Here is a 70,998-nt window from a genome sequence, read left to right as displayed (position 1 = left end):
GAGCCTCTGCGTGCAGGAAGAAGTGGCTTCACGTTCGGACAACGCCGTCCTGCCAGCGGGAAAGCGGGACGCGGTTCCCTCGCATAAACAAAACCGAACTACGCGGCACTCCTCCGAGGAGCAGCACGTACGCTCGGCTACCGCAACGACGCTCTCGGGAGCTGGAAAACCCCTCCGCTCTCTTTCCCTCTGAAACTGCAAAGGGCTGGTTTGTCTCTAGAGAAGGAAAAGGCGGAGGAGAGGAAAGCTTTGGGCACCCGGCAGCTCGGGAAGACGTTGGCCCAGGCCTACCGGGAGAGGGCAGAGGTTTGCTATTCAAACGAGCCGCGGCCTAGAGAGCACCAGGGCATTGAGGAAGTGGAAAGGAAGCTTTGGCTGCCAGCATTCTTGCGTTCTTCTTCCCCCCTCTGGCTCTGACCTTTGAGAGAGCCGATCGGACCCCACACAGACACAGTCCTGGCTCGGCCTCGGTGAGGGAAAGTGGATCTTTTGGCTGGAAATGACCACCCCGCTTCCCCGAGTTCGGCCACCCGGCTGAGTGGCTATGGGCACCCTGACGACAGCCGGTCATTCCCCCCCCCCCATTACTCTCTTCCCTCCCCTTCCTTGGCAATGCCCACTTCCTCCTCCAGCAGCCCCGAGTGAGTGCGGAGCCCAGAAGGAGGCTCCGGCCTCGGGAGACCACGGAATTTAGGAATGTGGAACCTGGAATCGTGGTCAAAGCCCACTTCCCCTTGGGAGGAGGTGGTAGGCGGGGAGGGAGGAGGTGGTAGGTTGGGAGGAAGGGGCTTAATATTCATGAGATTTGGGACATATAAAATAATAATAATGGTATTTGTTAAGCTCTTACTATGTGTCAAGCACCGGGGTAGATACAAGCTGATCAAGTCGGACACCGTCCCTGTCCCACACGGAGCTCACAGTCTTAATCCCCATTTTACGGATGAGGTAACTGAGGCACTGAGAAGTGAAGTGACTTTCCCAAGGTCACCTAGCAGATAAGCGACGGCGCCAGAATTAGACCCCAGGTCCTCTGGTCTCGCAGGCCCGGGCTCCGTCGACTAGGCCTTGCTGCTTCCCTTGGAGCGAAAGAGCCAGGGCCAGGGTATCAGGAAACGTGGATTCTAATCCCGGCTCCATCACTTGTCCTATGCGACTTTGGGCGAATCACTGAACTTCTCGGTGCCTCGGTTTCATTATCGGTAACGTGGGGATAAGATATCTACTCTCACTCCCCTTTAGACTTAGCCCTGTGCTAAATGGGCAAGTCATTTCAATTCTCTGTGCCTCAGTTTCGTCATCTGTAAAAATAGGAAGAAAACACCTATTCTCCCTCCCCTTTAGCTCGAGGCCCGTGTGAGGCACAGATCTGCTTATATTGTATCTACTACAGTGCTTACAACCTAGTAAGTGCTTAGTAAGGGCCTATTGCATGTAGCGCGGATGTAATGAGCCAAACGGTTCCAAGGTGCTTTGGTGTGAAGACGACCTAATGAATTTAAGATGTTAGGATCATCTGCCTTTTCACCGAGATTTCCTTGAACACGATCAGAAGCTTCCCGGGAACATTGCTGAGTAGTGGATGGAATTCCAACCTCCCCACCTTTCCGAACTCCAAAAGCCGCAATCCTGCCTCCACTGTCTTGTTTTCCCACAATCCAATCCAGCTGGAAATTTCTTCATAAGCCTAGAATATGATTCCTTGTAGGTTACTTTGGGACTCGCACAAGACTCGTTTCTACTTGCCCATTTTACTTGACACGATGAATGAAAATTTGCCTGTCGATCATAATTACCACCAGCTCCTTCTGTGATGTCCTAGTCTTTTGAACGTAGTCATTTAAATGCTCTATAAACATTCCTTAAATCATACGGCATCAGGCGTGGCGAAGTTCGCCCCATTTTTCAGAGAGGGAAACTGAGGGAGAGGGGATAGGTGGAAAGTGACTCTTCTGAATCTCCCGACTCTTCGGATTTTCCCAAATACTTAGCACAGTGCTCTGCGCACAGAAAGCACTCAGTAAATATCACTGACTGATGGACTGATTCTGAGCTTAGATAGCCGAAGGGAGACGTATGTAGACGTAACCGTCTGTCTTTTTCTCCAGGATGATCAACACTTGAACGAACAATATCTTCTGGCAGATACGTCTTCCTGGGCTTACTTATGGGGAGACTGAGGGCTAGAAAGGTCAGATCACAGAGGGAGTCAATTGGGGGAGCCAGGAATTGAACCCAAACTTTCAAACTCTCTCCACTGATGTTCGATTCTCGGACCTTCCTATGGGGTGAGGGTCCCCTGCTGTATTCTGGTGCAGAAAGATGGGCAAGAGCTGCTGTGTGACCTTGAGCAAGTCACTTTACTTCTCTGTCCCTCAGTCACCTCATCTGGAAAATGGAGATGAAGACTGTGGGTCCTCCTGACTCCCAGAACGGTGCGCTATCCACTAGGCCACCCTGCTTCCGCTGGGGTGAAACTCAAGCAGCGCCTGGAAGCCACTGTGAAACGCGATGCGCACGGAGAAGTTCCGTGGAAAGAATGACATCATGAATGGCTCTTCTCCCTCCTTCCCTTCCCTCCCGCCCCCCACCCGCCGGGAGTGAGAAATAAATAGAATGACACATTTTCCACCCAGAGAGCAATTCTGGAGGGAATGTTTACCTTGGCAGAAGTTGCCCAGGTAGGGCAGGAAGAAACCTTATCTGTGATTGCTGAGTAAACAGTCTGCTTTCATTCTTCCTGGCTTCTCCTTCCCTCCTCCCAGCCCCCCAGGACTGAACAGGTTAACTTGCACTTAGGCTGGGAAGCTTCACAAAAGCTGTCGATGCAGCACCAGTGGCTAATGACGTAGACTCAGTCCGAGCACTTACTATAGGGCTAGACGCGTATAGTCGTTCAATAAAAATGCGGCCTTAATCCCAAAAGGGAATCCAAGTTCTTGGCAATGGGTCCCATTTGGAGAATCCTTCAGTGGACTTTGCAAAGGCTGATTGGACATTTCTCCTAACTGTTAACGAGCCATTCAAGCAACTTAGACCAAAAGCTCCATGGCGGGGTCCAAGCACCGCGTACACTTGTGAATAAAAGCCCTTCGCTTATGCGGACTTTAGAGTCACGCTAATGGCGGTCCTGAAATCGATAATTGGCCTTCTGTCGACCCCGTCTATTTATGAAGCTGCTTATTCAGTGATGGGCCTCAAATGCAGCTTTTTGAATTCTTCCATGCCCCTAGAGATCCTGGCGTATCTGCCCTCTGGTCCTGCAATTTGGTGGGGGCCTCTTGATCTAAGAAAAGATCCCTTCCATGTGTCAGGTTGGAAAGAATGTGTCCAAGATGCCGCCCAGGGCTTCGAGACTCGAAGCAGATGAGCGCTCTAGTTTGTGAGAAGACTGGGGTGGAGTTGATCGAATCCCAAATGGGGACGTTTATATTTCTTGACGAGTTCTTTCGGGTGTCCGCAAAGCGGGGTTCGAACTCCCCTCTTTGTTGGCCGAGGTAGCCCGCAGCGAGACAGTGATCGGCGAGAGGGTCTCACGGAGTGGAGGGCGGTCCATTTGCTTCCCGGAACTGGCTACTTGTTTACCCGGGCTTTCGGTGCAGCCCAAATGAGTTGCCTGCTAGTATTTGTGAGCGCTACCTACCTAACCCCACCAAACCTATTCGCTCTGACTTGTTGAGTTTAGGGACGTGATTCCGTTGACGTCGAACACCGGATTATTTTCCTAGAATTTACCCCGAGAAGGAATTCCTTAACTCTGGACCTCACAGTTATAATAATAGTAATGTAACAATGCTGGTATTTATTAAGCGCTTACTATGTGCAGAGCACCGTTCTAAGTGCTGGGGTATTCATTCATTCATTCATTCAATAGTATCTATTGAGCGCTTACTATGTGCAGAGCACTGTACTAAGCGCTTGGGATGAACAAGTCGGCAACAGATAGAGACAGTCCCTGCCGTTTGACGGGCTTACAGTCTAATCGGGGGAGACGGACAGACGAGAACAATGGCAATAAGCAGAGTCAAGGGGAAGAACATCTCGTAAAAACAATGGCAACTAAATAGAATCAAGGGTAGATACAGGGTAATCAGATGAGCTCACTGAAGCACAGAGAAGTTAAGTGACTTGTCCACAGTCACACAGCTGACGAGTGGAAGAGCGGGGATTTGAACCCATGACCTCTGACTCCCTAGCCCGGGCTCTTTCCACTGAGCCACACTGCTGTGTGTGTTTGTGTGTGTGAGAGAATGAGAGAGAGAGAGAGATGCATCTTGTGGATTGCAGGTCTTTGTGCCTCTTTGACTCCGACCGCTCAGCGAATGATTTTGTAGAGAGAGCTGGTCAAATCCCTGATTTGGGAATTTGGTACAAGAAGACTCTGTGATTAGTATCACAATCCACGTCATCTATCCTAAGCCAGTTACTCGGATCTGAGCACCGGACCTGCTGATTTTAGCCACTTGTCTACACACTAAATAATAAGTGAATTACCTATTAGCAGGGATGAACAGGACCACTGTGGTTAAACCACACTTCTAGACTGTAAGCTCGTCCTCTAGACCGTAAGCTCACTGTGGGCAGGGAATATGTCTGTTTATCGTTATATTCTACTCTCCCAGGTGCTTAATGCAGTGCTCTGCACACAGTAAGTGCTCAGTAAACATAATTGAATGAATGAATGAAGACAACCATTAGAGATTGCTGGAAAAATGAGTAATTTAGATAAACCCAGCTAATACCAATTCTTTTCCTAGCAGAGCCTGCTGCAGCTCTCGGAGATTTTCTCAGGCTTCAAGATAGATCTATTTCCTCTAGTCTACCCTTCAGACCTTCATCCGAATAAATGAAAATAGTCAGGTAACTACGGCTACCCTATTACCCCAAATTCCCATTTTAGACTCTAGAGTCAATCTAGGTCCCCACCAAACTTGTTTTTCAGAGCTCCTCTTAAACCGAGAAAGGACCTGATTTGAATTTCATCTCCTCTTCCTTTTTGTAGCTTCTTCCGGTGCTCATCCTAATGAACGTGAATGAATCAGGTCAGAAAGTCGATAAAAGGATGCTGTGGGCTAAGGAGAAAGAGGCCTACGTAATAATCAGCTGATCAGTGGCACGGATTGAGCGTTTAATGCGTGCAGAGCGTTGTTCTGAGTGCTTGGAAAGGTGTAAAACAATATCGCTTTTAGATGCAATCCCTGCCCACGAGGAGCTTATAAAACGCAAATTGGCTTGTCAGACCTCAGCTCTGCAGGGGTGTGGCACCAATAATAACTGTGGTATCAATGACTGATGAAACTGTGGAAAAAGAGATTGCAATAATAATAACTGTAGTATTCGTTTAATTCTTACTACATGCCAAGCACTATATTAAGGGCCGGGGTAGGTACAAGGTAACTGGATTTGACGCAGTCCCCGTCCCACACTGAGCTCACCATCCTCATTTTACAGATGAGGTAGCTGAGGCCAATGGAAGCGAAGTGACTTCCCCAAGGTCACACAGCAGACAGGTGGTGGAGCTGGGATTAGAACTCAAGTCCTTCTGATTCTCAGGCCCATGCTATATTCATTAGGCCGGTTCCTCCTGGCCATCCAAGTGAGTGAGAGAGGCAGGACTAGAAGATGGTCGTCCACATGCCAGGACCCTTCCCATTGGGCTCGGGGCCTACTTCCTCTTTCCAGGGAAATTAAAATCCGGGTTGGGGCATGGGGAGCTGGGGAGGGGAAAATGGAGGTCGTCTTCACGGTCCTCGGAGCTGCAAGTGGGGAAGCGAGACCCCAGGGTTCCCCTGCCCCATCTTTGCCCAGATATATCAGGACCAAATCACCAGGAAGGAGTAGACACCAAACGCAGAGCTTCCCCACCGCCGTCGGAGTCACTGGGATCTAGAAGCAGGATGGCCCAGTGGATAGAGCAAGGGCCTGGGAGTCAGAAGGACCCGCCTTCCAATCCCGGCTCTGCCACTGGTCTGCTGTATGACTCTGGGCAAGTCACTTCACTTCTCCCTGCCTCAGTCACCTCATCTGTAAAATGGCGATCCAGACCGTGAGCCCCACGTGGGACAAGGATTCTGTCTGACCCCATTTGCTCGTATCCATCCCAGCATTTAGTACAGCGCCTGGTACATAATAAGCGCTGCACGAATACCGCAATTATTATTATTAGAAGGGTCTGACGTCCCAAGCAATCCTTCATAACCAAAGTGGGGGCCTGGGCCGGCGGCGGGGTGGGGAGGGATACGGCCACTTGTCAGCCGTGGGACTGTGGCCGGGTCGCTTAACTTCTCCGTGCCTCGGTCACCTCATCTGTAAAATGGGGATGAAGACCGTGAGCCTCAGGTGGGACGACCTGATTATCCTGTATCTACCGCAGCGCTCAGAACGGTGCTCTGCACATAGTAAACGCTCAACAGATACCAACATCATTATCGTTATTATTGTCTGGGGCAGAATTTCTGGGAGCGACACCAGTTCGGACACTGAGCCGGGACCTCCGAGAGAACTGGGCACTGGGCCCTGAGTAGCTCGGGGATTGGGCCAGCTGGGGCAGAGGGGAGGAAGACAGGGAGGGAGAGGAGGAAGTGGCAGTGGAGGGGCAGGAGTGTGGGCTCTCAAGCAGCCGTTCATGACCGCAGCACCCACGGAGTCGGCCACCTGTGACCTCAGGCGAGGCCATTGATAATAATAATGACGACGACGGGATTTGTTAAGCACTTACTATGTGAAGCACTTACTAGAAATACTGTTCTAAGCACTAGGGCAGATACAAAATAATCAAGTTGGACGGGGTCCCCGTCCCACATGGGGCTCCCAGTCTAAATCCCCAGATTATAGATAAGGTAACTGAGGCGTAGAGAAGTGAAGTGACTTGTCCAAGGTCACAAGTAGCAGACCTGATGTTAGAACCCAGGTCCATGCGACTTCCCAAATGCCCCCAAGCATCTCGCTCACTGCCATCCTTTCTCTTTCTTAACTGACTTGTCCTTATCTGCCCCTCCTTAGAAGGCGCAAACCCACCATTCTGTTCTATTTTGAGCAGGCTGTACTATGTCTAGATAAAATGTTTGGGTCATTGGATATGCCCAGCACATTCCTGGACAGATATTTTTTGCCTCTTGGGTGCAGTCTGAAAGGTGGGAGGTCCGTCTGTCGCCCCTGGGGCCATCAGACGTTTGGTCCCGGGGGCTCACCCGGACCAGCCCCTGAATTTAAGAGGAACCCATGTTAGAAACTGGGCCAGAAAAGCGTGGCTCAGTGGAAAGAGCACGGGCTTCGGAGTCAGCGGTCCTGGGTTCGAATCCCGGCTCGGCCTCTTGTCAGCTGTGTGACTTTGGGCGAGTCACTTCACTTCTCAGTGCCTCAGTCACCTCATCTGTAAAATGGGGATTAAGACCGTGAGCCCCACGTGGGACGACCTGATTCCCCTGTGTCTATCCCGGCGCTTAGAACGGTGCTCGGCACATAGTAAGCGCTTAACAAATACCAACATTATCATCATTATTATTAGGCCCTGAAGCCAAGAAGGACCTGGGTTCTAATCCCAGCTCCGCCACTCATCTGCCATGTGACCTTGGGGAAGTCACTTAAATTCTCTGTGCCTCGGTTACCTCATCTATAAAATGGGGATTAAGACTGTAAACCCCATGCGGGACAGGGTCTGTGTCCAATCTGATCACCTTGTAATTACCCCAGCGTTTAGTAGAGTACTTGGACAGTATTCTTATTATTATTAATACCATTATTCTCATCATCAAAGATGCCTTCTCCACCTTGGGAATTCCTGTCTTCTTTCATCCACCAGGCCCCTGTATTAGACCAGTATAGAAATTCCACCTCTCTTCCATCCCGTACTGGCAACATGGTATAACGGGCAGAGTCCGGGCCTGGAAATCAGAAGGTCCAGGGTTCTAATCCCAGCTCCACCGCTTGTCTGCTGTGTGACCATGGGCAAGTCATTTCACTTCTCTGGGCCTCAGTTACCTCATCCATAAAATGGGGATTGAGACTGTGAGCCCCATATGGGACAGGGACGGTGTTCAACCCGATTTGCTTGTATCCACTGTAGCGCTTAGTACAGTGCCTGGCACATAGAAGGGCTTAACAAATGCTACAATTATTCATTCATTCAATCGTATTTATTGAGCATCTATGGAGTGCAGAGCACTATACTAAGCTCTTGGAAATTATAATTCAGCAATAAAGAGGGACAATTCCTGCCCCCACTGGGCTATAGTCTAGAGGGGAAAGACAGACGCATCAAAATAAGTAAACAGACATCAATATAAATAAATAGAATTATAGGTATATACATATAAATTTAAGCGCTATGGGTCGGGAAGAAGGGGGAAGAACAAAAAGGAATGAGTCGAGGTGGCTCAGAAAGGAGGGGGAGCTGAGGAAAAGGGGGGCTTATTCTGGGACGGACTCTTGGAGGAGGCGAGCATTCCTTCATTCTGACCCCCGGGGCTTGGGAGTCAGAGGTCGTGGGTTCTAATCCTGCCTCCGCCGTCTGTCAGCTGTGCGATTTGGGGCATGTCACTTCACTTCTCTGTGCTTCAGTTACCTCATCTGTAAAACGGGGATGAAGACTGCGAAGCCAGCGTGGGACAACCTGACTACCTGGTATCTAGCCCGGCGCTTAGAACAGCGCTTGGCACATAGTAAGCGCTAAACCAATACCATCATTATAATTTATTCAGTCGTAATTATTGAGCACTTACTATGTGCAGAGCACTGTACTAAGCACTTGGAAGGTACAATACAGCAGTAAAGAGAGACAATCCCTGCCCACAATGGGCTCACAGTCTGGGGGGGGGCCGGGTGGGGGGGGAGGCAGACATCAATGTAAGTAAACAGGTATCAGTATAAATAGAATTATAGATACATTTAGTGCTCCAGGGTGGGGAGGGAGAAGAGCAAAGGGAGCGAGGCGTGGTGATGCGGAAGGGAGGGGGAGCTGAGGAAGAGAAGCAGCATGGCTTCACTTAGCAAATGCCACAATTATTATTATTAAGTCAGGGTGAGTGAAGGGTTACACCTCTCTGGGCCTGGGTGGAGGGGGTGGAGGGAGAGGGAGTCACCCCCAACCGTAGCAGGCTTTGTAGGCCGACCCCTCTCTGTTTTGTTTCAAGTGCGGCTGGTACCGTCATGGTTCATCCATTCACCGCCTAATATCTTCCTTCCGCTGCCGAGAAGCGGTGTGGCCCAGTGGCTAGAGCACGGGCCTGGAAATCAGAAGGACCTGGCTTCTAATCCCGTCTCCGCCACATGAATGCTCCGTGACCTCGGACAATCATTTCGCTTCTCTGGGCCTTGGTTACTTCATCTCTAAAATGGAGATTAAGAGTGTGAGCCCCAGGTGGGACAGGGACCGTGTCCAATCCGATTAACTTGTATCTACCCCGGAGCTCAGAACAGTGCTTGGTACGTAGTAAGCGCTTAATAATAATAATAATGATAAGAATGTTGGTGTTTGTTAAGCGCTTATGTGCCGAGCACTGTTCTAAGCGCTGGGGTAGAGACAGGGTAATCAAGTTGTCCCACGTGAGGCTCACGGTTAATCCCCATTTTCCAGATGAGGTAACTGAGGCACCGAGAAGTGAAGTGACTCGCCCACAGTCACACAGCTGACGAGTGGCAGAGCTGGAATTCGAACTCATGACCTCTGACTCCCAAGCCCGGGCTCTTTCCGCTGAGCCACGCCGCTTCTCTAACAAGTACCAGGATTACTGCTATTATTCGGATCAGCTTTCCGACAGGGACCCGATGCCCGATGCTCTCTGGTTGGCTGCCATCTTCTCTCCAGCCCTCTCTGTTCACCAACATGTGGAACTCAGGTGACTGAAGGCGACTCAGGGGAGTGACCGGACCCTCCTCACCCAACCGTAAAAGTTCGCACTTGATAGGGACCCAATGCCAAGCGTCTTGAAAAGGAAACCGAAAGCACCTTGGCTTCGGAAGAGAGACTACTGTAAGTAACTTTCTATTTTTATAACCGACGGGTGCTGCTGCGTTGCCCTGGTCAGGACACTGGGAGAGGGTCGGGACATGGTGCTAGGGGAAGGTGGTGGCAATTCTTCTCATTCTAATTCTCCCTTTTAATCCGGGAAAGGAACCCAACAATTAACGCCTCCTTTCAGGCCCGCTCTGTTATGTAAAATCTCCGTCAGACCATCGCTTGCGGAGTGTTGGACTCGGGCAGTGATAAAGGAAGAAAAAGATGCCAACTTACGAGGCGGGATGATGGAAACATTCAATCAGAGGAATTTACTGAGCGATTACTTGTGTGCAGAGCACTGTACTAACTGCTTGGAAGAGTACAATACAACAAACTTGGTAGGCACATTCCCAGCCCTCGAGGACCTTACTGTAGAGAGAGAGAGAGAGAGGGAGACAGATGTTCATATAAATAAATTCTCCCATCTGGCTGATAAAGAAATAATAATAATAATAACCATGTTGGTATTTGTTAAGCGCTTACTATGTGCAGAGCACCGTTCTAAGCGCTGGGGTAGATACAGGGTAATCAGGTTGTCCCACGTGAGGCTCACAGTTAATCCCCATTTTACAGATGAGGTAACTGAGGCACAGAGAAGCCAAGTGACTCGCCCACAGTCACACAGCTGACAAGTGGCAGAGCCGGGAGCCGAACCCATGACCTCTGACTCCGAAGCCCAGGCTCTTTCCACTGAGCCATGCTGCTTCCCGTGAAAATTTGCATGTGTGTGTGCGTGACGTGTACGTACGGGCACGCGTGTTCCTGAGGGTGTGTATGGATGTGCATTGGGGCATGGATGTTTGTGTGTATAGGGTAGGGTTGATCGAGACAATGGGAAATGCTGGGAAACGTAGAGGATCTTCCCCTTAAAAGTGCATCCATCTCCTTCCAGCCTCCCTGAAACATTTCTTCTCCTCCCCATTTGAGCCCTTAAACAGCTCTTCTGGCAGATGGGAGTTGGGAGGCGGGGAGAGAAGCAGCACGGCCTAGTGGATAGAGCACGGGCCCAAGAGTCCGAAGGACCCAGGTTCTAATCCCGCCTCTTCCGCTTGTCTGCCGTGTGACCTTGGGCACTTCTTTGGGCCTCAGTTTCCTCATCTGTAAAATGGGGATGAAGACTGCGGCCCCAGGAGAGACATGGACTGTGTCCGACTGACAGTCAGTACAGTGAGCGCTCAACAAATGCTGTATATTAAAAAAAAAAAAGACTGGGGGGAGTCAGAAGGGAGAGGGGTGAAGAACATAGACTTCTGTGACAGATCTACCTCTGGGTGTGTATGTGTCTGTGTGTGTGTGAGAGAGAGAGAGAGAGAAGGGAGAGAATGTGTGCATTTCCTTAATTGGGCATGAGAGCCTTGGAGAATATCCCATTTTAGTGTTTCAGTTTGGGTCCCAGATCTTCCAAAGATCCTGTAGATAGCTACCTCCTGTAAAATCCTGTCGCTCGTGAACACAAGAACAATCCGGACTGAATCCCCTTGATTTTTGGCAAGACCTCATTCCTTCATTCAATCATATTTATTGCACGCTGTGTGCAAAGCACTGCACTAAGCGCTTGGAAAGTACAATTCGGCAACAAATAGAGACAATAATAATAACGTTGGTATTTGTTAAGCGCTTACTAGGTGCCGAGCACCGTTCTAAGCGCTGGGGGAGATGCAGGGGGATCAGGTGGTCCCACGTGGGGCTCACACACTTTTAATCCCCATTTGACAGATGAGGGAACCGAGGCCCAGAGAAGTGAAGTGACTCGCCCACGGTCACACAGCTGACAAGTGGCAGAGCCGGGAGTCGAACTCATGACCTCTGACTCCGAAGCCCGGGCTCTTTCCACTGAGCCACGCTGCTTCTCAATCCCTCCACGACAACCGGCTTACGGTCTAGAAGGGGGCTGGGACCGGAATCCGCAGGATCACGTCAGGCTCAGTTCAGCTTTAGGGGTTGTTTAGAGAGAAGAAGCTGGACAAGGAACTCCTAGCTGGCATCGGAAGGAGGAAGAATCTAGTACCTTTTCTTCTTCTTCTATAAAAGCTGCTTGCACCTAGGTAGAACTGTGGTTTTCTCTGAAGCGCTTCACAAATCTCACTCAGCGTTGCCTCACCCTACCTGGAGGGAAACCAAGACTGCTATTCCCTGTTTCACTGCTCAGAAAACTAAGACACAGAAAGATCACACACCTTGCCTGAGGTCACATGGCAAAGCACCGAGAAAACTAGAGTGAACTTGGCAACTTTCAATTTTTGCTTTTCTTCTGTGCTAGAACACAGAGGAAGTGAACCCTACTTTATTCTCGTTAGTCGTCGGACGCCTCTTAGGCTTCGCAGTGCTCAGTGGCCTGGGGCGCTTATTGTCCGTAACTATGAACAGCTTGGCTTAGTGGAAAGAGCACGGGCTGGGGAGTCAGAGGATGTGGGTTCTAATCCCGGCTCTGCCACTTGTCTGCTGTGTGACCTTGGGCAAGCCACTTAACTTCTCTGTGCCTCAGTTACCTCATCTGTAACAGAGGGATTAAGACTGTGAGCCCCACGTGGGACAACCTGATTACCTCGTTATCTACCTCAGTGCTTGGAACAGTGCTTGGCACATGTAAGCGCTTAACAAATACCACGATTATTATTATTATTACTATTTATTGGGAGCCATCTATGGGTAAAGCACTCTACTAGGTGGTTAGGGAACATAAGGAAGTGTAGGATATGAACCTTGCCCTCCCGTTTCCAGTCCCTACTTTGCTCTGCCGCCCAGATGGTTTTTTTAAAAAACGCTGTTCTATGCGCACCTCCCTAGTCCTCGAAAACCTCCACTGGTTGCTCATTCCTCTCCCACATCTAGCAGAAGCTCCTCAATCAGCTCTCTCTCCTCTATTTATCCTCGCTCCTCTCCCACTACACCTCTGCTTATACTCTTCCCTCCTTTGAAGCCAACTTACTCACTGTGCCTCATTCTTGCCTCTTTGTTTTTTTTCCCACGTATTCGTAAAGTGCTTACTATGTGCCAGGCACTGTACTAACAGCTGGGGTAGATCAAAGATAATCAGAGTGGATATAGTCCTTGTCCCACATGGGGCTCAGAGTATGAATCCCCATTTTACAGATAGAGGTAACTGAGGCAAAGAGAAGTGAAGTGACTTGCCCAAGGTCACACAGCAGACAAGAGGCGGAGCCAGGATTAGGACCCAGGTCCTTCTGACACCCAAGCCCGTGCTCTTTCCAGTAGACCACCCTGTTTCTCAGAGAGAGAGAGAGAGGACTCAAAGGTGACCCTGTGGTTTCGAGCTTGTGGGACAGGGAAGATGGTGGTGGTCGATAGGGATGGGCCGCTTAGAAAGAGGAGAGAAGATGAGGAGCTCAGTTCTAGACGTATTAAATTCAATCTGCCATCGGGCCGTCCAAGTGGACGTGTCTGGAAGGCAGGAGGAAACACGAGATGGTAGATCAGGTGAGAAGACAAGGCTGGAGGTGTACCACCCCACAACCACGGTACTTGACACCAGGCGAGCGGACCAGTGCCAAACGAGAACAGGAGAGGACACGGACCTGAACTCCGAAGGACGCCCACTGTTCCACGGTGACAAACGTAACGGGTGCCAACGAAGAAAACCGAGAAGGAGCGATTGGAGAGATAGATTCAGGAGCAGAGGAATATTGTGTCCGCTCGACTGCGAGCGGAGGCAGTTTCTTGGAGGAGAGGGTGATGAGCCGTGACAAAAGGAGCAGAAATATCAAGGAGGATTAGACTCGATCGGCAAGATCTGGCTAGAAGGAAGTGACCGGAAACTCAGGTGAGTGTAGTCTCGGGAGAGAAGGGGATCGATCAGTCAATCAGTGGTATTTATTGAGTGCTTACCGTGTTCAGAGCACCGTGCTAAGTGCGTGAGAGAGCTGGTGGAAATGTTCCCTGCCCACAGTGAGCTTACAGTCGAGAGGATAGACATTAATATAAATACTTTATACTATATAATTCATAGATAGGCACCTAAGTGCTGTGAGGCCGAGGAAGGGGCAAATAGCAAATACTCGAAAGTCACGGATCCGTAGCCGACTCAGAAGGGAGAGGGAGCTGGGGTAAAGAGGTCTCAACTGGCACCTCTTGGAGGTGATATGACTGCAATAAAGTTTTGAAAGTGGAGAGTGGCGATCTGGAGTGTGCGGAGGGAGAGGTCCAGATCAGAGGGAGGACGTGAGAAGGTGGTCGGGAGTGAGGTAGACAAGATCGGGGCACGGTGAGTAAGCTGGCGCTAGAGAAGCGGAGTGTGTGGACTGGGCTGTAGTAGGAGACCAGTGTGGTAGGAAGGGGCGAGTTGATATCAGTGCTTTAAAGCCAATAGTAAGGAGTTTCTGTTAGATATACAGGAGGATGTTCTTGAAGAGTGGGGATATGGTTGGGGGAGCTAAAGGGGCAGATGTGGAAGTAATAAGCCTGGATAAGAAGCCAAAAAGGTGGGAGATGGGAGGGGGTGTGACAGGGTCAAGGGATGGTTTCTTCAATAAAGAAGAAATCATTTTATATAAATGATTTTGTATTCATGTCATTCTCCCCCTCTAGACTCTACCCAAAGAGCCTGGCACATAGTAAGCGCTTAACAGATACCACAGTTATCATCATTATCGTTATTATTATTAACGGAGAGGAGCAGCGTGACAATGGAAAGGGCACGGGCCTGGGAGTCGGAGGACTGGGTTTCTAATGCTGACTTCTCCATGGGCCTGCTGCTTGGTGAAGTCATCTAACGTCTGTTCCTCAGTTACTTCCTCTGCAGAATGGGGATACAACACCAGTTCTCCTTCCTACTTAGAGTGTGACAGCGTGGGACAGCGACTGCGTCTGACCTGATTATCCAGTGTTTAGAACAGTGCTTGACCCATAGGAGGTGCTTAACAAATACCACGATTATTATTATTATCATTATTACTACTGCTACTACTAATAATAACGATAACAAAGATTTTCAAGCTCCATCCGCTATCTAGACCACAGGGTCTTGCTAGTGCAGAGCAAGAGGCGAGCTAGAGCTGCCAACATAAGCAGCTTTTGTAGCTTTCCTCACATATTCTCTCGCCATGTAGATTTTAGATTTTCCCCAATGAGCCTCACTTGAAAGCGCTTCCAAACCTCCCTCCCACCGCCTTTCGCTTTCCACCCTCCACCCCGTGAAACCATTTTTTTTTTTTTAAATCCCAGGAAATTGAGTCAGATATTTAAAGACACTCACAAATCCGCAGGGCCACAGATTTATTTCTGCTCACCCCTGGCTTCGCTGGAGCTCACAGAGGGAGTTCCAGTCACAATCCTCACTTTTAGGCTTTTATAGCTGGATTGTAAAAGTCTTCCCAACTTAGTCCTTCAACAGCAGGCAGATCGGGCCAATACGATTCGGAGCTGAACGGTAGCTACACACTTCTTTTCTGCAGTTCAGCTTGCATTTCCTCTTTCTTGGAGAGAGAGGGAGGAAGGAGAGAAAGAGACAAGGAGAGAAAGTGGTTTTGGGAGAGGCTCTTTTCGGGATGAATAAATGATGTAAGCTCACGGTGAACAGGGAATGCGGCTACCAACTCTGCTATATTGTACTCTCCCTCCTAAGAGCTTAGTCCAGTGCTCTGCACACATTAAGCGAGCAATAAATAAGATCGATTAATAATAACTGTGGTATTTAAAGTGCTTATTCTGTGTCAAGCACTGTACTTAGCAAGGGGGTGGATAAAGATAATCAGGTTCAACACGAGATTCCATATATGTTCATGGGACTACATCTATGTAGGAGGGAGAACAGATGTCGAGTCCCCATTTTGGGAAAAGGGGGGGTTCACACACAAACCTCTCCCTCAAGTGTTTGTGCAAACGCCCAGCGCAAACAGGCCGTTTTCAATTCGGTGCAAGGAGAGCCGAAGAATTAAAAGTCGTTTTGCCCCTCACTGGTGGCTCGATTAAATATATTACTCATTAGAAAATTTACCGGGAGGGGGGCCGCTTCTTGCGAAGTGCTTTGAAGACTTCAAACGAGGGAAGTTTAAGGAATGCCAAGGGTGGCTTTTGTTATGTAAAATGATGTGACATTCTTCCATCCCGTAAATCTCCCCAGGGCCTTTAGTACGTGCAGTGAGTCTGTCTGTGATTTATCTGTTGGAGAGGGTGAGGGGGAATGGAGGAGGACTTAGGAAAATTCTCACCCCTCTTCGACCTGTCCCGGCATCTGAGCATTTTCTCCCTTCGGGACGGAGAGTGCAGGCTCTCCTCCTCTGCATACTTCTCCGTTTAGATTACAACATCATAAAGAACCCCCAAACTCACAAACAATCCTACTTCGTCCAGCAATTGACCCGACTGATCTCTCGTGCCTCTTCAACAGCGCCCAAGATTTTATGATCCAGAAAGGCCGGAGAGTCCTCGTGGTCGGGGCCTCAGTTGTACGTTTCATTTTGGTTGTTTTGTCTTTTCATATCAGGAGGGGAAGGGCAAGGAGAGGGTCTTCGGGCGAGGGATGGGGTAAATAAATTGTGGTATTTGGTAAGCGCTTACTATGTGCAAAGCACTGGTCTAAGCGCCGGGGGATACAAGATGATCAGGTTGTCCCACGTGGGGCTCCCAGTCTCACTCCCCATTTGACAGACGAGGGAACTGAGGCACAGAGAAGTGAAGTGACTTGCCCAAGGTCACACAGCTGACAAGTGGCAGAGCTGGGATTCGAACCCATGACCTCTGACTCCAAAGCCCATGCTCTCTCCACTGAGCCACGCTGCTTCTCCCTTAGCTCCCAAAGAAACAAGGGGATTCTGAAGTGAGAAAAATCTGCTAGAGAGGGAATATGCTTCTAAAGACAATGAATGCCTTTGCGTGGGTGTATTCTAATAATAATAATAATAATTACGGTCTTTGTTAAATGCTCAGTATGTGCCAAGCACTGTTCTCAGTGTTAGGGTAGATACAGGGTAGTCGGGTTGTCCCACGTGGGGCTCACAGTCCTTAATCCCCATGTTACAGATGAGGTGACTGAGGCCCAGAGAAGTGAAGTGACTTGCCCAAGGTCACACAGCAGACAGGTGGAGGAGATGGGATTAGAAACCATGACCTTCTGACTCCCAAGCCCATGCTCTATCCACTATGCCATGCTCTGTGTGTGTGTGTGTGTGTGTGTGTGTGTGTGAGAATGTGTGTAGATTGTAAATTACCGCTAGACTATAAACTCATCACGGGCGGGGAATGCGTCTGATATATTGTTATATTGTACTCTCCCAAGCGCTTAGTACAGTACTCTGCACATAGTAAACACTCAATAAATACAACTGACTCACTGCTTTTTCAGTGTCTGTGTGTGTGTGTGTCTTGTGCTTATTCAGAGCCTCTCCTTCAAAGACTTCAACGTCTTGCACATACTTCTTCCTCTACCCTAACAGTCCTCTTTAGATAAGGTTGGACATTCCCATCCCCATTTCACAGATGCAACAGTTGAGCCCTTAAGAGAGGGAAAAAAGCTCTCAATAATAACAATAATTGCGGTACTTGTTGAGCAGCTACTATGTGCCAGGCACTGTACTAAGTGCAGGGGTGGATATGAGAAAATCACAATCCCTGTTGCACATGGAACTCACAGTCTCAATCCCCATTTTACAGGTGAGGTAACTGAGTCCCAGAGGCCTAAGGTCACACAGCAGACAATAATAATAATAATAATAATAATTGTATTTGTTAAGTGCTTACTATGTGCCGGGCACTGTACTTATGGTTGGGGCGTATACAAGAAAATCCAGCTGGACACAGTCCCTGTCTCACGTGGAGCTCACAGTCTCAATCCCCATTTTACCGACGAGATAACTGAGGCCCAGACAAGTGAAGTGATTTGCCCCAGGTCACATAGCAGACAATAATAGTAATACCACCACCGATGGTGTTTGTTAAGCACTTACACTGTGCCAGACACTGTACTAAGCACCGGGATGGATACAAGCAGATCAGGATGGACACAGTCCCCGGTCCCGTGAGGGGCTCGCAGTCTCAATCCCCATTTTACAGATGAGGTAACCTTGGCCCAGAGAAGTGCAGGGGGTTGCCCAAGGTCACACAGCAGATAAATGGCGGAGCCGGGATGAGAATCCAGGTCCTTCCGACTCCCGGGCCCGGGCTCTAACCACCACGCCACGCTCAAGCAGCCAAAGAGCGTCGGGGCCGGGCCGGTAAGCCGGGGCCCTGGGTCGCCCGACCCTCCGGGCTAGCTCGGTGGTAAAATCATGCCGACAGATGGGGCGGCCGTCCCCCGGGTCCCCAGCCTCGATGGGAGGGACGGGGACCATTCCTCTCTTCGTTTCTTCCGCTTTCAATCAGGCTCCTCGGAGCTGCGCTGGGAGCGAGGGTTGTGCGCGGAGCGCGCCTCTGCGTTTTTCCGAGCGGGTGCATGGACCGTATTAGCGTCTAATGGAAAAAACCCAGGGAGACCGCACGCCTCCCTCCCCCCCCCCAGTGCAGCGCTGCGCGTTTCAGCAAGATCCTAACGGAAAAGCGAGGAGGAAAGCAAAAACGAAGTCCCCTCACCCCCACCCCGGCCCCTTCCCACGGGGTATGTCCGTCGCCCGGAGCCTGAAATAGCAGCGGCGAGGACCAGGGGCCTCCTCCAGCCGGACGAGGCGACGGGAAATAGAGGAGGGGGCTCGGGGCGAGATGCCACCGTGGGCCGGCTCGGACACGGCCGGGGGCGACCGCCAGGGTGCCACGGTTGCCGGGTGGCCGGTGCCCACTCCAGTCGACCGGGTTCGATGAATGAGCGCTTCCTTCCCTTGCCCCCCCGCCCCCCCCCTTCTGCCTCGTCTCTCTCTCTCTCTCTCTCTCTCTCTTTTAAAAATTTTACATCCACGAGGTCATGGGTTCTAGACCCGGCTCCGCCACCTGTCTGCCGTGTGACCTCGGACAAGTCACTTCACTTCCCTGGGCCTCAGTTACCTCATCTGGAGATTGAGGATTGAGATTGGGAGCCCCGCATGGGACAGGGACTGGGTCCAACTTGATTTGTTTGTATCCGCCCCGGTGCTTAGTTCAGTGCCTGGCACTTAACAGATCCTGTAATCGTTATCGTCATTATTTAACAAAACGCTCTCGTCAGAGGTGGTCTGGAGGGAGCGAGCAAGGGCCCGGCCTGGCTCCGGTGTTCCCCCTTCACGGCCGAGATGCCCTCTCCCTTCCTCCGCGCCCCAAGAGTGGGGTGGGTGCTGGAGGGGGAAGGGAGAGGATGGAGCTGATCGGATTGGCAAGCGGAGGGCAGGTCCGCGGACGTCTGACCAAAGGAGGGCATGGGCAAGGCGGGCAGGCGCGACGTGGCTTAGTAGAAAGAGCTCGGGCTTGGGAGTAGGAGGATGTGGGTTTTAATCCCTGCTCCGCCACTCGTCCGCTGCGTGACCTTGGGCCTCAGTTCCCTCCTCTGTAAAATGGGGATTAAGACCGTGAGCCCCTCGTGGGCCAACCTGATCGCTTTGTACCTACCTCGGTGCTTGGCACCTAGTAGGTGCCCACTTATCTGCTGCGTGACCTTGGGCCTCAGTCCCCTCCTCTGTAAAATGGGGATTGAGACCGTGAGCCCCTCGTGGGCCAACCTGATCGCTTTGTACCTACCTAGTAAGTGCTTAACAGATACCATTATTATTATTATTATTCTCTGTGCCTCAGTTACCTCATCTGTAAAATGGAGATTGACACTTGAGCCTCCTGTGGGACAGCCTGACTACCCTGTATCTTCCCCAGTGCTTAGAACAGTGCCCGGCACATAGTGAGTGCTTAGGAAATGCCGTAATTATTCCCTGTGCCCCAGTTAGCTCATCTGTAAAATGGGGATTGACACCGGGAGCCCCACAGGGGACGGGGACCGCGTCCAACCAGATTTGTTCGCATCCACCCCAGCACTCAGTACGGTGCCCGGCACAGAGTAAGAGCTCAACGAAATACCTTAATTGTTATTATTACTGTTCTCGGTGCTCAGTTACCTCATCTGTAAATGGAGATTGAGACTGTGAGCCCCACGTGGGACAACCTGATCACCTCGTATCTCCCCGGCGCTCAGAACAGTGCTCGGCACGTAGTAAGAGCTTAAGAAATGCCGTAATTATTTTTATTATTCTCCGTGCCTCGGTTCCCTCATCTGTAAAATGGGGATGGAGACTGGGAAGCCCACAGTGGACAGGGACCGGGTCCAACCCGTTTCGTTCGTATCCCCCCCCCAGCGCTTAGAACAGTGCTCGGCACGTAGTCAGTACCTAAGAGATGCCGTAATTATTCTTATCATTCTCTGCGCCTCGGTTCCCTCGTCTGTAAAACGGGGGTCGAGACTGTGAGCCCCACGTGGGACAGGGACCGCGTCCAACCGGATTTGCTCGCGTCCACCCCAGCGTGCAGTCCAGTGCCTGGCACAAGGTAAGCGCTTAATAAGCCCCTTCGTTATTATTACGATCGTTATTCTCTGTGCCTCAGTTCCCTCGTCTGTAAAATGGGGATCGAGACCGTGAGCCCCGCGTGGGACAGGGACCTGATTCTCCAACCTGATCCTCTTTGCCTCAGTTCCCTCATCTGTAAAATGGGGATTAAAACTGTGAGCCCCACGTGGGACAACCTGATCACCTTGTATCCCTCCCCCCCCCCCCCCCCAGCGCTTAGAACGGTGCTTTGCACATAATAATATTAACGTTGGTGTCTGTAAAGCGCTTACTACGTGCCGGGCACCGTTCTAAGCGCTGGGGGAGATACAGGGTCACCGGGTGGTCCCACGTGAGGCTCACAGTCTTCATCCCCGTTTTTCAGATGAGGGAACTGAGGCCCAGAGACGTGAAGTGACTGGCCCACAGTCACACAGCCGACAAGTGGCGGAGCCGGGATTGGAACTCATGACCTCTGACTCCCGAGCCCGGGCTCTTTCCACTGAGCGCTCAACAAATACCACCACTATTATTATCTAGAGGAGCAGCGCGGCTCAGTGGGAAGAGCCCGGGCTCGGGAGTCAGAGGTCAGGGGTTCGAATCCCGGCTCCGCCACCTGTCGGCTGTGTGACCGCGGGCGAGTCACTTCACTTCTCTGCGCCTCACTTTTCTCATCTGAAAAACGGGGATGAAGACTGTGAGCCGCACGTGGGACGACCCGATCCCCCTGGATCTCCCCCAGCGCTCAGAACAGTGCTCGGCACAGAGTAAGCGCTTAACAGATACCGACATTATTATTCGTAAGCCTCTATTATTCTGATTCTTATGCACAGAGGTGGGGGGGGGGGGAGGGGGCAAAGGACGCAGAGGGCAGGTCCTCAACCTGGGGAGAGTGTGAGCGCGGGTGTGGATCCGGGACGAAGGGGGAGCGCTGAAACCATTCATGAATTGGGTGACGTTATTCGGGGGGGCGGGGGGGGAGAGAGTGGGAGTGTCCTGAGCGGGGAGCGGGACTGTACTAAGCCCCACCCCTGGCCTATAAATGGAGCCAGCCGGCCTCTCCGGAAGGCTCACAGCCCGGGACCGTGGGGCCGCCTCCTCCCCGCCGATCGTTTCGGAAAAAAAGGCTCCAGCGGAGCGGCTGTCCAGGGGAGGGGGGACTGGGGGGCGTCTCTCCCGCTCGCCCTCAGAGGACCCCTCCTCGCCCCTTCGCTCCGGCCGAGGTGACCGTTTTTAAATTAAGCGAGGACGCGGGGCAGCCTGAGGACTTCATGTCTGTTCATTTCCCCCTTCCCTGGTGAGTACCGTCGGGGGTGGGAGGGAAGGGGATGGGGGAGACCCCTCCTCTCGACCCGGGGTGCTACGGTGTAGACGGCGAGCCCCTCCGTAGCGGCATCGTTCTCTCCTAGGGATCGAGCTCTATCCGTGGCAGCATCGCACCCTCCCGGGGATGGGGGGGGGGATCCCTCCCGTTGCCGGATCGCCCTCTCCCCCAGCGCTCAGTACAGGGTTCCGCACGCAGGAAGCGCTCGATCGATACGATCGGATGGACGGATGGATGAGGGGAAGCCGGCCGGTCCGCCCCAGAGGCTCCGGAGCCGAAGTCCCATTCAAGGTTACCGAGGGGGGGACGGACGAAAGGGAAAAAAGGAAAAAAAGGAAGGGAGGGCCGAGATGGAAATCGATTTATTACTCTTGATGTCCGTTTGATTGTCCCGTGAGCTCTCCGGGGGCAGGGCCGGTCCCTCTTTGTTGGACAACAGCGCTTGGCACGGGGCGAAGCGCTCATCCGATAGCGTCGTTATCGTTCCCGAGCGATGGTGATATTCGTTAGGCGCCGATTTTGCTCCGTCAGGACGACGGAATGAATCCAGACAAAGGAAGTGAACTCGGGAGGGAAAAAGTGCAGGGGAGGGGGGAGGAAAGGGAAGGGGAAAAAAAATGAACCAGTGTGTCAGGAAGGGGAGCTCACCCGCCGCGTCCTAAACCGGTCCTGGAGATTCCAGGTTCGTCCCCTGGTTCCCCGGAGGGAGGAGGGTCGGGCAAGGGCTGGGAGAGATGCGGGAAAGATGCGGGGGAGGTCGGAGGGGAGGCCGGGTTTACCCCGGGCTGGGCCGGGAAGCCCGCTGTGCAGCTGGGGAAGGGGTCTGCCCAGGGGAAGGGGGCTCAGAGGGGTCGGAGCTCATCGTCCACCAGCACTGTGTCCGTCGTATCGTCTTAGTGCCTTCTCCCAAGCGCTCAGTACGGTGTTCTGCACACCGAGTGCTCAGGAAATGCAGCTTTCGGATGAAGGGGGGGGCTGAGAGGGGTCGTGGATCCCCCCCCCGGGGAGGGGGCTCGGAGGGGTCGGAGCTCATCGTGGGCACCCAACCTGTCCGTTACATTGTTGTATTGTCCTCTCCCAAGCGCTCAGTACGGTGCTCTGCACACTGTAAGCGCTCAGTAAATACAGCTTTCGGATGAAGAGGGGCCTGAGAGGGGTCGCGGTTCCCCGGGGAGGGGGCTCGGAGGGGTCGGAGCTCAACGTCGACCAGCACTGTGTCTGTTATATCGTTCTAGTGCCTTCTCCCAAGCGCTCAGTACGGTGCTCTGCACACTGTAAGCGCTCAGTAAATACAGCTTTCGGATGAAGAGGGGCCTGAGAGGGGTCGCGGTTCCCCGGGGAGGGGGCTCAGGGGGGTTGGAGCCCGTTGTGGGCAGGCAGGGTGTCTGTTATACTGCCGTATTATCCTCTCCCGAGTGCCTAGTGCAGTGCTCTGCACAAGGTAAGCACTCAGTAAATACGATTGACTGACAGACGGGGGGCTGAGAGGGGTCGGAGTTGCCGGGGGAGGGGGCTCAGAGCGGCTGGAGCTCCTCGTGGGCAGGCCTCTCCCAAGCGCTCGGTATAGTCCTCTGCCCACGGTAAGTGCTCAGTAAATACAACTTTCTGATTCAAGGGGGTGCTCGGAGGGGTCGGGGCTCGTCGCGGACAGGCGATGTGTCTGTTCTATTGTTGTCCCGTCCCCTCCCGGGTGCTCAGTACGGTGCCCTGCACGCGGTAAGCGCTCAGTAAATACAACTGACTGAGGCGGGGTTGAGAGGGGTCACAGTTCCCCGGGGACGGGGCTCAGAGGCCTTGTGGGCAGGCAGGTGTCCATTATGTTGTCCTCTCCCAAGCGCTCGGTACGGTGCTCGGCACAGGGTAAGTGCTCAGTAAGTACGACGCACCGATTGAGGTGGGGCTTTGAGGGACTGGGGTTGCCCGGGGAGGGGGCTCAGAAGGATGGAAACTAATCGCGGACAGGCGGCGTGTCTGTTATGTTGTTGTCTTATCCTCTCCTAAGTGCTCAGTCCAGTGCTCTGCACGCTGAAAGCGCTCAGTAAATATAACTGACCGATTGAGATGGGGCGGAGAGGGGTCACGGTTCCCCGGGGAGCGGGCTCAGGGGGGTTGGAGCTCGCCGTGGACCGGTGATGCGTCCGCTATATTGTTGTACTGTCCTCTCCCGAGCGCCCGGTGCAGTGCTCTGCACACAGTAAGCGCTCAGTAAATACGACCGATTGAGGGGGGGACCGAGAGGGGTCGGAGTTGCCCGGGGAGGGGGCCGAGAGGGGTCGGGGCTAGTCACGGACCGGCAGTGCGTCTGCTGTATCGTGTTGTCCTCTCTCAAGTGCCCGGTACGGTGGTCTGCACATAGTAAGCGCTCAATAAATATGACCGACTGATGGAGAGGGGGCTGCGGGGGGTCGGAGCAGCCGGGTGGGGAGGGGGCTGCCGTGGGGTGACATCGGTGGAGGGGTCGTGAGGAGGGGGCTGCGTCAGGCCAGTCCTTTAAGCCCAGGCCGCCCGGGGCCTGCTCGCTTTGCCGCTTCCTTCCTTCCTTCCTTCCTTCCTTCCTTCCTTCCTTCCTTCCTGCGGGGCGCAGCCCTCAAACCCACCCGAGACTGAGAAACAGGGCGAGGGGGAGCCCCCAGCTCCGGCCCTTTCCCCCTCCCGCCGGAGGGAGGGGTTCGGAGCGGCGGAGGAAAGTTTGCAGCTCTTCCTCCCGCGCCGCAACCTCGAACCCAGAGCCCCAGCGGGCAGGGGCGCCGCCCTCCTTCTCCAGTCCCTGCCGGCCACCCCCCGCCGTTTCCTCTCAAGCTCCTGTGACCTAAAGGAGTGGAACTCCTCCGCCCCCCAAAATGCACCCCGGAGAGCGGGGCTGCAGATCTGAAGGCTCGAGAATCGGAGGACCCGGGTTCTAAAGCCGCTCCGCCCCTCGCCTGCTGTGCGATCTTGGGCAAGTCACATCGCTTCTCCGGGGGCCTCGGTTTCCTCAGCTTCAAAATGGGGGTTAGATATCTGTCCTCCCTCATAATACTATTTGTTAAGCGCTTACTCTATGCCAGGCACTGTACTAAGCGCTGGGGCGGATAGAAGCAAATCGGGTTGGACGCAGTCCCTTGTCCCACCCGGGGCTCGCGGTCTCAATCGCCATGTGACGGATGAGGCGGCCGAGGCCCGGAGAGGCCAAGTGACCCGCCCGGGGCCGCCCAGCCGACGAGGGGCCGAGCCCGGATCAGGACTTCCCGACCTTCTGACTCCCGGGCCCGCGCTCCGTCCGCCGCGCCGCGCTGCTTCACGCTCCGTGGGCCCCGGGTGGGGCGGGGACCGTGTCCGACCCGGTCATCTCGTATCTACCCTGGTCGAGCAGAGCGCTCGGCGCGTGGAGAGCGCTTGATAAATATCGCGGTCGTGGTGACTATTATTAGGGTGGGCACCGGGGCCCAAGCGGGAGGCAAGAGGAGGAGGAGGAGGAGGGCGCTGCCGGGTTAGCGGGTTAGGAGGGGAAGGGAGGGGGCCCTTGACTTTCTGAGGGGGAAGCGTGTACCGACAGCTGCCGCCGGGCTGGCGGGCGGAGGGAGAGAATGCTCTGCCTCCTGTTTTTTTAGCCGTCGGCGTTCTGGGGTGCGTGCATTCGGGTTTCGCGCCTTGGCGCTTGTGTACCGTGTGGAGGTTGAGTGTGCGGGACGATGGCGCCTTCGACACTGTACACGCGAGGCTGCGAGCACGCGGTAGAGTGGTGCCCTGGGGAGGCCTGTGAATCGTGATTACTGTTACATTTCTAAAGCACCCTCTGCCTGTCGAGCTCCGTTCTAAGCGCTGAGGTGGATATGAGATAATCGGGTCGGACGGGAGTCTCTCTTTGTTGCTGTGTCGTACTTTCCCAAGCGCTTAGTACGGTGCTCTGCGCGCAGTGAGAGCTCCATAAATACGACTGAATGAAGGAATCCCTGTCCCACATGGGTCTCACAGTCCAACTGGAAAGGAGGACGGCTATCAAACCCCCATTTTCCAGATGAGGATGCTGAAGCACAGAGAATAATAACAATAATAACCACGGTATTTAAGCGCTTACTATGTGCCAGGCACGGTACTAAGTGCTGGGGGGAGGGGGGAAATGCAAGCAAATCCGTTCAGACACCGTCCCTTGTCCCACGTGGGGCTCACGATCTCAATCCCCGTTCAGGTAACTGAGGCGCAGAGAAGTGAAGCGACTTGCCCAGGGTCACACGGCGGGCAAGCGGCGGAGTTGGAACCCAGGTCCTCTGACTCCCGTGCCCGCGCCCTTTCCACTAGGCCGTGCTGCTTCTCTGTTTAGGGACCCCTCTGTGCCCTGACCTTCGAATGCCGTAGAACCGCTTTGTGAAGAACCATTCAATTCATTCCTTCGGTCGTATTTATTGAATGCTTACTGGGTGCAGGGCACTGTTCTAAGCGCCTGGGAGAATACAATATGATAAACAGACAGCCCCCAACGAGCTCACTAGAGGGGGAGATGGACATCAATATAAATAAATAAATTTCAGGTAGGTGCATAAGTCCTGAGGGGCTGGGACGGGGGACGAATAAAGGACGCGAGTCATTTCATGCAGTTTTCAGGTGGCCCCATAAAAGAGCACACATCTCACAGTGAACCCCTAAATCGGGCCTTTCAGAAAGGGTTTTTTAGTTTATTTATTTTTTACCATGATCGCAATGGGGTCAAAAGTAGAGCGTATCAGGGCTCTTATTCCCGGTAGGGCTCTAGTGTTCGTGGAATTACAGTAGCACTCATTCTGGAGGGTAGGTGGGGGGAGTCAGAGCTCCGAGAGGGCAGGTACCGTATTTGATGACGGAAATGAAATGCACAGAGCAGCCGAGTTTCCCCCCCCCCCCCCCCCCCCCCCCCGGGTTGTGAACAGGACCTTACGCAGACGGGAGCAACAACGGGAGACCGCGAAAGGAATTTTGGAAACCAGTGCGGACTCGGGCTCGAGCTCCTGCCAACCTGGGAGGTGTGAGAATTGCTACTAGCTAGATCCTGATAAAAACGGGAGGTGTTTCTCGGTGAGAACCCCACCTCACCAGAAATCATCAGCCCGAGCCGGTCTCGATAAAGGGAGATAAAGGGAGACGGACAAAACTCGGTGACCTTGAGATCCTTTCCAGCCGCGCGATTCTGAAAGCCGTGCTCTCCCTGACACTCGCGGGGACTGGTATGCAAGGCTTGACAGGGAACAGGTGGTGAGGATGTTCTGAGAAACGAGCACTTTTCATCTACCCAAACTGACATCGTTTGTCCTAGGAGGTGGGAGCCTGGCGTTTTTGCTTCTCAGGGCAAAGTGCTTTCCAAAGGCTAGAACGGGAGGTTTACTCTGGAAAGGATTGGACGGGCTTGAGTATCCCCAGAGGATCTCTTTCAGGAGATTTCTATTTTGATTTTGTTTATTTGGAAAGCCTCGTTCTATCCTCCTGATCCCGAAGCGGTAGGCAGGCGTTTTGACGGATGTCCTTTTGTTCTCGGTGTGTTGGCAGCCCTGACTACCTGAGATCGGCTGAGATGACTGAGGTGATGATGACCACTCCGTCTATGGAGGAGATGGGGCTGAGCCCACGCAAGGACGGGCTCTCCTATCAGGTGAGTGATCACCTCTGCACGGTCCCCATCCACAGGATCGGGTAGCATCCGCTTTGTTTGGGCGGGAGCCAGACGGATCCGTCACCTTTCCCTGCTCATTCCTTCGGTTTCTCCCTTCCTCCCTCTTCCCCCGTTTTCCCCAAAGCTTCCCGACTCAGTGTGAGGTGGGGAGGGAGTAGCCTGGGCCGTGGAAACAGGCCGTTCAAGGAGCCTCGGGTCTGGGTCAGACGGCATCGGGGGTTCTCCCCCAGGGGTAGCAAAGGTGCGGTGGTTGGGGGGTTTAGAGGGCAAGAAACCTTTGCCTCCAAGGACAGTCCCCGGGGGATGGAGGTGGTGGGTGGGTGTAAAATTTAGAGGTCAAAGCGTCTCTCCCCTGTGCTCTAAACATCAAGCTTCTTCAGGCATTTCCCTCCCCAGCCCTTTCAAACGTTAGCCTTATTCAAATGGAGAAAATGAGGTGAATGGGAGGTGGGGTTTCCAAACTCCGAGTTCTGATCGTTTAGCTTCCGAACCCAGCTGCACCTTTCCTCGGTGAGGCTTTCTGTCAATCTCTCGTTTTGGAGAATGTGCTGCTCAAACTTTCTTGACTGGTCATCGTTCTCTTCCGTCCCGTCCCACCCCATACTGTTGAATTAAATAGTGTTCTGGCCCCCAGTTGGCCCCCACAGCATCGGCACTTGGACTCTTCCATCCTGTTGTTCTTCCGGCGCATCAGGGGACTGAGACACTTCAGTGTGGAGGGAGCAGCGGTGTGGTGAAAGCAATAATACTAATAGTTTTTTCAAGGCGTTTACTAAGAGCTTGCTATGCGTCAGACACTGTTGTAAGCGCCGGGGAAGATGCAAGTGAATTGGGTTGGACACAGTCCCTGTCTGGCATGGGGCTCACCGGGTAAGTAGGAGGGACAACTGGAGAACTGAGGCACAGATAAGTTAAGCGGCTTTCCCACGGTCACACAGTAAGCAGTCGGCAGAGCCGGGGTTAGAATCCACGTCTTCCGATTCCCACTTAGTGTGCGCTGGGCACTGGTGTAGGTACAGTAAATCAGATCTGACACGGCCCCCGCCCGCCACTGGTCTAAGTCTGAGGCAAGAGGGAAGGCGGGTATTTGAGCCCCATTTTTCCAGATGAGGAAACTGAGGCCCACTGAAGTTAAGTGATCTGCCCAAGGGCACCCAGCGGATAAGTGACGGAACCGGCGTTAGACCCCAGATCCTCTGACTCCCGGGCCTGTGCTCTTTCCACAGACCACGCTGCTTCTCAAAATACCTAAGCAAAAATGGAGAAGAGCAGGCAGGCAGGAAAAGAGAAACTGCAGAGGGGGACTGGCACTCCTGCCTGTGGTTTTGAAGGGTTTGGAGGAAGCCCTGTTTGGCACGATAACTAGACCGATTGTGTGGTCTTGTCCTCCGTCTTCAACTGATTTATTTTAGTATCTGTTCCACCGGCTAGATAACCCGCTCCTTGAAAGCGGGCATCATGTCAACCGATTCTTTTGTGCTCTCCCAAACGCTCAGTACGGCGCACTGCACACAATAGGTGCTCAGTAAGTACTATCCATTGGTTGACCAACGGGGACCAGAAAGATCTAAACCGCAAAAGATGTATATTGCCTCACCAGTGGGAAATTCTCCATGTGGGTTCTTGAGTTTTTCCTATCGTGGAGCGGATTCAGTTCACCGCCTACCTACTTCCTGATCACCGTGGCCCACTCTCTGCCTCGCTTTCCCAGGGTGGAGGGGTAACCGTGACAGTGAATGAAGAAAATAGAGTAAAATAATGGCGTCTGTTAAACGATTCTAGGAGCTGGGGTGGATACAAGCCAATCGGGTTGGACACAGTCCCCGTCCCACTTGGGGCTCGCCAGCTTATTCCCCATTTTACAGCTGAGGGAACTGAGGCCCAGAGAAGTTAAATGACTTGCCCAAGGTCCCAAAGCAGACACGGGGAAGAGGCAGGATTAGAACCCGGCTCCTTCTGACTCCCAGGCCCCTGTCCCAGCCACTAGTCCACGCTGCTTCTCAAGCACTAGTCCTTCAGGCTACCCGATCGCGTGAGCGAGTTTGGGGCCTGCTGCGCGTGCTCCGTCGGTGTAGTAATCCCTCCCTTCTCTCAGTGCTCTCTCAAGGCTGGTACAGTCTAATTAAGCTAATTCCCTCTTGGCCTCAGCTCTGCCAAAGTCTTTAGTAAAGCCCTTCCTTGAGCTTCTCTCTGGGCCTCTTGACCTGAGAAAGAGGCCGGGATGAGGTGGGGGCCGGGGTCGGGGGGACGGGTGGCGTGAGTCTCCCAGCCCTGTACTCCCTCTTCTCCCTGAGGATAATAATAGTTCCTGGCACTTATCTAAGAGCGCCCTTCCAAGGAGCTCAGAGTGCCTCAGAGACATTATGTCATTCTATAAAGTGCCCCAGCGTTTCTTCGGCTGCATGTGTCATTCCCTGTTTTTCAGATGGGGGAGACTGAGGCACAGCGGCCTCAAGGTCGCGGGAGAAAGAGGTTGCCAGCTGGGACTATCGCCTGGCTCCCGCTTTGCAGCCCAGCCTTGCTCTGGGTGCCTGGCCCCGATTATATTACTAACTACCCCTAAGCTCCTTTCCCGCAAGGCCCCCCTCTCTTTTTCGTCACAACCCTGGGAAGGAGCTTTTGAAATAGGCCAGAGCCACTTTAAAAATCAGTCTGAAGTCTAACCAACCCACCGTGCTCCTGGGGGCGGGGGGGGGGGGGGGGGGGAGATCCACAAGGAGTAAGATGAATGAAATCCATATCCTCACCCGTTTTTCTGGCATGGGCTGCCCCACGCTCCAAGAGAGTGAGTGAGTGGGCATTGCTAAGGCTAGTAGCTCCAAACTACCAAAGGCTACCCAAACTACCAGCTCCTAGAACAGTGTTTGGCGCATAGTAAGCGCTTAACAAATACCGTCATCATTATGGGGCTAAAGGGGAGCTGAGCAGGAAGCTGGGATGGATGGAGTATTGTTCTATTGCACCTGAAGCAAACAACCCCGACGGCCTCAAGAAGCTCGCTCTACTCCTGCAGAGTTCTGTCTCTGTGGAGTTCCCCTGTAGAGCTGAAATCAAGTGTGGGGCCAGCCCACTGAGTTACCAACCACAGGGCCCTCAAGCTATCGCTAGTATTTACTGAACTCCCGCTGTGTGCAGAATACTTTTTTTATGGCGTCTGTCAAGCGCTTTCAGTGTGCCAGGTACTGTTCTAAGCAGTGGGGTAGATGCAAGCTAATCAGGTTGCACACAGTCCCCGTCCCACGTGGGGTTCACAGTCTTGATCCCCACTTTACAGATGAAGGGTCTGAGCCCCAGAGAAGTGAAGTGACTTGGCCAAGATCACACAGCAGGCAAGGGGTAGAACTGGAAGCCCGAAGCTTCCCACTGGTCCTGTTTCTTTGGATGTGGCTAAGTTGTTTCCTCTCCTTCTGGATGTCTTTGGGAAACAGTTGCATTAACTGGAGGTATTGCAGGAGGACAGACATCATTCACCGTCCGTCTCGGGGACTCCTGGCTCCGTCCTAAAACGGCCACATATGCCGGTATTCTTGGTTTTCCTTTTCTTTTTTAAGAGAAGGTCACTTTCCCATCGCCGGCCAGGGTCTTATGCTGGCTGGAAACTGGCCTCTAATTCAACAGGACTCATATTTCTCTTGCTTTCCCGGAGACAGCTCCATTTCTCTTTCTCCCACATCTCTGCTTTTGGGAAACCTAGCTCTCTGCTCAGAGGACGAGCAAGATGTAATCTTTTCCAAAAGTAGAATATAAAATGAGGCAATGTAAAATAATCTCAGTGCTCCTGATCATGTAAACTGCATTTAGCTTTTTACTTGTGAACCTGAATCGGACAGGGCTCACATCTGTAAATTCATCAGTCGTATTTATTGAGTGTGCAGAGTAGCGTATTGAGCACTAACTTCTTCTCTTTGGCTTGGGAAAGGGGGTGCATGGATCCCAATAAATCTCTTGATTTCCCTCTGCCTTCCAACGCTTGATTCTACGTGACACAATACCTATCTTAGTGCAGTTTGGGCTCACCTTTCAGCTGGATGCCCTAATTTCCGTCTCTCCCTCTAGACTGTAAACTCAGTGTGGGCAGGGAACGTGTCTACCAACTCTGTTATATTGTTATGTTGTACTCTCCCAAGCGTTCGGTATGCTCTACGTGCGATAAGTGCTCAATAAATACGATTGATTGATTTTTTTAAAAAAATGATAACTGTTAAGGGCTTACTATGGCTCAAGATCTGTAATGAGTATAGGGATAGATACAGGCTGATCAGGTTGGACACGGTCCATGTCCCACTTGGGGCTCACAGTCTTAATCCCCATTTTACAGATGAGGCAATCGAGGCAGGGTGAAGTTAAACGACTTGCCCGAGTTCACATAACAGACAAGTGGCAGAGCTGGCTTTAGAACTCATGTCCTCTGACTCCCAAGGCCCAAGCTCTGATCACTAGTCCACAGGGCTTCTCTTGCCTTCAGCTCAGTGCGCGTTATTTGGGGTCTTGATGGCCTCGGGCTAAACTCTGGGTATAACCGAGACCCTGGTAGCTTTTCGCACCAGAACGGAATGAACCTGCGGAGGGCACGGTCAGGTGATCGCCAGGAAATAACCGCTCACAATATCCACTAAAATGTTCTCTGTTCCCAGAATAAAGAGAACAGTAAAATTCCAGCAAACTTGGCAGTAAAAGTCCAGCAATGGAGTGTCCATTTTCCTTGACTTTTGTGCCTACTCCTTTCCCCTCACCCATCTAATTCGCACCATTTACTCTGCTTGGAGAAAGTAGAGGGCCTGTTGTTCTCTTCCTCAGCTAAATGTAGCCCCTAGGTATCTCTGTTCAATCTAGGAGTGAGCTGCACTTCCCTTCCCCGTGAGGGGTATTCGACCTCACCCAGAACAAACTAGCTCTTTGTGGGTTAAGCCCTCCTTTCAAGTAATATTGCCACACTCTGTTTTGAATCCGGTCCTTTCCTCTTGGTTGAAAACGCTCAACTCCCATGCTATTTTTCAGCCGGGGAAACTGCAGCGCAGGAAAATCCACAGTGGTCGGGGGTTGACTCACCCAAGATCAGAGCAGGGAGTGTGGCAGAGTCAGGAAGAGAAGACAGGCGACTTGTCTTTCTGGTCCTCAGACGCTCGGGTGGCAGCTGCAGGCTCTGTAACCATCCAAGTTTCTTCGAAGTGCTTCCTTGCCTGCCACACTCGCGGGACACTAGCCCGCTCGTGAAAATAGTTCTTCACCCAGCCCGGCTTTCTGATGCCAAGACTGCCCTTGACCAAAAACTGCCCCCTTCCTGGTCCTACAAGTAGAGGAGAGAAAAGGGATCAGGACTCGGGTTCCAATCCTAGTTCTACCACTTGTCTGCTGTGTGACCTTGGCTCAGTCACTTCACTTCTCTGTGCCTCAGTTATCTCACCTGTAAAATGGGGATTGAGACTGGGAACCCCAAGTGGGACAAGGGACTGTGTCCGACCTGCTTAGCTAGTATCTACCCCACTGCTTAGTACCTGGCCTGGCGCACAGTGAGTGTTGAACAGATACCTTAAAAAAAATTGGGCATGGAACATTTGGCTTGGTTTTCAGCCTACTGTGAGAATGTGCCATTGATCCCGGCTCCCAATTTGGGTAGGAAGGAAGATTAGAGAGGAGGGAGAGGAAGAATGTGTTTGGATGTCAGGTCTTGTGACTGGAGCCAAGTGCTATTTCTGGGTGTCTAATGAATGTCCTGAAATAATCTTGAGGGGATATTAAGATAATAATTCATTGGGAAGGGGCTGATGATTTTACATACTGATGACAGGGACATTCATCTGTCCTGACATTTGCCCCTCGTTCTCACCCCCGTCTCAGGTATTCGTAATCAAATCTCATCAAGCCTCCGCTGATCTCACCTTCAGCTAGAGTTGATCCCTGGAAGCCGACGGAGCGCAGGTGCCCCTAGATCGAATCAATCAATCAATCACTTGTCTTTCTTGACACTTACTGGGTGCCCCTAGAGTCAGTCAATCATTTGTCTTTCCTGAGCACTTACTGTGTGGCCCTAGATTCAATCAATCCATCAGTGGTCTTTATTGAGTGCTTACTGGGTGCCCCTAGATCCGATCAATCAATCATTGGTCTTGAGTACTTACTGTGTGCAGGAGCATTATACTAGGTGCTTGGGGACCTACACTCTAACGGAGTAGGTGGACACGATCCCTGACCGCAAGAAGCTTACCGTCTGCAGGGGAAGACAGACACTGAAATAGATTAGAGATTTTCTCAAGATTAGGGGTAGGGGAAATTATTAGAGTAGAATGGCTCTATGGCTTCTCTGAGCTGCGTCCCCTCTAGACTGTAAGGTCATCGTGGGCAGACCTCGCTACCTGGAACGGCTCTCATCAGCCATTCAGCTCCCTCTGCAGCTCCAAATTCCCTTTCGTCCCCACTGCCGACCCCAAGTGAAACCCCACAAAGCGGTATTGAAGGGTGAGGGGTGACAAGGGGTTCTCAGTCAGGGGAAATGCCCTTGAAGTCTCTAGACTGAAAACTCACTGAAACAGGGAATGTGTCTACCAACTCCGATGTGTTGTACTCTCCCAAGCACTTAGTACAGTGCTCTGCACATACTAAGTGCTCAATAAATACCACTGAATGAATGAAACTGGTCTCAGAGCCTTAATCTGGCCTGGATCTGGTTATTTCGGGGTCGGGGTGATGTCAGCATGTGGCTGTCCTGGACAAGTCGGCTAGCCATAAACCGAGCCATACAACCAAGTCTTTCCTTACTGCAGGGTCGTTGTGGGCAGGGAACGTATCTGTTGTTATATTGCACTCTCCCAAGTACCTAGAACAGTGCTCTGCGCACAGTAAGTGCTCAATAAATACAACTGATTGACTGAGTGGACTCAGACCTCCTAGGCTGCCAGCTGATTCACTGACCCTGTTGAAAGCTGGTCCACCCCACACACATCACCCATCACCAGGCCAGGCCGGTCACCTTAGCTTGTGCCCTGGCGGGAGTTTCCATCACTGAAACTTCTCAAGTTTCAACTCCTCCTAAGCAGCATGGTCTAATGGACTGAACATGGGCCTGGAAGTCAGAAGGACCTGGGTTCTAATCCCGGCTCCACCTCTTGTCTGCTTTGTGGCCTTGGGCAGTCACTTAACTTATCTGGGCCTCTGTTACCTCATCTGTAAAACGGCAATTAAGACTGTGGGCCCCATGTGGGACAGGGACTGTGCCCAACTTAATTACCTTGTACCTACCTCAGGACTTAGAACGGTGCTTGACACATAGTAAGCGCTTAACAAATACCATTATTATTATTTTTCCACCTCTGTGGACTGCCCCCTCCCACCGCCAGAGGACTGAATCGACAAACCGAGCCGTAACATCATTTCTCCGAAGACAACCGACTCCTCGTTCACCAGGAGAAATACCCCCCGTCTCCGTTTCCTTCCCAGTTCAGTCTGATCATAAGCTCAACTTAGTGAGCGTTCAGGTCAAGATGTGTCAGTGGCATTTGGGTTAATCACTGATCACTGCTGAAGAAATCCAATTCTAACAGAATCTGAAATGAAGTGGAGAGACATGACCTCTGGAAACCCTGGCTAATAGGCTTCCGCGTGTTGCTTTGATTTTTGACAGTCAAGTAGAGCAGTTGGAGCCCGTACTTACTGGATAATGAGCCAAGTCTCACAAAGGTGTTTTCTTGTCCCTTTTTTTTTTCTTTTGGTGGCTCCGGATTTAATTTGTAATTTTTTTTTCTCTTTTGAGAAAGCAAGGCTGCTGATTTAACTACATGCGCAGAGTTTTTACGTCCTTGTGGCACTGGTCTTCTGCTCTTTTGTACTCTAGGTTCTCGGGTAATGTTGTTTCCGAAGAACTCCACGATCAAGAAAATTCAGATCGTAGTGTCCTCACCTTCCTGATGTCACACCCTTAGGCACAACTGTCCCTTCCGCTAGATACTGTATTGTGTTATACATTTTGTGGCAGAGTGGTCTCTCGATTCCCCCACGGCATTCCAGCCCCAACACGCAGATGAGAGAGAATAATAATAACCACAATAATTACAGTTGTTATATTGGTTAAGGGCTTACTCTGTACCAAGCACTGTACTAAGTGTTGGGGCAGATAAAAGGTAATCCGGTTCCACATGGGGCTCACAGTCTTAGTAGAAGGGAGAACAGGTAATGAATCCCCATTTTGCAGTTGAAGAAACTGAGGCACAGAGAAATGAAGTGACTTGCCCAGCAGGCAAGTGGTGGAACCAGAATTGGAAGCCAGGTCCTCTGATTCCCGGGCCCGTGCTCTTTCAACTAGGCCCTGCTGCTTCCCCAGAGAACAGATTAAGTGTATGTAGAACATATCTGGTCATTACCTTGAGGATAACGTTTGCTTACCATGTGGTATATTGCGTGCCTGTGTGCTGAAAGGAGCCTTTTCAGGAATAACCCCCACAAATATCATTCAGTGGTAGGGGATACTGTCTGATTCAAATACTCTTTATCCACCCCAGTGTTTAACACAGATCGTAAATAACCCAATTATTATTAGCACTAGTATTTATTGAGTAGTCAGATCGAGGACTCGGAGAGAGTGTGATTAAATTAAAAGATTTAGGACCTGCCCTTGAAGAGCTGACGATCTAACAGACCGTGGTTCAGGATAGCAGTAGTAATAATAAGGATGGCATTTGTTAAGCGCTTACTATGAGTCAAGCACTGTTCTAAACACTGGGGCTAATCAAGCCGATCAAGTTGGACGTAGTCCCAGTCCCGCAGGAGGTGGGCCGTAATCTCTGTTTTACAGATGAGGCAACTGAGGCACAGAGAAGTGAAGTGACGTGCTCAAGGTCGGACGAGTGGCAGAGCTGGGATGAGAACCCAGGTTCTTCTGACTCCCAGGCCCGTACGGTCAGCTAGCCAGTGACCACATCACTAGCCATCGTGATTATCTTCATTTTGTAGAGGGGGCTTTAGGGATCCCTACGCGAAATCTCGAGCGGCCAGGCTTCCCGGCAGGATCTGTCTAAAGCAGGAAAAATCCCGTTAGGTGCGACAGTAGAAACTTTTGGTTCTGCCTACTTGATAGATGCCTGCTTGCCCTTGGTAAAATCAGGGCATCTGCTCCTGATATCTGGACAAAATTCTGTTCCTTCCCTTCGTGGCCTCGGGCCTCTTGGCCAATGCTGTGTAAACTGTGTGCCATTCTTCAGATTGGGGAGAATGCTTTTCATTAAGCACTCAAAACTGGCCTGGAATTGGGATTAACCTCTTTCAGATGGAAGCCATCCCTTAGGAGTGAATGATGCCAAGGTATGACTCTGCTGTAGAGCGCATGGGACGAAACAATCTCGTTTGCACAAAAATCCCTAGGGCATGGGTTTTACTTCGACTGCAAACATTTTCTGGCCCTGTATTCTGGGCTGTGCTTGTGGGGTTCGTATGGGCAAAATCTGGGGGTGTAATTTCCGTGAAGTTGCTGATCTCCCTTGAGTTCCTAAGAACAATAACTGCGGTATTTGCTAAGGGCTTACTGTGGGCCAAGCTCTGGGTTAGGTACAAGATAATCAGTTTGGACACAGCCCCTATCCCAAGAGAGGCTCTCAGTCTAAATGGAAGGGAGAACAGGTACTTAATCCCCATTTTACAGGTGAGGAAACTGGGGCACAGAGTTGGGAAGTGACCTGCCCAGGGTCACAGGTGGCAGAGCTGGGTTTAGACCCAGGCCCAGGGTCTTCCCATTAGGCAACACGGCTTCCCTTTCTGTTCCCCCTCCTACTTAAACTCTGAGCCCTGTGTGGGACAGGGACTGTGTCCAATCTGATAAACTTATATCCACCCAAACGCTTAGAGCGGTGCTTTGACATAGAGTCACTGCTTAACAAATGCCATAAAAAAACCAAAAGCAAAACTCCGGTGAGGTGGGGCAGGAGTGGATCTGGAGAAAATCTCCAGATGTAAAAATGAGGAGGATGAATTTCGCAGCACTCTGAAATATTACATTCCCTGAAGTAAAATTGTAGTAAATTCTGGGATGCATAAATCTGGCCTCTGTCAGAGGGCAGAAGCGACGCCGGCGATGCCTCCTCCTCCGCTGAGAAACCCTAGGGTAATGACAGACCAGAGAAAGAGTCAACAGCCACTAGTGGAGAGCCAGAGAGCGGAAATTCCATCTTCCTCAGAGCTCCCACTGGAAGGCGCCGGGAGTCTGCTGACTGGAAAATATGCCGCTCGTGGTCGGCGCTGCAGAATGGCGACCCGGAACACGTTTCCCCCCACCCCCCCAGCCTTGGGGAGAGCGAAGCCTGGAGAGGTGAAGGGGCATCACGGCTATTCAGCATAATAAGAATACTAATGATGGCATTTGTTAAGCGCTTACTATGTGCAAAGCACCGTTCTAAGCGCTGGAAGGAAGAGACCGACGTCCAGGGCTCGCCCCCAGCGGCTCCGTTCTAGCGGACTGGCGGACGACAAACTAAACCTAGCACGCGAAGATACAGAGTGTGGAGTGAGGCCCCGCGGCCTGGAGTTGCTGTCGGCAGAAGGACTGAGTGTGGTCAGGTACAAGGAGCCCCGGGGCCATCTTGGGAACTTCTCCTGACTGGCCCAGATCGGCCGCTGGTCCCCGAGCCGGAGAGGGACGGCCCTGTCATAAGCGGAAGTCCTTTCCCTCTGGCTTCGCTGTGACTGAGCCATACTGAGCGCGAGGCCCGTTCCACACGGCCTAAAATCAGCCACCCTTCTAGGTACAACAGCTCCTGGTATTGCTTGGGACATTGAGTCTTCCAAGATGATACAATATGAAGATCAGAGAAGTGTTGCGTATAAGAACCCTTCAAAGGACCTGGAAAGAATTATGTGACCCTGCTGTGGGCATCGGGATAATTGACGTCAGGACTCCCCGTTCCTCTCTTGAGTCCTCCTGAAGCTGAATTACCTCTCCAGTGATCGGGAAGGCTTGAGATTTCAGTCTCCGTCTTTCCAGCTCCTTTCTCTTTGCAGAAAGAATGTGGCCCAGTGGAAAGACCCCTGGCCTGGGAGTCAGAAGATATGAGTTCTAATTCTGGCTCTGCCACTTCCTTGCTGTGTGACCTTGGACAAGTCTCTTAACTTCGGTGCGCCTCAGTTTCCTCAACTGTAATATGGGGATTCGATACTCATACTCCCTCTTATTCATTCATTCATTCATTCAATCATATTTATTGAGCACTTACTGTGTGCAGAGCACTGTACTAAGCACTTAGGAAGTACAATTCAGCAACAAATAGAGACGACCGCTGACCACGACAGGCCCGCAGTCGAGAAGGCTGGGGGGAGGACTGTGAGCCCCATGTGGGACAGGGACTCTGTCCAATCTGATTTTCATGTATCTGCTCCAGCGCTTAAAACACTGCTTGGCACATAATAAGTGCCTAATAAATGCCATAATTTGAAAAATCATTTAAAATGACCGTAATTAAAGGTGATCAAGAAAGAGGAGGATCACCAGCATCTCAGAGGAGAATTGGAGGGTAGGAGACTAATGGTAGAAGAGGAGGCATCCATTGGATCACTCCACCAAATCACAGGTCTCCTGAAACACAGGAGCTTCCAGGGATGGGAAATGGATACCTCCCGAATGTCCAGAGTCATTCCAGCTCCCCGTTCCATGTTGGACTGGGCTGCCCTCTTGGTCACTGTGGGCGTGGTCCTCCGGCTCTAATGAGCTTTCGACATGGGCAAATTCTGGATTCAGAGCATGTCTTTTAGGGTCTTCTGCACAATACGGTTTTTAAACCCAAGCATCTTCTCTCTGAAACTCCCAGCCCATCCCGGGCTCCTGCCCCTGCACATCGTGGTTTCTGCCTCTTTTGTGATCAAAACCGGAAGTTTCCCGAAGCGGGCTCTGAGGATTTCGTCCTGTCCAGTCGCGGGCCAAAATAACAAGGGGAGACGACTGGCGGTTCTAGTATGTCAAGATGCTGATTTTCTGGAAAGAAGACACCCTAGGCTTGGGAAGTCAGAGCTGTCGGACCCAGGCCGGCTCCAGTTTCTCCAGGGATTCTGGATGGAAAGAAAGCCTCAGTCTTGCCGCTGGAGGACTGAGAACCTGTGCATAAGTGCCGGTGGTTTGTGCTGGGTCATTTGCACTGCTTGTCCCCAGCAGCAGCAGCAGGCATGGCCTAGTAGAAAGAGGAATCAGAAGATCTCGGTTTGAACGTTGACTCTGCCAATGACAGCTGAGTGACCTTGGGCAAGTCACTTCACATTTCTGGGCCTCAGTTTCCTCATCTTCAAAATGGGGTTCAGTAGCTGTTCTGTCGCTCCCTTAAACCGTGAGCCCCACGTGGGAGAGGGACTGGGTCCAACCCGATTATCTTGTATCCACTCCAGAGATCAGTACAGGGTTTGGCACTAGTAAGTGCTTAACCAATACCATTGTAAAAAAAAAAAATACCCTCATTAAGGGTGGAGTGCAGTGGGTGAGGAGGGTCAGAGTGATTGCAGCACAAGGACCGTCAGGCCTACAAGGAAACCACAACAGGCTAGAACTGGGTTCTGGTGAAAGAAAAAGTCCTGGAACCACCATTCGGGAAGAAAAATCGTTTCACTTTGGTGGCGGCCTTACCCTAGTGGACCCATACGGGGGAGGGGCTCCTTCTCCTGCCCCTGCCCCCAGCCCCTGCCGTCTCTTGGTCATCCCGAGCCGGAAGCCAGAAGGGAGATACTCTTGGGGTTGAGCCAGACCCTTCCCCTGATGTCGGGCCGACGACCTCTTGCCCACCTTCTTCTCCCACTCCCTTCTGTGTCGCCCTGACTTGCTCCTCGTAATCCCAGTCCCACAGCACTTATGTACATATTTGCAGTGTTCTTTATTTATAGTAATGTCTGCCTCCTCCTCTAGACTTTAAGCTCCTTTTGGGCAGGGAATGTCCCTGTTATATTGCTATAGTATACTCTCCCAAGTGCTTAGTACGGTGCCCTGCCCACAGTAAGCGTTGAATAAATATGAATGACTGACTTCCTTCAGCACCTCCGCATGGTGCCCTCTCTCAACTGCCCATCCGGGTCAAGCGATCAATCAATGGTATTTATTATTATTATTATTATTATTATTATTGTACTTGTTAAGCGCTTACTATGTGACAAACACTGTTCTAAGTGCTGGGGTAAATACAAGCTAATCAAGTTGGAAAGTCCCTGTCCCACATGGGGCTCACAATTTAAGTTGGGGGGAGTAGGATTTAATCCCCATTTTACAGATGAGGTAACTGAGGCACAGAGAAGTTAAGTGACTTACCCAAGGTCACACAACAGGCAAGTGATGGGATTAGAACTCAGGTTCTCTGACTCCCAGGCCCGTGCTTTATTCACTAGGCCATGATGAGTGCTTACCATGTTTTGAACACTGTACTAAGCACTTGGATGAGTAAATACAACAATTAGCGGCCACGTTCCCTGCCCCTAATGAGCTTACAATCTAAAGGGGGAGAGGGACTTTAATAGAAATGAATAATTTATGGCCAGAGCATGATCTTTCCTTTCAGCCCCGCTGCAGAGGCCATGCTCAAACTCGGGGACAGGGCAGTGCTCTCCTGGAGTCCCTGGGTCTTGGTCACTGTTGGCTTCCAGCTCTTTGTCAGGAATCCCCCGGATTACCCCGGGGGGGGGGGGTCTTCCACCAGCAATCTTCAGCTGTGGGGGGCCCCAGCCCCAGGAGGCATTCCCCTCCCTTCAGATCCGATCTCAGGACCCAGGTCTCAGGTGTCCCAGAGCCGTGGTCTTTCCGTCGTGGGATTCACACTTGAATTAGGGACTTCCCCACCATCCCCTTGCCCCTCTCCCCCCTCGGGTGCTGTGCAGAGCAGCGCAGGATCCCCTGCTTTCAACTTCCACGATTCAACCGGTAGTCGTCATCTTTACCGAGCGCTTACAGTGTGCAGAGCGCTGTGCTAAGGGCTTGGGAGAGTACAATTATGACAGTTGGTAGACACCTTCCTTGCCCACAGCGAGTTCACAGACAATGAGCACTCGGTAAATACCACCGATCGACCGATACGGGAGGGAGGAGGCTAAATCTGGGAAAACGTGAAGACTCATAAGCAGTTTCCTTTCCGGGTAAGGGACATTGCTCAAAAGCTGCAGTTTTGCCTTCTGTTTCCTGTATGTAAACAGTCCCAGACGGACAGAATTCCCACAGTCAGACCTTTTCCCCTCAGCTCCACCTGTCACATGTCTAGGAAATACAACTTCACCCTTTTTTTCCACTGTCTGTCCCTCCCTGCCAAGTGGCAGTTAGAACCTCTTGCTCTTCTGCTGCCTCGATGATTAAAAAGCATGACTTAGTGGAAAAATCTTGACCTTCTTGGGTCAACCTCCTGAGCAGCTGTTCAAGATAAGATTGTGTTCGCAAAAAAGCTCAAGCCCAGTGGAGGTTTTTCTCTTTGTAAGGAAATGGCTAGTGACTTCATGTTGGACTTTTTTTTTTTGTTTTGGTCGGGGGAGGCTAAAGTCCGGGGAATATATCGGGGGAGTTCTAAGAGTAAAACCAATCTAGATGCCAAGTGTTCACTTAATTATTACAATGATGTTTTTATAGACTCAATCAGGTTTTATAACATGCCTTTTAATGAGTGGGTTTTGTGTGTTGGTGTGGTTTCTTGGAGTCTTCCTCTCACAACAACTCAGGGACAAAGTTCTTGACTTGCAAGGAAGCTGCTCCAGAAATTCAATTCAAGGCGTGATCTTTAGAGACTTTTTTATGACCGTAAGCTCCCCCAGGGCAGGGTTGGTGTCTTTTATTACTGTTGTACGCACTTAATGCAAAGCTCTGCACAGCGCAGGTCCTCAGTAAATACTATTGAAATTCATTTACGGGAAATTCTCCTCGGTGCCCTGAGTTCCCAGTAGGTATTTCATCACAGAGCTATTTGAATTTCGATTACGGCCTCTTGCCCTGCCTCGAGAATGAAAATAATGATGATAATGATAATAATAATCATTTGTGAAGTGTTACTTTGTGGTAAGCTCTGGGTAGTTGCAAGATAATCGGGTCAGATACGGTCCCCGTCCCACGTGGACCTCACAGTCCAAAGGGGAGGGAGAACTGACGTTTAACCCCCATTTTTCCCATGAGGAAACTGAGGCACAGAGGAGTGATTTGCCATCACCCTAGATTAACACAAACGGGCTGGAAATGAGGTTGCCTTTGTTTCTCCCTTCAAAAGCCTTGTAAGCCCAGTAAATCTGGTGTTCCGCACACAGTGACCACTCAGTAAATACTATTGATTAATTGGTTGCATGCGGAGCAGTGGCGAGCTCAGCAGGGATCAGAGAAGAGTGTCCTCGGTGAAAGAGGGATGCTTGAAACCCGGAGAGGGAATATGGCCAATGGGGAGAAGGAATTTGAAACCAGGCCCTCTGAATTCCCAAACCGGGGCTCTGTCCTTTACCACCTCTTATCTGACTCTATCTCAACTTAGCGGGGTCTCTTTATTCCTCTTTGTCCTCCTCCTCCCACCCTCTTCCTCCTTCTCAGCTTGACCAGTAACCTCAGTTGCCCGCCTAGCTTGTGACTTAGAGCCCAGAGAGCTGGGGATGATCAGTCCAGCTCTCTCCCTCTCTCCCTTTCCGCTGCCCTGTCCAATGTGGACAGAGGGGTAGAAATCAGACGGGGGCTGTGTGATTAGCACCTAACTAAATGAGGTCTCTGTTAAAGGCTCATCATCCCCCCGATGCTCTTGGGCCGTTTCCCGTCTGAAATGTGGGAACCGTCAGGGCATCCGGAATGCAAAGCCGTGACTGAGCTGGCAGGCTCGTATTTATTATTATTATTATCGTTATCCATTATTATTAATAACTGTGGTATTTGTTAAGGACTCTCTAGGCTCCGGCACTGTCCTAAGTGCTGGGATGGATAGAAGCAAATCGGTTTGGACACGGTCCCTGACCCACATGGGGCTCACAGTTCTAATGGAGATGGAGAACAGGTATTTTATCCCCATTTCATAGATGAGGAAGTGAGGTACAGAGAAGCCAAGTCACTTTCCCAGGGCCACACAGTAGGCAAGTGGCTGAACCAGGGTTTCGAAGCCAGGTCTTCTGACTCCCAGCCTGTGGTCTGTCCAGTTGTCTCAGCTGCTCTCCCTCCCCGACCAGGGCCTGGCCCCACCGACCTCTGAGTGACCAGGACCATCCGCTTCCGCTCCCACCGTGTGCCCCACTCCTGGTGCCCGCCAGCTGCCCAGGTTTCGGTTCTGTGGGCAGCGGGTTCGTGGCTGAAGTGGACAGGATGGGCACCCCAGACTTTCCCTCGTGGCTGGATACCCGATGCTGGCGATCCCGTTTTTTCCGAGATGAAGTCACCAGTCATTTCCTCGGGGGCCTCCTTCCTCCTTTCCTCCCAAGTGCTTCCCTCCCGGGACTGCCAATCCAGAGCTTTTTATGAATCTTGTTAAACTTTTAATGGAGCCCAGTTGTGGCGGTAGCTGGTTATGGCTTAATCCCTGCAAACCGCCTTTTATTGGACAAACAGTTAATAATCGCATACCCAGGGTTCGGGGAGGCGTCATTTTATTTTTTTTAATGGTTAAGCACTTATTATGTGCCAGGCACTGTACTATGCACTGGGGCTGATACCAGCTGATCAATTAGGACACAGTCCATGTCCCGCATGGGGCTCAGAGTTTGAATCGGCATTTTGCAGATGAGGTAACTGAGGCCCGGTGAAGTGACTTGCCCAAGGTCACACAGCAGACAAGGGGTGGAGGCGGGATTAGAACCCAAATCTTTCTGACTCCCAGGAACTGATCTATCTACTGGTTCTCAGTAGGAGAGGCCTGGTCTCTCCAGCGCCAATGTGCCTTCCTGAGGGAGCCCCAGGCTGGGCCTGAGGGCTGTAGGATGGAGTTGGAAAGGCCTTAAGCCACTGCACGGGGGCCATGAGAAGACTTGTCTCTCTTCTCTTGAGGTCCCCAGTCCTCTGAGACCCAGAGTGGGACCCCCTCAACTCAGGTCCCTGACCAGAGTTTCCAATCTGGGCTTGCAAAGAACCAAAATGGCGGCTTTCCGGACAGTAGTCTTTGAAGCCTGTCCCCTCCCAGTTCTCATCTCCCTCTTCTCCCCGCTTAAGATCCCGGCCCCTTCTCTGCCCCGTGCTCAAAGTGAAAAACCTGGTGCCAACGCATCAGCGAGCGATCTAAATGATGCGAGTGGCACAGGATCTAAGGTATGCACGTAAGAGAGATTTGGGGTAGCCGCAGAACCAGACCCTGTTATCTTTTCTGTCCAGATGAGTCCCTGTTCCCTGCATTCAAGCCCTTTTCATGTGCCCGGGGCTCTCAGCCGTGAGGGAACGTGGACCGATTTGATGTCGGCGGCCCCTCTCTTTGCCCTTGCCTTTTGCCTCTCCTGTGGGAAGATGTCTAGCTCTAGAGGAGATGTCTAGCTCTAACTCCATTCCCAGCACCGTCCTAATGCATCGTGGCTCATCCAGATCTTCATTTTTCCCCTTGGTAGACTCGGAATCGTAAGTCCCGCAGGGCCGGTATTGGAGATGGCTCCTTAAAGGTTCTGGTTGCTCGTGCCGGAAGGCCAGACCGGTGTGTGACTTATCGATCGGATGCCTGGGTGCCACCAACCCAAAAATGGAGCTGGAAACCTTCGCTTGATCCCTCAAGCAATAGTATTTGTTGAGTGCTTACTCTGAGCGGAGCACTGTAGTGAGCACTTGGGAGACGGTGGAAGAGTAGGGAGACCCTCTAGACTGTCTCCTTGGTATGGGCAGGGAATGTGTCTGCTTAATGTTTTACCCGGAAGTCAGAAGGACATGGGTTCTAATCCTAGCTTCACTGCTTGTCCGTTGTGTGACCTCGGGCAAGTTGCTTAACTTCTCTGTGCCTCAGTTCCCTCATCTGTCAAATAGAGATTAAGACTGTAAGCCCCGTGTGGTAAAGGGACTGTGTCTAACCTGATTAGCTTGTAACTACCCCAGTGCTTAGAACTGTACTTGACACATCGTAAGTGCTTAATGATTGCCGTTGTTATTACTCCAGTGCTCTGCACACAGTAAGTGCTCAATAAATACGATTGACTGACTGACCAAACTGAAAATGGTTGTTACCTCCCTCAGGGAACAACCAGAGACACCCTACCCCTGGACCCGTGCCAGCCCCGCAGCCTCCACTTTCCTTAGAGAAGCAGTATGGCGTAGTGGCTAGAGCACGGGCCTGGGAGTCAGAAAGTCACGGGCTCTAATCCCGGCTCCACCACTTGTCTGCTGTGTGACCTTGGGCAAGTCACATGACTTCTGGGCCTCAGTTACCTAATCTGTAGACTGTGAGCCCCACGTGGGACAACCTGACTACCTTGTATCTACCCCAGCACTTAGAACAGTGCCTGGCACATAGTAAGCGCTTAACAAATACCATTTATTATTATTATTATTATTCACCTTTTTGGTGTCTAACAGGTATCTCCCTCTGTCTCTCATTTCAGATCTTCCCCGACCCCTCCGACTTCGATCGCTATTGCAAGCTGAAGGACCGCCTGCCTTCCATAGTGGTTGAACCCACTGAGGGCGAGGTAGAAAGCGGGGAGCTGAGATGGCCCCCGGAAGAGTTTTTGGTCCCAGAGGACGAGCAAGAAAACTGTGAAGAGACAGAGAAGGAGAACAAGGAGCAGTAAAGCCACCGCAAGCACCCGATGGGGGCAAAAAAAAAAAAATACACCTGAACTGTATTTTTTTCTCATCGTGATGGAGGAAGAGAGTAAGCCACAGTAGTTCTGAAAATGTTAACGACAGCTTCAATTTTGCACCTGCGAGATCATTGGGTTGGTTTTCTTTTTTTTTTTTTGATAAGTATATATATATAAGTATATATATATATATTTTTTTTTCCAAAATCTGTCAAGCAGCCGAGCCCTCGATGTGCCGACTCACAAGGCCTCTTGAGACAGGAAGTTGCTTAGAGAGAAGAAAGAAAGAAAAACCGCTGCTTTCGAGATTGCTATCTGAACTTGTGCAGAGTCGCGAGGCAGCCGCAAAATTCCAGGGGGGGGGCCTTGGTGGAGGGTGGAAATGTGCGAGGAACCATGGGGCAGGAAAACAGACAAAAGAAAGGAGGAAATGCACGTTTTAAGAACAGACACGACGGCGAACCACACAGCCAGCAAGTATTCAGAGAAAACCAGCTCCGGCTATGTCAGAATACCAAGTCTTCATCTCTCTCCAGTTTGCCTTCCTAATTTTAGCTCTTTTTTTGTTTGTTTCTGTTCTGTTTTGTGTGCGTGTTTGTGTGTATGTGAGAGAGAGAGCGTGTGAGAGAGAAATGTGTGTGTGAGACAGAGAGAGCGTGTGAGAGAGAAAGAGAAAGAGAATGCGTGTGTGTTTGTGTATGTATGTGTGTTAGAGCGTAGGGGAAATGCTGATTAGCGTTCTGTTCTCAGCCTGTTTTGTTGGTAAGGGCACAGTTCTGGGGTGAAAAAGCAAACTTCCTCTCCCCAGTAGTTGCACTTCCTTGAGTTACTCCAAGGGTTCTCAGGAGCAAAGGTTTCTGGTCCTTCCCTCTCCCCCTCCCCACCCCCTCACATTCCCCCTTCCTCCTCGCGGAGCCCTCTTAGGGCTGGCTGAGCGGGGTGAGGATCATGTAACTCAGCTTCACACCCAACTCGTGCCCGTCCGGGGTGGGTCCAAGAGAGCAGAGAGCACATTCTGTCATTTCCCAGGCCAGAGCCGTGGAAGCCGGCTCATCCTGGCTCCCTTCACCTGGTTTTTTGCGACGGGTACACTTCCTTCTAGAAGTTGATCCCCAGCTTGGTTCTTAGCTTGAACCCAGCGCTCGTTTTCATAGGAGAGGGAGACGGTGAGAACATTTCAGCGCAGGGAGGTTGGATGGTGTCCCAAGCTGGGCAGGGGTTAGCAGGTAGTGGATATTGACGAGGATGCTCAAGCCTTCCTTCCTGGTCGTTCCTGGGTTATCTCAAGTTACTCCGGCAGCCCCTCTGGAAGCCCTGGAATGCACCATTTGGGATTCCAGGATCCCAACCCACTTGCCTTTACCTGACCCTCCATCTGGAAGTGTTAGGAAGTTGAAGTGGGGTGTGAAGTTCGGAACAGCATCTGGGCTTCTCGCCCTATGGTCTGGAGGTGGTGGTGCTCCCATCTTGCACCTGGATGTGACGGAGAGCGGCCTGGGCCGAACCCACAAAACCGAGATCCCCACCGTGTCCCCACCCTCTCCAATCAGCCCAGTTTTCACACCTATTTTTGGACTTCGTGTATGTGTGTGTATGCATATGTGTGTGTGTGCATATATATGCACACATATATACACACACACACATATAGATATATAAATATATTTGTATCTAATACCTCATGAGAAGCTAGTGGAGGTTGGGACGGGGAAGTGGAGGGCTGTTGGCTTTTTACATATCAGCAGGATCAGGTTTCGGGGAGAGAGATTCCCTTTTCTTCCTCTGTCTCATCCGCTTGTAACATAAACATTGATGGCAATAACTCTTAGCTCCACGCCAGGGTAGCAGGCAGGGGAGCTGGGAGATGGGGGCGATCCTCCTGCCAAGTTGTGCTCGGGATCCACAGAGGGTCTGGCTCTGCCTCTCTCCTCCGGTTCGGCAGCCGAGGACCAGTTGTACCCGCTGGCTGCCCTCGAAGCGTTCCGACGTCGCCCTTTGGGGGATGAAGAGGGAGGTCATCTCTCCTCCCAGCATCCCCTTCTCGTGCTACCAGAACCTAGTCTCGCCGTGTGTTGGAATGTGCTTGTACACTGCATACCGAACTTATTTTGTGAGTTTTGAGGTGGTGGCTTTCATTTTACCGGTCTCTTTGTCCCACCCGTGGAAGTCTGACTGTCGAACAGGCAAAGGGCCCGGAGACTTATGTGGGTTAGGGTTCTGCTAGGGATGACCTTCCTCACTCTCGGCGGTGGCCTCTTCTTTTGGAAGTGATTTGTGTATATTTCTAACTGTTTAATGTATCCACAAATACCCCCCAAGTACTCTAGTTAAACGCCTGTTGTAATGATGGACTGTCTGTCATTTCCGTCTCTTCTTTTTTGCGGCTCAGGGAGAAACTAGCATTTTTTTTTTTCCAAACTACTTTTTGTCACTGTGACAGTTGTAAATAAAGTTTGAAAATGCTTTCCACCTGGGCCTCGTCTCTGCATCAGGAGGAAAGGGGCAGGAAGGGGAGGGCCCGGTCACCTTAAGGGGCTGGACTGAAGTTGAACTTTGGTCTTGGGTGAATCTTGAGTTCCGTCCGTATTTCCACCAGCCGAGTCGTCTAAGACCCGTCCCCATTTCCAACTACCTGCTGGAGGCCAGACGATAGATCACGGGGCGATTTCGGCGATGCTCACCTGTGCAGAACTCAAAGCGGAGAGAAGCTGCTGTGATCCACAAGGACGATCCTACTTCAGGACACAGTGAATCCATTCTTGGGACATCGGCATTTTCATTTCTCTAAGAGAATTGTCAGGTCTGCCCTTTCTGGCAGGAATCGTTGCCTGAATCTTCCCAGAGCACCCAGCTTCCTTAATGCTTTCACCTCTCCCCGGCGGCCTTAAATGTCTCTCCAGACAGCAGGGGCCATTTGTCACCGTGGACCAGCTGTTCCCGATGGAGCTTGGGAACTGGGCACATTCTGCCCAGACCATCAACGCCTCCCGGAGCTGAATTAGTGACAGGGGCAAGAATGCCATTCCTAGGGGGAGGGAGGAGGTGAGCAGGGCTGGTGGAAGGCTGCCTGTGTTGAAGTTCACAGGCTCAGAAGGCAGGATAAGAATCTCATTAAGAGAGATAAACACCCTCCTCATCAAAGCCTTTAGCCAGTTGGCATTTTCCCATGGACTTCAGAGCAGGAGCTAAAGATTATTTGGGGAATGGGGAGGGGGTGGGAGGTTGCTGCCCGAGGGAAGGAGAAGAGAGGAGAAATTCTGGGCTATAGTGATTGAAGGTGGGGTTTTGGCCTCGGCTGGGGGAGGCAACTCGAGCAGGGAGAGGATCCGGGGGAGATGAAGAGTGGCGAGAAGTTCTAGTCCCTTGAAAATGGATTCCCAAACTTTTCAAAGGACCTGCTCAGCGGTATCATGGTCCAGTGGGTATCGTGCCCAGGGAAACGAGGTCAGGGGACGGGACGGTCTCATAAATCCCTCCGCGGTGGGAGAGGGGTAGGGTTCAGGAATCTGGGTTCTCTCTACTCCATCCGTCTGCCCTCCCTGGCTACTTATCCCTTCCACCTGGGAGAAGAAATCAAGACTGGAGGTCCCTGAAAGAGTTTGGACCAACGGCACCATCACTCTCACAGGCCACCCAGTCTCAGCAGCAGGGAGCAACGAGGGCAAACAAAATCTCCTCTTCCCGGACCCGAGGACAAAGGCAGTGTCAGATCAAGAGATCTAGGAAGTCAGTTCGCCCTGCCCGATGGCTGAGAATACCAGCTGCTTGGGGCATGTGGGATTAGGGAAGCGTGTCCGGGTTGGCAGAGTTGGGGTGAAGAGCAATAGAAACAGAGGAAGGGGACTGTGACCGCGACCTAGGGCCTGGGAGTCAGAAGGACTCGAGTTCCAATCCCAGCTCTGCCACCTGTCTGCTGTATGACTCTGGGCAAGTTGATTCACTTCTCTGTGCCTCAGTTACCTCATATGTAAATTGAGGATTAAGACTGGGACCCAACCTGATTCATTTGTATCTACCCTGGCGCTTAGTACAGCGCCTGGTACATAATAAGCACTTAATAAATACCATAAGAAAACAAAAATCCATTAGAACACACAGCCTTTTCATGAGAGAACCAAAGAATAGGGAACGTATCTGCTAATCCTATCATATTTTACTCTCCCAGGCAATCCACATAGTAAGCACTCAATCAACTCCACTGACTGATTGATCGGAGAGGCAAGTCTGGCCAGGAAGAAGGAAAATGGGGTCGAACCATTTCCTTCCTTCTTCCCCGCACCTCGCCGGGATCAAACAACGCTGGTCGGAGTCGGTGCGGTAGTTCCTGGGTCCAGGCCAGGCGGAGGGAAATCATCAGACTAGGACAGCTCACTAGAGTGCCTGAGAAAGGATGGGGAAGCCAAGCCGGAAGCCCGTGCTGTAAGCTTGCTCTACACCAGAGTTAACCACGCTGGCTTAGCGCGATTGTCAGCGGGAGCCCCTTCTGATCAAAATAACCAGGGGCTTCGAAGGAGGTGGAAGGAAGGAGGCCGAGACGGGAGGGGTTAGAGGTATCTTACACCTATCATAAATGTCACAGGAGGCCTTGGAGGAAGGTGGGGGGCCTTGGTGGAGAGGGGGTTTCTTTTCTGTTCTCTTGCTTTGCCCTTTGCTTATTGGTTGTGGTGTTTCCTACCACAGGGTGTGGGTATGGGTGTGTGTGCGTATCTTCGCGTGACGTATATTTGCGTGTGTGTGTGCGCGTGCACTCATGTGCAAGTTATGGTGAGCAGGTCTGGCCAGTTTATCTGATAGGAAGAGGTAGTCGGTTACAGGCCCCTCTGGGTGGAAGAAGCCCCCAAGGAGTTCTAGGGAAAGCAGGAAAGCGCTCCCTGGTTGGATTTCTGCCTGGTCCCAACCTGTGCGGGTTGCCGGACACTTGCTGTGGGCAGGGAATAGGTCTGTTTATTATTATATTGTACTCGCCCCCTGCTTTACACACAGTAAGCACTCAATAAATTTGATGAAATGAATGAATGAATGGGCAAGAGCATACCAAACCAAGGAAGAGATAATAACTGTGGTATTTGTTAAGCACAAACTATGTGCCAGGCACTGTTCTGAGCACCGGGCTAGATAGGATAACCCAATTTGCTTGTATCCACCCCAGCACTTATATGCCTGGCACATAGTAAGTGCTGAACAAATACCATAATTATCATTATTATTGTTATTACAACATCATCGGGTTGGACCCAATCTGCTGCTAAGGGTTGGTTGTTGTTTCTGCAAAAAGGGCGAGTGCTTCACTCTGTCCCCACCCATTCCACTCCCTCCTGGTCTGCAACTCCACCCTTCCCCATTGGAGCTGGGGATGGGGGGCAGTTGGACATTTGTTCTGAAACCTGGGCTCTGGAAGTGGCTCGCCGAGGAGCGTAGCCCTGGCCTGCTTCCACTGAACCACCAACGCATGAGAACCTGTCTACCCGCTCTGGCAGCATGGCCCAGGGGTAGGAGAACAGGCTTGGGAGTCAGGGGACTTGGGTTCTAATCCTGGTTCCCCCACTTGTCTGCTGTGAGACCTTGGGCAAATCCCTTCACTTCTCTTAAACCTCATCTATAAAATGTGGATTAAGCCCCATGTGGGATAGGGACTGTGTCCCTGTGATTATCTTTCATTCATTCAGTCGTATTTATTGAGTGCTTACTGTGTGCAGAGCACTGTATTGAGTGCTTGGGAGTGTACAATTCACAATAAACAGACACAGTCCCTGCCTACAGTGAGTTTACAGTCAAAAACGGGGAGACAGACAATAATATAAATAAATTAATTACAGATATGTACATAAGTGCCGTGGGACTGGGATGGGGGAAGAACAAAGGGAAAAAGTCAGGGTGACACAGAGGGAGTGGGAGAAAAGGAAAGGGGGGTTTAGTCAGGGAAGGCCTCTTGGAGGAGATGTGGCTTCAATAAGGTGGGGAGAGTAGTTTTCCGTCAGATTGGAGGAGAGGGGGCGTTCCTGGACACAGGTAGGACACGGACAAGAGGTCGGCAGCAAGATAGACGAGCTCGAGCCCCGGTGAGAAGGCTAGCATTAGAGGAGAGAAATGTGGGACCTGGGTTGTAGTAAGAGAGCAGTGAGATGCGGTAGGAGGGGGCAAGGTGACTGAGTACTTTAAAGCCAAAGGTGAGGAGTTTCTGTTAGATGCTGAGATGCTTAGGACAGTGCTTGGCACATAGTAAGCGCTTAACAAATACCGTAATTATTATTGCTTATTAGAGCCGAGGCCCTTCCTTCCGGGAGAGCTTCGGGTCAGCCCCCTTCAGCCGAGTGGGGCCCACCTGCAATCTGTCACCTCAAACTCCGTGTAGCAAGAGGTTGGCACTGGATGATTCCTGAGCTCCCTCCCACCTAGGGAGGGTAGCCACGTTTGCCCGCCTGGGGCCATGGAAACCCTAGGGCACCCTGAGCCTGAATTGGCCACTGTAACTGGCAGCGAATGCTCCCGGTGTCCCAGTCTGCCATGCTCCCAAAGTAGGTGGATGTTCGGGTGGCGTTCGTGGCAATAGTCTAGACTTAGAGCAGAGTTCGATTTAGTCACGGCAGTGAGGGAGGGGAAGGGAGAGGGAGAGTCAGAACTTCTCTTGAGAAGCAGCGCGGCTCAGCGGAAAGAGCCCGGGCTTAGGAGACAGAGGTCATGGGTTCTAATTCCGGCTCCGCCACCTGTCAGCTGTGTGGCTTTGGGCAAGTCACTTCACTTCTCGGTGCCTCGGTCACCTCATCTGTAAAATGGGGATTCAGACTGTGAGCCTCACGTGGGGCAGCCTGATTACCCCGTATCTACCCCAGTGCTTAGTACAGTGCTCGGCATATAGTAAAAGCTTAACAAATGCCAACATTATTAGAACTGCCTGGCCCGAAGCTCTGTGGTCCTAGACATGCAGTGGGCCCTCCCCAGATTGGCCGGTCGGCCTAGGGCCCCAAGGGTTTATTTCCCCGGCCCACCTCACCTAAAAGACACTTAAGGTGAGTATACAAATGTGAGCTCCTTGAGGTCAGGGATCGTGTCTTCTAACTCTACTGCACTCTTCCAAAATGCTTACTACTGTGCTCCACCCCCCAGAAAACGCTCAATAGATACCATCAATTGATGGGTTGACGGGGCAATTCTGCAGCTTGGCCTCCTCGACACCGCAGCCGGGCGGCGAGTGGTTAGGCGGTCCTGTTTAGGAGGGAGGGAGGAGGGCGGGCATTTTGACCGTGGGAAGGGCAGATCTGGCAGTGGTGCCCTTTGACCAGGCTTGGCAAACAATCGGTTGATGAGTGAAACAGGTCCAGGGGTTATTTCTGCCCCACTGGGTCCTCGAGAAGCAGATCTCGTGAACGCTCTTGCCTGGCTCTCTCAAAGAGGAAGATGGGGTTGGTGAAGGAAAACCTTGGTGGGTTCTTGATCTTTGCTTTTATTTGCGAGGCTGTTTGGGAGAGGTCACTGCAAAGGGATGAGGGGCAGATTTTTTTTTCCATGGTATTTGTTAAGCGCATTATACTAATAATAATAATGTTGGTATTTGTTAAGTGCTTACTATGTGCAGAGCACTCTTCTAAGCGCTGGGGTAGATGCAAGGTAATCAGTTTGTCCCACGTAGGGCTCACGGTCTTCGTCCCCATTTTACAGATGAGGTAACTGAGGCCCAGAGAAGTTAAGTGACTGGCCCGAAGTCACACAGCTGACAAGCGGCGGAGCCGGGATGAGAACCCATGACCAAGCCCGGGCTCTTTCCACTAAGCCACGGTGCTTCTCTTTGAGCACAGGCCTGGGAGTCAGAGGGACCTGGGTCGAATTTGGGCTCTGCCACATGGCTGCTGTGTGACCTTTGGCAAGTCACTTAACTTCTCTGGGCCTCAGTTACCTCATCTGTAAAAAACAGAGATAAGAGTGTGAGCCCCGTATGGGAAAGGGACTGTGTCCAAACTGATTAACTTGTACCTATCCCAGCGCTTAGAACAGTGGCTGGCCCGTAGTAAGTGCTAAACAAGTACCATAATAACCATTATTTTTATGTGTTAAACACTGTTCTAAGCGCGGGAATAGATACAAGTGAATTAAGTTGGTCACGGTCCCTGGACCGCATAGGACTCAGTCAAAACAGGGGGGAGAGCAGGAGAACTGAAGCATTGGAAGTGTAAAGTGATCACACAGCAAGCATCCGGAAGAGCCGGGATTAGAACCCAGGTCCTCTGACTCCCAGGCCCCGTCCTCTTTTTATTAGGCCACGCTGCTTCTCCAGGCTCTTCCTGGGACTCCAACTTTTGCTTTAAAGAGGTAGTTGGGATTTAATCAGCTGAGTCTGGAGATGGGAATCCAAAGCCCCAGCGCTGCTCTTCTCGTCTTGGCTCGTTGCTGGCTGCTGGAGCTGAAGCCCAGCAGTGTAGCGGACTAGACTTGGCTTCTTAAAGGCCTATTAGGGCTATTGCCTTACCTCCGGGCTTGCTGGAGGGCTAGTCCCCTCGACCAAGTTGGCAGGATAACAGGGAACAGGGCTGGGACCAGACCAGACCATCTCCTGCCCCAGGTTATAACCGGCTGCCTTCCAAGAAAGGAGCCAAGATCAAAGGAGAATCAAGTTCTGGAATGTGGACAGGTTAGGAGTGACCTCTGATCACAAGCTTCCAGGGAAAATGACTGTTTATAAACTCCAAAGTTGCTGGAAAAATTGACTAAAATTACATTTCACACATCAACAAAAAGGAAAAATAAAAGCGGGGCTGGAATGTCTGAGTCATCCTACGGGGCCCTTTAAATTACTGGTTCTTTATGAGCCTTTTCCTTACAATTGCAGCTCACTGCCTGGGCCCATTAAGAAAGCTACACTGGCCCAGATGCCTGTCGGGTTGGTTGAAGTTTCAGTGGGAAGACAAAGGATTTTTATTTTCCTTTGGGGCTCCAAAAAAGCCACAGTTATGGAAGAGGGGATGGGCCTTCAGGTGTGTGCTATTTTCTGATTGGTTCACAGCAATTTGGTCTGGTCTAGTAACTGATTCGCACAGGCTGACGGACACACACACGCATACAGGTCTCAAATAAAAGGGAAGTGATGATCAATAAGGAAACATTCCATTCACATGATGCCACTATTTATGGGTAGTTAAAAAAGTTAAATCCCACAGATCCAAATAAAAGCTCAACAAAATAGAAAGAACGTGGAAGGATTTTGCTCCAGACCACTAGGAAAGGAGGCAGCATCTTAATACCACTGGTGTGCCTTTTGGACAGGGAAGTATCTGTATAAATATAAAATGGAAATGAAAACTGGCCCGAATACCACCTCTGAGCATTTTTATTGGTTTGGCCATAGTTTCCAGGGATTGATCGGTTGGTATGGCTAGAGCAGCCCCTCTTACCTACCAGACACCCGCTTTCCAAAAAAACAAGGATTTCGGCGAGAATCAACTTGGCCTAGTGGATACAGTGGGCCTGGACCTGGGTTCTAATCCCAGCTCTGTCACTTGTAAACAGTTTGACCTTGGGCAAGCCACATAATTTCTGTGTACCTCAGGTACCACATCTGTAAAATGGGGATTGGGACTGTGAGCCCCATGTAGACACGAACTATGTCCAACCTGATTAGCTTGTATCGACCCCACTGCTCAGTAGAGTACATAGGGAGTGCTTAACCAATATCATTTAAAAAAAAATTGCAGCAAAACCGGATTCATAGAATAAATAGTTTCTTCTCTTATTACCCACCAAGCTTCAACCCCCTAGACAGTATGCTTCCCAAGGTCAGGGTTCAAGTCTACCACCTCCATTGTACTCTCCCAAGAGCTTAGGGCTGTGTCCTACGTACAGTAAGTGCTCAATCAATTCCACTGATTGATTGATTGATTGGCCTGGGGTGGCAGCTGAGGCCAGTCAGGCCCATAAATTTCTCCTTTTTGGCTAGGGTGGCCATGTTGGAGGAGGAAAAGGGAGAGGACAAGGAGAAAGAGAAGAAGGAGGCTGAGGAGGAGGATGAAGAGGATGGGAATAGCCATGTTGGAAGAGGAAAAAGCAGAGGAGAAGGAGGAGGACCAAGAGGACGGGTAGGAGGCAGAATGAATGCCAGAGCGGAGTGGAGCTTCTCCATACCTTGTCTCCCACGAAACACCCCCTGCCCACCTCTATGCCTCTTTTCTTCCTCTCCTCCTGGACAGTGCCTCTGTTTCCAAGTGCGACTCCCTGTGATAATGTTACTTATTAAGCATTTACTGTGTGCCAAGCATGTTTCTAACTGCTGGTGTAGAGACAAATTAATCGGGATGGATATAGTCCCTGTCCCACATGGGGCTCACAGTCAAAGTAACGGGGAGTAGGATTTAATTTCCATATAGCAGATGAGGTAACTGAGGCCTGGAGAAGTCAAGTGGCTTGCCCAGGTCACAGAGCAGACACACAGCAGAGCTGGGGTTAGAACCCAGGTCCTCTGACTCCCAGACCAACACTCTATACATCGGGCCATGTTGTTTCTCTGTTTTCAGTGCTTAGTACAGTACCTGGCACATAGTAAGCACTTAAATTCTATAATTTTTTCATACCCATGTGAAGCATGGCTCTTTTTGCTAGAGTAGTTGAGAACACTGAAGCAAACCCAACCAAGCAGCTTTTACGCTGGCCTGCTTCTCTAACCTTCAAACCATCCACTGTCTCCTCCTAATCCTTCCTCATTCCCAGTGGCGCTTCCCCTCAAGTCCGAATCAGGGTGTCCACTAAGTAGGTGATGAATCCAGTTATCCCACTGACAAGCTCACCCTGGAAGTGGGCCGTTCTGGCCTCTCAATGATGTGATCAATTTAAAGGCCGAATGTTGGACACTGAGGCATCTTTAGACTGTAAGGTCCTTTTGGGCAGGGAACGGGACTACCAACTCTTTTGTACTGTACTGTTGGTATAGTGTTGATATTTATTAAGTGCTTACTATGTGCAGAGCACTGTTCTAAGCGCTGGAGTAGATACAGGGTCATTGCTTCTTGTCTGTCCGTCTCCCCCGATTAGACTGTAAGCCCGTCAAACGGCAGGGACTGTCTCTATCTGTTGCCGACTTGTTCATCCCAAGCACTTAGTACAGTGCTCTGCACATAGTAAGCGCTCAATAAATACTATTGAATGAATGAATGAATGAAAGGTTGTCCCACGTGAGGCTCGCAGTCTTCATCCCCATTTTACAGATGAGCGAACTGAGGCCCAGTGAAGTGATTTGCCCACAGTTAGACAGCTACGAGTGGCAGAGCCAGGATTCGAACCCATGACCTCTGACTCCGAAGCCCAGGCTCTTTCCACTGAGCCATGCTGCTTCCCTAATAGTAGTGTTGGTATTTATTAAGCCCTTACTAGGTGCAGAGCACCGTTCTAAGCGCTGGGATAGAGATACAGGGTAATCAGGTTGTCCCACGTGAGGCTCCCGGTCTTCAACCCCATTTTACAGATGAGGGAACTGAGGCCCAGAGAAGCGAAGTGACTTGCCCACAGTCACCCAGCTGACAAGTTGCAGAGCCGGGATTCGAACCCATGATCTCTGACTCCCAAGCCCGGGCTCTTTCCACTGAGCCACGCCGCTTCTCCAGTGCTCTGCACACCGCAAAAATCCTCAATTAAAAACATCAGATCGGCCAGAGAGCGCGTAGTGGTGGCTCTAACTGCCACTCTCTCGCTCTGTAACCGCGGGAAATTGCGCCGCATCTTTCCCTTAAGCTAATTTCAGGGAGGGTCTCCTATGCACTCGAATACAGCTTGGAGGGGGAGCAGGAGCTGGCTACGCTCCGGGACCACTCAGAGGAAAAGAGATACGCCAGGTTTCCAAGACGAAAGCCCACACGCCCTGACGATGTCCGCTTCGGAAATCTTGGACATTTTCCATTCATTCATTCTTCTTTTTTCCTCAGCAACACGGGTTGTAGTACTCCATCGGTAAGAAGTCGGGGGAATTAAACCAAAGGAGCTCCAGAGGAAAGGTTGAGGCCTTCCCAGAATCCCTCCTTCCAGGGAGCTCAATGGACGTAGTCAGTCAGTCCCCAGACCAACCGTGAAAGCCGAGAGGTGGTAGAGAAGCAGCGTGGTTCAGTGGAAAGAGCCCGGGCTTGGGAGTCAGGAGTCATGAGTTCAGATCCCGGCTCAGCCACTTGTCAGCTGTGTGACTTTGGGCAAGTCACTTAGTTTCTCTGTGCCTCAGTTACCCCATCTGTAAAATGGGGATTAAGACGGCAATAATCGGGTAAGCACTTACTACGTGCAGAGCACTGTTCTAAGCGCTGGGGTAGACGCAAGGGAATCAGGTTGACCCACGTGGGGCTCACAGTCTTAATCCCCATTTTACAGATGAGGGTACTGAGGCCCAGAGAATTGAAGTGACTTGCCCACAGTCACACAGCTGACAAGTGGCGGAGCCGGAATTCGAACCCCTGACCGCTGACTTCAAAGCCCGTGCTCTTTCCACTGAGCCACGACTGTAAGCCCCACGTGGGACAAGCTCATGGCCTTGTATCCTCCCCAGCAGTTAGAACGGTGTTTTGCACATAGTAAGCACTTAACAAATGCCATCGTTATCATTAACTGACGCCTGGTAGAGAAGCAACCTCGCTTAGTGGATAGAGCTTGGGCCTTAGAGTCAGAGGGACCTGGTTTATAACCCCGGTTCCACTATTTGCCTGGTGTGTGACCTTGGGAAGTCACTTCTTCTCCGGGGCTCAGTTATCTCATCTGTAAAATGGGGATAAAGACTCTGTGACCCATGTGGGACAGGGACTGTGTCCAACCTGATTACCTTGTATCTACCCCACTGTTTAGTATAGAGTGCCTGGCACATAGTAAGCACTTCAGATTTTTTTATGGTGTTTATTAGGTCTTGCACTATTTGCTAAGCAAACTGTATGCAAAAAGCTAGATTAGGTTCAAGATAATCGGTTAGACACAGCCCCGTCCCACGTGGGGCTCACAGCCTAAGGAGAAACTTCATCCACAGTTTGCTGATAGGATAACTGAGGCCCAGAGAAGTAAGGTGACTTGTCCGAGTCAGTCAGTCCGTCGTATTTTTTGAGCGCTTACTGTGTGCCGAGCACCGTACTAGGTGCTTGGGAGAGGGCAATACAACAAAGACACATGCCCTGCTCTCAACGAGTTTACAGTATAGAGGGGGAGACAGACATTAATATAAATAAATGAAATTACTGATAGCAACCAAAGCCATTTTAAAAAAATAGGGATGAGGGAACACTTGATAAACAGTGAGGCCTAGTAGAAAGAACGTGGGCCTGGGGGATCACCCAGCAGACAAGTAATGAAGCTGGAATTAGAACTCAGCTTCCCTGAGTCCCAGGCCCATGTCTTTCCACTAGGTCTCACTGCTTCTCAAGTGCTTCCCCGTCCCTTTTTTTTTTAATGGTGTTTCTTAAGTGCTTACTGCGTGCCAGGCACTGTACTAAGCGCTGAAGTAGATACACTTTTAGTACATTTGGCCCCCCTCACTTCACTTTTCTGCAGTCTTGAAGCCAAATATGAACAACCTTTGAGTTTCCTCCCAGACCCTTTGCATATCCTTCCTGGGTGGCTTCCCCAGTCTGAGGGGGTCACTCAGACACGGCCGAATGGACCCGATGCCCCTGTTCACCTCGAACTCCCGGGCCCAGCCTCCTGCAGCCAGTGGTCTCCCAGCCCCCGTCACGGGGGAGATGGGGCAGGAATCTCCTCAGCTCTTCCAGAGCACATCCCTCGCTCCCTGGTTTCGGGGACTCCCATCCCCTTAGGAGCTAGTTTCGGCTTCTCCCCCTACATCTACTGGGATTGCTCTTTGTGCTTCAAGCGGGCTCTGAATTTCTTCGGTTTCTTTCTGCTGCACCTGGCAAGGAGCGACAAGCGCACCCTCCCTCCACCCCCCTCCGCCTCCTGGACGCCCTGAGCTGAGTGTGGTTTCTGAGCTTCTAACTTAGGCCCTTTGAGGTTTGAGTTCACTTGCTGCACGCAAAGCATGACTTCCTGATTCTAAAGTGAGGGGCACAGGAAGTTTTACTCAAGAAAAGGGTTGGCCTGGAACACCAGTCATGGCAACACCACCCTGCCATGGGGAGTCAAGCAGAAAGAGATAACAAGGCCTAGTGGGTAGAGCACAGGCCTGGATGTCAGAAGGGCCTGGGTTCTAATCCTCACTCTGTCACTTGTCTGCTATGTGGCCGAGTCACTTCCCTTCTCGGTACCTCAGTTACCACAGCTGTAAAATGGGGATTAAGATTGGGAGCCGCGTGTGGGACAGGGATTGTGTCCAACCCGATTAGCTTGTATCTACCCCTGCGTTTAGTACAGTGCCTGACACAAAGTAAGTGTTTAACAAATACCCTTAAAAAAAAAAAAAAAAAAGCCAAAGGCCACAGAAACCTCTCCCAAACAGCGAAGTTGGAGGAGAAAGGGGACCACGAGCACAGTTGAACCCCAAACATTGGGAAACTTGAAGGGAATGTGGGAGGAATAGCCAGTCTCGGGCATCCTAGCTCTAGAAGTGGTTTCACTCTACCCTATTGCCTGAGGTTGACTACCAGTTGGCAAAGTCCTTTGGCAGGCACCTAAGGGGAGGCAGGAATGGAGCCGATTGCCATCCGAGGAAATGCCGAGTTTAGAATCGTCTGGTCTTTGCAGGAGGTCATCGTCATTAGTGGTATTTGTTGAGCGCTTCCTACGTCAGAGCACGGTACTAAGCTCTTGGGAGAGTTCAACACAACAGAGTTGGGAGTCATGTTCCCTGCCCACAGTGAGTTTACAGTCTACAGGGGTAGCTGCACATCCCAGCCCTGCATCCCGGATGCTTCTTCAATATGAGCTCCTTAGGGTAGAGGACATGCGTCTCGCTTCTGCTGTATTCTTCCAAGCACACTTAATACGGTTCTTCACACTATAGTAAATGCTCAATAAATGCGATCGATTGCTCAGCCGGCAAGGGGGCAGTCGAATGGCAGTTCCATCTCTTGAACCAAGGCGCCAAATTGGGACTGCCCTCTTTTTATAGAACTCTAGTCGGGCAGGGAGGGAGGGGGAATGCACTACTATGGACGTGAGCTTGACTGGTTCGGTAGTAGCGGTGATGGGTTGTGCCTAATCATCCCCACTCTCTCCCTTAGTCTGGAAAAGCTACCAAATGAATCCATCTACGTGTCCGTGCAGGTCTATGCTTCCGAAGAGGATTTTTGCCTGAAATATCCAAGTGGAAAAGTGTACTTTGGGGGCCTGAATTCTCCAGACCATTTGCTCATGTCGACCCTGCCGTCGGAAACATTTCTCTGTAGTATATGTGCAACACATGGCAGCTTGACCCAACCTCATAAACTGCGTGTTTTCACAGGCTTGTGTTTTTATAGTGCCTTATAATTATCTTATTAATATCTCGAGGGCTGTCCTGGGACAGTCTGTCTCAGAATGTGGGCTTTAAAAATAATTTCATTCGGGATACTGCAAGCGTACGACCTCAGTCTTAAAGTTCCTCCTAGAAGGTCAAGGGCGGTGAAAAAATAAAATATCCCGAAGGCTCCAAACATAAAAAAAGAAAAGCACCCTGCAATGCGGCTATAATTGGTCCGAGCTTTCAAAAGCTCTGAAAATTTACATGTGGTGTCTTTGTCCCTGGGCACCAAAATTCATTACATAATCAATTGATCAAACGATCGATCGTATTTATTGAACGTTTTCCATGTACAGAGCATTGCAGGAAGTGTTTGGGAGGGTACGATAAAACAGGGTTGGTAGATACTTTTGCTGCCCACAAGGAACTTACAGTCTAGAGGGGGAGAATGATCCAGTGCATTATAACAGCCGTCCCACGTCAACATAGCTCCACACTAAACACACGGTGCCCTAAGATTATGATTCTAGCAGTGCCCACCTTCCACCCTTTCATGAGGGACGTTTCTCCAGGGTCCTAGGCAATCATTTAATCAATCAGTCGTATTTATTGAGTGCTAACTGTATTCAGAGCACTGTGATGAACCCTTTAAGGAGAACTGTTTTAATGTTTTATTGTTTCTTTGCTCCCAGTGTGTCCGTCTCCAGTCCTCTCTCCCACCTACATTCGTGGATTGTGAGCCCCTCGAGGGACAGGGTCCGCGTCTAATTCAATCAACCAATCAATCAATGGTACTTACTGAGCAATCATTATGTGCAGAACACTGTTCTAAGAGCTTGGGAAAGTACAACTAATTCTGTCCCGCCGTGATGAGCTTATAGTCTAATTCCCACTCGTATACTCTTTCCCAATGTTTAGTCCAGTGCCCTGCACACAGTAAGGGCTTACTAAAAACCATCACTACTATACGGTTCTATAGAGTTGCTAGACAAGTTCCCTGCCCTCAAGGAACTTTCAGACTGCAGCTTTGCTCTTCCGACCGCCCTGAAGAAGGGGAAGAGGAAGGGAGAACAGGAGGTAGATTAGAAGGTCCTCAAAGGCAAGAATGGTATCTACCAATTCTTGTTCTCTCCCAAGCATTTAGTAAAGTGCTCTGCACATAGTAGGCCCTCAATAAATACCAATGAATGATTGATTGATCGGTACTTCATTTTAGCTCTGGAGTTCCTTGGTCTAAATACAAGGATAACAAATGTGCCTTGAGATCCCCAGAACCCTGTGCCCACGGTCAGTGCTTATGGAGACTGACAGAGGGAAGTTTGGAAGTTGCTGCAAAGTCGATGACAAAGCCGACACCTTCCAGGTTGACCTTTCCTTTCTGTGAGCCTGTCCCTTCTTCCTTCATTTGGAAGGGATAATACTAATTGTGGTATTTATTAAGTGCTTACTCCGTGCCGAGCACCGCACTAAGCGCCGGGGTAGACATGAGATCAACGGGTCCCACGTGGGGCTCACAGTCTAAGTAGGAGAGAGAACAGGTAGCGAATCCCCATTTTGCAGATGAGGAAACTGAGGCCACATAAGTGAAGTGGCTTGCCCAAGGTCATCCTGCAGACAGATGGCAGAGCCGGGATTAGAATCCAGGTCCTCGGGCCCATGCTTTGTCCACTAGGCCACGTGCTTCTGGTCTGGATTCACCGATATAGACTCAGCCAGTCGGTCATCATTATTTCTCGCTTGGTTGCGGTTCTTCATCGTCATCCTTAGACTGTAAACTCATTACGGGTGGGAAACTTGTCTGCTAATTCTGTTGTATTGTGCTCTCCCAGGGGTTTAGTACAGCGCTCTGCACTTAGTAAGCGTTCAATAAATGTCATCGATCGATTAAATGTTTTTTCCAATCCCATGACTAGGCCGAACGGTGAAGATCGGGCCGGGGGCGGGGAGGGAGGAAGGGAGGGAGGGAGGGAGAGAGAGAGAAGGCAGAGAGAGAGGGTGAAGTCATTTAGCTGGTATCTCAAGAATGATTACCCAATCCCTTCAGGGGAGTAAAAGTCTTGGAAATTTCCAGATTGGAAAGGGTTACTCATCTATTGCCTAATCGGCTTACTGGGTTAGATTGTCCTCTTAATGGGTTTGTTTCTCATAGCTTATTTTCATAAACAAGGGAAAAGGAGGGAAGACACGGAGGAGACAGAAGAAAAGGAGAGAGGAGCTGGAAGGGGGAAAGGAAGGGGAGGGGGACAGGAAAGTGGGGACAAGGGAAAAGAGGAGAAATGGGGGAGATGAGGGAGAGAGGGAGGGGGGAGAGAATGGAGAGGTTGTGTAGCGTAAAAGACAAAGCATGAGCCTGGGAATCGGAGGACCTGGGTTCAAATCCTAACTCTGCCACTTGCCTCCTGAGGGACCTTAGGCAAGTAACTTAACTTCTCTGTGCCTCAGTTTCCTCAACTGTAAAATGAGGATTCAATCCCTGTTCTCCCTCCTATTTAAACTGTGAGCTCCTTGTGGAACAGGGACTGTATTTGGTCTGATTAACTTGCGTCTACCCGAGCGCTTAGAACAGTGCTTGACACAAAAACCGTTTAAAAAAAAGAGAGGGAGGGGAAGAAAGAGGGGAGAGGAGGAGAAAAGTAGGTGGTGATTTTGTATTTTTAAAATTCCTTAGTTATTACATAGACGGTTCTCCAAAGGAAGAACTTTTTCCTTCTGTCTCCTCACCACCCCCTCTCCTGGCCAGGGTTCAAATATTAATTTTGCCGAAATCATTTTTTCCATCCCATTAGCTCCTTTTCCTCTTCTCCTATTTCCACCATCCCCTTGCCCAACCTGACCCAACCTTTTCCCCCTGACAAGTATTTGAGAGAACACCTTTTGGGGGCATTGTTTTGGACTCTCTGCAGTCCAGGTCCCCTATGATGCTTAGGAAAGGGCTGACGACTCATGAAAAAAGCCACTCTTTTCACTTGATTTCAACCTCGGCACTCAATCAATCTGACAACCAATAGTATGTATTGAGTGGGTATTGAATGCAGAACACTGTACAGAGCGATTGCCAACGGCCCCTCTCTTGTTCCCTTCCTACCTCCGGCGAGGAAACGTATGATGTGCAGTACTATTCAATGTTCTAGGTCCCTTCGGTCCCATCCATCCTACCAGCTCACGTAGACCGTCCGCACAGAGTGACCTCCTTCGTTCTGAGCCATCCAGCTGGGCTATCTAGGAGACTATCTAGTTGGCTATGGAGGCTTAGATGACTCTGAAGTCACAGAAGTTGGTCAGACAGGATCAGAGATTGCTCAGGCTAAAGAGGTCAACAAAAGATTCCTGCCTCTCATCTATCTATCCATCCAACCAGCATATTTATTGAACACTTCCTGGGGGCAGAGCACTGTTCTAAGCACTTGGCAGAGTACTATACAAAAGAGTCGGTAGCCCCGATCTCGATCCTCAAGGAGTTTACATTTCAGTGAGGGAGAGAGGCCATCCAGCCCCAAAGAAAGGAAGGAGCAAGGAAGATGGCGGGGAGACGGTTTTGCTCCTGACCCTGTCTGTCTCATCTCTCACCTCTCCTCCACCCCAACTCTGCAGCAGAACAGTGTTGGTGCGGGCAGGGTGAGGTGTCGGCCACCCCGTGCCTTCGACGGTTTGCCCCGGCTTGCACGTAGAGGTGAGAATGAAGGGCGATGTGAGCTGGCTTGGATTCCTGAGATTCTTTCCTATGGAAAAAATCCGTCGCGGTTATCACTCCAGTGTCGGCAACAATAGAGCTGCCTTTAAATAATAAACAAAGAGGGACCGGACAAAAGGTAACTTCAGCCTTCGGCTCATATTCAGTCAGGTTTCTGATTCCTCCCGCCTCTGATTAGCTGTTGGCAGGGAAAATGGGCGTTGGAGCCTTTTCACAATAAGGGAGTCTGAGGTTCGGCTCCAGGAATCCTTCCTCCTTCTCCTCGCTCCACACGGCCGACTACCGGGGTGACTCTAAGCAAATGACTTTACCCTCTGTGCCTCAGTTTCCCCATCTGTGGGGGAAGAACAATATCCAGAGCCCACAGATATCAGACCTTAAGCTCCTCGAGGACAGGGACTGTGTCTTTCACTGTCGCCGAAGTGTACATTCCAAGCGCTTAGTACAATGCTCTGCACAGAGTAAGAGCTCAATAAATATGATCGAATGCATTTCACCCTTCCAAGAATTAAGTCCAGTGTTCTGCACAGAGTAGGTGCTCAGGGAATACCACTGAATGAATGAGCTATAAATGCCAGAACAATCTATAGGGAATAATGACAATGGGTCTCATGAACATACAGAACCAAGAGTGACATCCCAGTCAGGGAAGTGAAAAGCCAGGAAAGATCCCTCTTTAACTCGGAGGGAAGAAGAGGATCTGTGAAGCAGCACGGCCTAGTGGAAAGAGCAGAGCCCTACGAATCAGAGGATCTGGGTTCTAATCCTGACTCTGCCCTGTGTCTGCAGTGTGATTTGGGCCTCAGTTACCTCATCTTACAATGGACAGCAAGTTAGGGGAGCATCTTGAAGTCAGCGGTTAAGGGTCTCTGCTTCATGAAGCGGGAAAAGGAGAATCACTGAAGGGTTCTGAAGAGTGGAGAGAGATGTGAGTGAGATCCAGACATCAGGACATAGCCTAGACTGACTCGGGGAGAGGCCACACCAATAAGGAGACCCATTCGGCAGTAAAATTATGATGCAGCCTGAAAGCTGTTTGGGTGGAGAAGCCAGGTGGGGATGCGGGAAATACCTCAGAAGAATAACTGAAGGGATTTTTAACAGCTAATTGAGCTGATTGTTCAGTGCATAGTGGTAGAATTGGGACACAGGGCGGGGAGGTTACTTGCCTGAAATGTCACTGACCCAAAGTGGCAGAGACAGGAATAAGTCTGGGGTCATGGCTCCTTGTCTCGAGCCTATTAGAGGATGACTACTGAGAAGCAGCAGAGCCTAGTGGATAGACCATGAGCCCGGGAGTCATAATAGGACCTGGGTTCTAATCCTGACTCTGCCACTTGTCTGCTGTGTGACCTTGTATCAAAATCCTTCATGTACAAAACGAAGATTTAATGCTCGTATTTCCCCTTAGATTGCGAGCCTTATGTGGAACCTGATAATCTTATATCTACCCCAGGATTTAGTACAGCGCTTGGCCATACTAAGCACTTAACAGATAGCATTATTATTACTATTATTATATTATTTTGGGAAGCAGGAGCCCAAATCAACTGAAAACTGGCTGAGGCATCCACAGGCTCCCGGAACGGTAACTTAAACTTTTGGGACAGGCCTGAGTTAGACCCACCTCTAGACTGTAAACTCGTTCTGGACAGGTCATGGGACTGCTAATTCTGTTGTATTCTAGTCTCCCAAACTCGCTTTGCACATAGTAAGCATTCAATAAATATGATTGATCGATTGCATGATCCAGTCACAAAAGGGTTCTCGGAAGTAAAAATTATCTGGGACTTGTCCGGAACCCCTGGGGCCTCTCTATTGGGTTCAATCCCTGAGGCGAGGCCTGAACCGAGACAGACAAGTTCGGGTGGAACAAGATCTTCCTTCTGCTGAAGGCCACCCGACTCGCTGGGCCTGGTTCCTCTTGGCAACAGCAGCTGCACGTATTTACACCACTTTGCCTTTCCAGGAGAGAAAAATGGCGGCACTCCGGGTAGACCAGACCAACACCAATCTGAACCGGCTTTGGCCCGCTGGGTTTTCAATTACCTCACTTTTGGAGCCCTATCCACCCCTTGGATGGTGAGCTTCTAGAATCAATCAATCAGTGGTATTTATTGAGCACTTACTGTGTGCAGAGCACTGGGCCAAGCATTTAATAATAATAATAATAATAATAACTATGGTATTTGTTAAGCGCTTACTATATGCCAAGTACTGTTTTAAGCACCGGAGTAGATACAAGGTAATCAGGTTGGACACAGCTTCTGTCCCACATGGGGCTCACAGTCTTAATCTCCATTTTGCAGATGGGATAACTGAGGCACAGAGAAGTCAAGTGATTTGCTCAAGGTCACACAGCAGACATGTGGCAGAGCCGGGATCAGAATCCATGTCTCCTTACTCCCAGGCCTGTGCTGTTTCCATTAGGGCACGCGGCTTCTTTCCTATTTAAGAGAGTAAAATACAGTAGATTTCTATACTTTAAGTCTTGGTGGGCAAGGAACGTGTCTACCGACTCTGTTGTATTATACTTATAAGTATAATACTTAATCTGTAAAATGGAGATTGACTGTGAGCCGCTTGTGGGACGGGGACTGTGTCCAACCTGATTACCTTGTATAAATAATAATAATAATGATGCTATTTGTTAAGCACTTACATGCCAAGCACTGGTCTACCCCAGTGCTTACAACAGTGCCGGGCACATAATAATCGCTTAACAAATACCTTAAAAATCTTCTGTTCTCACTCTGTCCTTAGTGTTCATGATTTTGTAAACTATAATTATGACTCCTCTCAGCCTCTTTGCCTTTTCATCCTGAAGAGTTCTCCTCAAATGGAAACTGCCCAATCCCCTTGATCATCCTGTATCTTTTCCAGCTCAATCATGTTATATTCTTACAGTCTGATGAAATATTAACATCCCCCCTTTAACAGAAAAGGGCAGGGACTATTCCGGGCCATCCTGCAGTCTTTGAATTCCTTCTTCTTTATGCGACAGATCAGTGGTTCTCAAAGAATATTTTTCTGTGGCCACAATCGCTGTCACGGCTACATTTTTGCGGTGGCCCCCTTTTTTAAAATTAGCCTAATGATCATCAGTGGCTTGAAGTCTAAAGGATCTAAGCCAAAAAAGAACTTGATAGAATACCCAAGCGAATAAAGATTTAAAGCTCTTTGATCGGTGGCCATACCAAAATGATGGCCGGGCCATTCCAGGACCAAGCTGAGTCTCTCTGTCGGTCTAACCCTGTCGCTCTCTCTCTGGGCTCGGATGAGATGGGGAAACAGAGTCTGAGGGCCTAGAGGGAAAGCAGGAAACATCCATGGAAGTTGATGAGTTAGCTGAGCCGGGCGGGAAGCGGGTTGGCGCTTTTCCAGGTGGACTCGGGGGGAGCAAGTCGGAAATGTGATTGTCCCTCCCGACCGATACCTTAGGGAGCAATATGGGAATGACTGGATCCTGTTAGTGAAATCCTTATAGCTCTCTGGGAATTTTCCCCAGCTCCGCCGTTTCTTCCCACTGGGGTCTCCTGTTGGAGACTCTGCCCTAAACCTACTGGATTCAAGTCCAGCCGGGTGACTAGGCCCCACCTCTGCCCTGCTTTTCCTAGTAGGTGGGGATTTTTTGAGAAGGAAAGATCTGATTGCAAGCCTGGGCCCAACGGATAGTGCACGGGCTCCAGAGTCAGAAGGACCTGGATCCACCTGTCTGCTGGGTGACCTAGAGCAAGTCACTTGACCTGTTTGTGCCTTAGTTCCCTCATCTGTAAAATAGGGATTAAGACCTTGAGCCCTACATGAGACAGGGCCTAGGTCCAACCTGATTAGCTTGTGTCTTCCCCAATACTTAGTAATGATAAGAATAATTATGGTCTTTGTTAAGTGCTTACTATGTACCAGACCCTGTTCTAAGCACTGTGCTAGATACAATATAATTTGGATTGGACACAGTCTCTGTCCCACAGTTGGGGCTCACATTCTTAGTCCTCATTTTACAGATGAGGGAACTGGGGCACAGAGAAGTGAAGTGACTTGCCCAAGGTCATACAGCAGACAGGTGGCAGATCTGGGATGAGAATCCAGGACCTCTGACTCCCAGGCCCGTGCTCTATCCACTAGGCCATCGTGCTTCTTGTGTGTCTGGCACATAGTAAGCGCTTAACAAATACCACAGCTGCTGTTATTATTATTCAGCCCTCTCCCTCCTCCTTCCCTTACACAAACCCAAGCAGCCACATGCATACACACACAGAGACATGCATGCATACCCGAGCATCCACACATATATCCACGCAAGCACACATGCACACTCCCAAGCCTGCTGGAAAGAAAGGGGAAAGAGCTCTTTCCAGCCATTGGAGCAATAGCCACTCTGTAATTGTGGTTGAACACATCTTAACATGGCCCGGTGCTGCCGTCAGCAGAGCATGGCATGAAATTGGGGGGCGGGAGAAGAGGGATGGGAAGGAAAGGAATTCCAGACCACACATTTTTTTACCAGCCTGTTTTCCTCTACACACCCAGGAAGTGGTCACTTCCCAAATTATTGCAGCCATGCAGTCACATGGTGCAAATCCATATCCATTCTCTAGAAGCTCCCTCCCCTCTCTCTGGACGTTCTGGGGACCGATCCTTCTTTTTCTGGGGCTCTGCAGCTCTGAGAGGGCATCTCCACCCAAGCCTGGGGGAATGATCTTTGCCCACGGCAGGAGCTGATTTAAGCAGATGGTCGGTGGGACAACTGTGGAGCTGATTCCACTTCAAAAGATCGTAGTTGTTGAGCAAGTTTAAAAAATATGTTTCCAAAAATAATTCCTCCGGTTGTATTTTTAGGTCAATCCCGTGTCTTCCACTGGCAGACCAGGATATTTTCAAAGCAGAGTGGGGTTGGAGAAATCCCTGAAAGCTGTGAGCTCCTCAATATAGACTGTAAGTTCTTTGTGGGCAGAGAGCACGTCTACCATCTTGGTTGGGCTGTACTTTCCAAGTGCTCAGTGCAGTGCTTTGCACTCAGTAAGTGCTCAGTAAATATCATTGATTGAGAAGGGAGATGAGGCAAAGAGGTAGGCTGGGCGTCAGAGAACCTGAGTTCTAATTTGGACTCTGCCATTTGTCTGTTGTGTGAGCCTGGGCAAAGTCACTTAACTTCTCTGTTTCAGTTTCCTCAACTGTAAAAATGGGGATTTAATACCTGTTGTCCCCACTATTTTGACTGTGAGCCTCATGAGTGTCAAGGGCTGTGTCTGGACCTGATTAGCTTGGGATCTACCCCAGAGCTTAAAACAGTGTTTGACACTCAGTAAACACTTAACAAATGCCATAAACCACCCCCCCCCAGCCCAACATCTCACCTTGTGACACTTGGGCCTCAAATTTCCCCTGACCATGTCCTCGAGGTGAGATGAGAAAACGCTGGAGAATCAAGGAGCTCTGAGAATATAGGGCACAATTCATCCAAGGGAGGTCGTGCTGATTCCCAACTCCGTTAGAGTGTGCTCTTCCAAACGCTTAGTTCAGTGCCCTGAACCGAGAAAACACTCAATAAATACCACTGATTGATTGATTCCTGAATGATGTTGAAAAAGTGCCTGGAGCGGGAGTTCTGCATTATTACTTCTTGCAGCAATATGGACAAAGCTGGAGCTATAACTAGGATCAAAGGACAGCCTGGCAGATGAGGCCACTGGTTTCTATCAAACTATTCAGAGCCGCTTCCAGGACCTTTTTTCCAAACCTCTGGCCAAATCCAATTCATCAAAGCCGGCGTGGCCTAATGGACAGAGCATGGGCCCGGGCGTCAGAAGGACCTGTCTGTTGTGTGGCCTTGGGTGAGTCACTTCGCTTCTCTGGGCCTCAGTTACTTCATCTCTAAAATGGGGATGAAGACTGGGATACGACTGTAAATACGATAGATTGATTATTATGAACCCGAGCATGGGGGTTTAGGGAGGATCCGGGCAGACTGTCAGAGAGAGCAAGGG

At 50.8% G+C, this 70,998-nt stretch overlaps 1 protein-coding gene across 1 annotated transcript; it reads left to right on the top strand.

The window, feature by feature from the left end:
* Positions 1-21,476: 21,476 nt before the first annotated feature.
* Positions 21,477-46,518, top strand: LBH (LBH regulator of WNT signaling pathway). Its single transcript, XM_029072244.2, has 3 exons — positions 21,477-21,682; positions 27,206-27,308; positions 45,783-46,518. Exons 1-3 carry the CDS (start codon positions 21,657-21,659, stop codon positions 45,969-45,971), a joined length of 318 nt encoding a protein of 105 aa, XP_028928077.1. The 5' UTR covers positions 21,477-21,656; the 3' UTR covers positions 45,972-46,518.
* Positions 46,519-70,998: the final 24,480 nt, after the last annotated feature.

The sequence above is a fragment of the Ornithorhynchus anatinus genome, chromosome 9 (genome assembly GCF_004115215.2).
Source record: "Ornithorhynchus anatinus isolate Pmale09 chromosome 9, mOrnAna1.pri.v4, whole genome shotgun sequence".
NCBI lineage: Eukaryota > Metazoa > Chordata > Mammalia > Monotremata > Ornithorhynchidae > Ornithorhynchus > Ornithorhynchus anatinus.
This window is presented reverse-complemented; position numbering and strand designations above follow the sequence as displayed.

Excerpts from the sequence above, each read along its gene's own strand:
- LBH (XM_029072244.2), top strand. The coding sequence starts at position 21,657 with ATGTCTGTTCATTTCCCCCTTCCCTG. Across the intron at positions 21,683-27,205 it reads GTTCATTTCCCCCTTCCCTG|CCCTGACTACCTGAGATCGG; the intron begins GTGAGTACCGTC and ends GTGTGTTGGCAG. Across the intron at positions 27,309-45,782 it reads AGGACGGGCTCTCCTATCAG|ATCTTCCCCGACCCCTCCGA; the intron begins GTGAGTGATCAC and ends CTCTCATTTCAG.